Source organism: Augochlora pura, chromosome 4 (genome assembly GCF_028453695.1).
Source record: "Augochlora pura isolate Apur16 chromosome 4, APUR_v2.2.1, whole genome shotgun sequence".
NCBI classification, from domain to species: Eukaryota; Metazoa; Arthropoda; class Insecta; order Hymenoptera; family Halictidae; genus Augochlora; species Augochlora pura.
This window is the reverse complement of record NC_135775.1, coordinates 17573947-17646035: the sequence shown is the minus strand read 5'-3', so window position 1 is coordinate 17646035 and position 72089 is coordinate 17573947. Positions and strand designations below refer to the sequence as shown.

Sequence of the window (72089 nt, the reverse complement as noted above, 5' to 3'; positions counted from 1 at the left end):
ATGTAGTCTCAAGTCAATTTCTACATTATTATATTAATTTGTTGAAATTATTAATGTATAAAATGCTATTTCAATTTCAACTTCTCTAAATCGGTTCATAAAAATGAGAATTTGTGTAGCATTGTTATCATTAAGACATACGCGAATAATGAACAATATTTATATTTAGACTGCGGGTTTAATGCACTTGTGCCAAAAGGATTGGGTGCAATTTCAAACAACAAAATGATAAATGAAAAGAACATATTAATATATTATTTTTGATGTAATAAAATTATTAGAAGAAAAGACGTTCTTGAGTGATTCTTGTGTTTTATGGCAGTTGCAGGACACTTTTATTTATCTCAGAAATCCGTAGTTTACAATATGTTCTCACTCACCACTGGCAAAATTAAGTGCTTGGGTACGGAAGAAACAAGAAACGCATAAACTGTACCTCCTAATTCATCCAGATTTGAAACATTTATGAAGCTTGTTTAGAAACCATGTACTTTGGTCCACTTTGGAGTTCTTTCTTGCCCTATTAACGCACTTACAATATGATTTTGTTCTTCGAATTACCACCACGTATTGCCTTGCTTCGAATTACTAAATCTTGCGCAACCTACACTTGACACGCGCGTTCTTTAAAAATTTATCAGTCACATGACTGATTGCCAGTATTTTAATTATCGAAAGCTTAAAGAATTTATTTTTGACTTATATCTTGTCGTTATTATCTACTGATAATATAATGTTTGTATAATTATTATATTATATTGAGTATATTAAGAAGCTTCTAATTATGTTTATATGATATCGGATATGCGGAGAAATATCTAGTAATTAATATAATATAAAATAATTAGTTACACCTTTCATATATACATTACTCCATCAGGTTTAATTAATAGTAACATAACTCTTGTCCACAGTATCTGTAACATATGTATATTATATTTCAGGTACTAAATAAAAATATTAGATAGAATAAAAGTTATTTTAAATTATAATATTGTAACGGCTTTAGCTGTACATTCACGACGCATAAAGTATTAGGTTCATGGTGTGTTGATAGCTGGATCATTTAGTATCAATGCAAGAAAAAATGCTATGAATAATATATTAATTTATACCATAATGTCTATACCATAAATACGCGTTTAAAATTTTATCTGAATTTAACGCTGGTTATTATAATCTGAATAGGGCTGATATTAAGACATAGTGAGGAATTATTAAAACTTGATAAGTTGCTAATAAAACCTGAACACTTGTATGTTCTTTGAGCCGCAATTTGCTAACAATTCGAGAATTAGGACAGAAAATGCATTACTCCCATTGTCTTACGATTAACCGTTCAGACAAAATTCACTGTAAATTGGATGATTAGTAAACTGGTGTAGTTAGAAGTGCTCGCTTAGAGGGACAACGAGACGCGACAAAGGTGCAAGTGGTCAGGATGGATCCGGGGTCCGCTAGGCGAATGTTAAAATCGACTGGCCGGTGAATTACACAAAGAGACAGGTAAGAGGGACAGTCTCGCTGGGTCCCGTTCGGCGTCTCTCTTTTCATTAAAAGCCCGGCAAACTTTCGAATGAAAATTCACTTGAAGGGTGTCTGAATTGAATTGCTCACACCCGCCGCCGCTGCCGCCGCTCAGGCCCGAGACTACTTGGCTGCCTTAGCCGCGCAAGAGCCAGCCAGCCTGTTTTCTCTCTCGCGGCTCGTGCAATCCGAAAGTTTTCCCGCGCAAAATGCGGGCCGCATTATTTATCAAACGGAGTAGCTAGTCGGCCGGGATTTTAACGTGTTCGCTATCTTGCCTGCTTTCGTCTCACTCACCAAGGTAAACAGTTTTCAGTCCTCGGTCGACGAAGAGCCCGGCTGCTTAATATTTCAGACAACCCCGAGCTAACTTCATGCATACTTATGTCGCAACGCGTGACTCTCTCCCCGCACGAGATAACCCCCGGCAATATTCTACGCTAGATTCGGCCAGTTCCGGGAATTGTCAATTTTTATATTGTTTTTCTTTCATTTACTCGCGCCGTCGCGAATTCATCGCGCCCCGGGACATCCTCTGTCTTAACGTCTCCCCCCCGTATTTTCAAACTTTCCGGCTCCGTCGCGCGAACGCCTAGACGAAAGGAATCGGAATCTACGATTGGCTCGTCTCGAAAGTAATTTAGTTTTCCGAAAAGAATTTCGTTTTGGAAGGGTTAATATTACGTTTTGGTAGTTAATATTACGTAATAGAAGAAAGCGCTCGACTCGGTATTTTGCCAACAGAATGCAGGACTTCTATGAGCGTAAGTTATTAAAGCTATCAGAAAAATGTCAGAAAATTATAGAGCAATACATTATTAAATAACATCTACTGCAAACATTAAAAAGTCGTCTTTAAATTTTTCGACGAAAAATGGAATTTCTTTTGCAGTCTTGCAGCATTTGCTTAACAGTTGCGACAACAAGCAAGTGTACAGGGTAGATCACCATACTTTTACGTCAATTGTTATCTTTATTTGTTATCAATATGTATGGGAATATTTTGTAATGTTTTTTAAATATGGAATGTAAAGTATATATAAACGATAAAGAATTAATATACACTTTTATTGCCAGTAATTCTGTGTATCAGAATGACAAGCTATTATATTTTTCTGTGAAGATTTATAAAACATAAGGATGGTGTAAAAGTAATTGATGTCAGTCAGCATGACTTTGCAATTTTAATTTGATTACAGAAATTATTCTTCTCAAATTAGTTCAATCGTTCTGATTCAATAGTTCCTCCATTTGTCTAATGACAACCGATATTGCATTTGTAATTTATGACTAAGATAACGATACAATGGAGTAACTGCCATCGTCGATACAACTCGATCAAATTAATTAATGCTACGTTTGTTCATAGCAATCTTATCTAAAAGCAGGCATCAGCATGACTTGAATAATTGCAATGACTTTCATTCCTTTGTTTAGATGTAGATGACAGAATCTCTTTACATTTGTTCAATAACGTAAACGTAATTCATTTTGATAAGCAGACGAATAAAATGAATTCAAGAAAACGAGAACAAAGAAGTCAAGTGCACAAATTGTACAAAAGCAGACACAAAATAATTATTCATGCTAATACAATATAGTTAGATTACAGATTGTGCGTGTTAAAATAAAAATAACTCAGTGAGGCTTCAAACAATTAAGACATTAGGTGAACTTCAGGATATTCTTTCATTCTTCACAATTTATTCAAGACATGAGAAGAAGAAATACATTATTATTTCTTGAATTCTTTGTACAATTTTTCTCGTACACTTATTTATTTTTAATTACTTCCGAAGATACATTAACCTCATAGGCACGACGCTCCATTATGTTAGTTGCTTTTACGGTTGTTTCGTGCATTATCCAATTGTATTATTAATTACTCAAATAAACGATTAAAATGAAAGTGTATATATACGATACACTAAGAAAAAAAATAGTTGAATATATAGGTATACTGAGAAAAATATAAGTTATGAAAAATGGTAATTTAGTTATAAAAAATTTCATTTCCGCAAAATGCAGCCGTGCTTAAAAGACTAAACCTGTAGCCACGGGCGGGTTTTTAATTTTTCGATATGAGATCACCTTATAGTTTTATTTATTATGCAGACGGGCCCTAAGAACTACATAAAAAAAAAATAAAAAATTTCGTTTATATTTAAACACGTACGTGTTTTTCACGAATATAATTGTCCATCGTTGATATATTCGTCGAAAACCACGTTGGACCGTAAACGCTTTTAAAGAAAATGTTCGTTAAAAGCAGCTTGTATCAACTGCAGAATAATTCAGGAACTTCCCTGCGTGCAGTGTCCACCTCCCCCGTTTTCGTCTTGTTAGCTAAGTTGTCAGTTAATCAAGCGAAACGTCTCATTGGTGAGAGAGTAACGTTCAATTTCCATGAATAGGCGCCCGGAGACGCTGGGACCTCTCTCCTTTTTTTACCTCGAAATTAAAAGCTGCTAGGCGTCGCCTTCTTCCGAGTCTGGAATTCCCAGGGGCGAAGTTTCTCAACAAAGACCCGGCTTCCTTTCCCCGCTTTACGCTTCTTAAACGTGTCGCTGACATAATCCACGACAATCTAAATCACTGGCGCGGGCTCGGACATTCCGATTTCCGTATCGGCGATTTGCGAAACGCGGACGGTAGTTTGTCTGGGTACAATTTCATTCGTCACTTAACCGTGCGTTCGCCTTCGGAAAAGGTGAAAACATCGATCTTCCTTTTCGCGCCTTTGCTCGACGCCTTTATCTACTGGAAGCTATTAATGCCGGGTCTATATGAATAAGTTAGAACCATAATGAGTGGCGCTTTCTAAAACTTTGACTTATGTCTTAATGCTTAAATTACTAAAGTTCTGGAAAACCTGATAATTAGGAGATTCGAAATGGAAGAAGTATTTTACTAAAAATATTACAGTAATACATTATATTACATATTATATGATTTATGACAACGATGTAATATACATCAATATACAATTTATTACAATAATATCATATACACCATTATATTTATATCTATATTTATACCATTATAATATATATCATTATATGTTACAATGATGTACCGTTAGTCGAAATTAAAATGATTAAAGGCAGAGCCTCAAATAAATCGTTAAAATAAGGACGATTTTCGGTCTCATTTTCATAACGTGAAACATTAATCAATCTTTTCATTATTTTCCATACATATTCTTCGACATTTCAAGAAACAATTCCCTTACATTTCATCGACATTTACTGAAATAATTAATCTTGTTAGTCTCTCGATTGACGGAATTAATGGGCGCGCAGTCTAGAATTTTTGTCTATGAATAAATTTAACAACAAAAAAGAAGAAATATTTCTTAAAATGTCGGAGAGTACGTATGAAATATATATACATATGTCACAATTTAAAGTTATTTTATATTTCTCTTTTTAAGATGAACACAACAAGATGAAACCAAAGGGTACGCAGCAAAAACGACATCCAAAAGTGAGTAACGTTAGATATAATTTCATAAAAATTATGTAGTCATCTTGAAACATAACCGAACATATGTGTAAAATATTAAGATCTAGCGTAGCTAGATAATTTTCACCTGAAAAACGATCTTCATTGTGCCGTCGATGGAAAATCACTATAATTACGATATTTATTCTTACGAGAAGTTAATATTACGTAATAGGATTAAAATGTTTCCGGAATGTCCTTATTATGCGAAAACGAGTAACAAAACCGCCAATTATGGCGTATTTGTTCCAAACTAGTTTCCTCGTGCCCTGCCGTCAAATACATTTTTAATTGTGATATTCAGCTTTGGTTTGTATTCATTACGTAATTTTGATTTTATAAATAATTGAATTACAGATTTCAAACTGAAATACACTGCGGGCATTTCGATTGTTTACGGTATCAGTATTTATTTGATCAAATGAATTAAGCCGAAAGCCATTATGAATTTTAATCAGTGCAAAAGGCAGAATAATAAAGCTGCTATAGAATTTACCTCTGTAACTTTGATGTTTCGCGTTCCACGCACAAGTATTTGCTCAAATACTATTGTATAATGCTTTGTAGCGATGCAAAATAATTTACCATCAACGAAAGATCTCCGAGGAACTTTCCAATTTTGTATGTTGAAAGATATAAGGACAAATTATTTTTGCTGAAGACTAAGGACTCAATTTGTGTAGAGGCAATCGTTCAATAATTGCTCATGCGAATTTGGCAGTGTTGTTATGGATACGTTTACGTAGTTACAAATAAAATCGGTGCTATCATGGGATATTCACCCGTGTGGAGTCATTCACCTCTGACGACTTTATCGTGTTACTTATCTGAAAGAAATTATAACTCGTACAAGATAATAGTTTAAACCGGGAACTGAAAAGTATACAATAATTCTTTGCAAGTCATTCGATCCGACCCTCAACCAATTCACTTTTTTTTTCAATCTGGTACAGTGCAGTATCTGTGCATTGCCATAGCAACAATTACGTCTCGGGGCCACTTAAATTGCGTTGTTCATCATTTTTACAGATACGCTTTATTCCACGATTTATTACGAACACTGCATACATTTTCGTGAATATTTTCAATTTTCGAATCTGTCTAATTAAACGTTCGATATTAATTCTTCGAAAAATACGGCTATATAGCCGCATATATATCATGTTTTATTAACCAATTTGTCGAGAAATATCAAATGTAACATTAATTCTAAATGTTGAAAGTCATTCCTGCGACATTCTCTATGATTTTCCCTTATTCCTGAAAATTTTAAGTTTATTCTAAAAAGAAAACTATCTATCTCTTCGTGTCAAAAGTTCTTCGACTTTTATAATTAACTTGGTAATTTTTCGCCATTATGCAACGAGCCTCGTCATGGTATCTTTCGAGTAGAACAAGGCGTGCCACGTTAAATGTGTAAACAACACGGTGACGATATAGTCACTCTTCGTGTATAGGTGACATCTGGTGACAGACAACTATAGACACTTCTCGTAGCGAAAGGGTTAATTACACGTGTACACGTGTAGCCCCAATACACGTCGAAAATCGTAACCTCTGGTACAGACACAAAGATTAAATTGCAACAAGCAATCAGCTTTCCCTAAAACGTGTGCGAGGCAAAATGAACAAAGTGCGAAGCGCTCGCCGGGGACATTTAAAATTTCTGGACACGGTCGAATACTTCAGATAGTGGACCGCGAAGGAAGAAAGAGAGAGATGAAAAGAGGGAGAGAGAGAGAGAGAGATTGAGAGAGTGAGTGAGTGAGTCAGTGAGTGACTCAGTGAGTGAGAAAGTGAATGGGTGAGTGAGTGAGTGAGTGAGTGAGTGAGTGAGTGAGAGAGTGAGTGCGCGAGCGAGCGAGTGACAAAGGAAAAAAGAAAGCCGCTGTAATATTAAAAATATGTAGCGTCGTTGGCCGGCAGTTTCATGGGAACGAGCGTGGCAAAGATTGCGAAGTTTTGCCGGAGGATTCCTTACAAAGTCTGACTTATTTAGCCAGGAGCTGGTGCCGCTTTGGCGTAGGCGGTTCCGCTACCCCTTCCGCGACCCCGTGCGACCCCACCAACCTACTTTCAACCGTCCGCCCTCCGCGTCATCTCCCTTTTCCATCAGCCACGGGCCGCGATTCGGCGCGGCAAGCGGGCCGAAGCAGAGACAGGGAAAGGCTGAAAGGTTGCAGGAGCCCGGTTGAAAGGGGGAAATGCTCCTTTGTCGGCGCCCTCCGCACCGCGGAACTTTATTAATTGCGCGTTTTGTTATGCAGATGCCTGCAGAGCGAGCTCAGACTCAGCCTCCTCTTCCTTTCTTCTGTCTTCGACAGCCTACCGAGGCGGGCTGCGAGCCGTGACTCGTGTGTCCAGGACCTTTAAAAGATTACTCTCGAATTCGCCGGTGGCGTCAATTCGGGCGCCCGAAAACTTTTACCCCATTCGCGCGGCGAAACTTCGGCCGGCCGGCTGAAAGACAAATTCGCCTTTTCACGCCGAAATTAACGCTTACCCGGGGATCCCGTGTTGCTCCGCGAACGCTGGATCGCTGCCCAATTTCGGCTATGGGGGTAGCTGTTGATCAGCTGTCTTCCCTCCCTTTCAATGCCAGAACTGTCCGGATTTCACGCGTTGTCCGGTCAGATTTCGCACGCTAAGTGCTAATTAGCAATGTCAAAAATTCCGTGGAAATCAAATTACCTGACGATTTGGTTTTACAGAATCGCAAAATAAAAATAAAATATTTCTGTTCTCATGGAACCTCTTCAGGGATCAATTTTTATAGCAGGAATTTTATTACTCATATTTCTTTACACTTTCTCATTTTCTTTACACTTAGAATAATCATAATTTAAAAAAAAACTGAACATACACACACGTGGCCAAGGATATGAAGAAGTTAGTATATTTATGTAATGTTAAATGAAACGTTAAGAAATTTTCCTTTTTAAGTAACAATGAAATCTGGGAAGGATTTGTTAGCATAACCCTAATTATTGTAGACGAGATTTAGAAACTTTTTAAGTGTTATTTATTTTCTAATGATTCGTTACAACTATAATATCGTAATTTTAGATAGAAAAATGTGCGACATAATGTGTAATTATCTTAATAACTGTTTCGTAACAGTTAAAAGAGAATGTAGGTTTTAAATATTGAAATGTTTAATTAATTGTTTGCGTGATACACCACAATTAAGCGCACAAATTCGAGGACCTAGTAATTAGTAGATTGCAACTTCATTTTACAAGCAAATCTTCTGTCCATCACACTGAGCTTCAAAATTGTAGGAAATTAATGATGAATGAGTACTTAGTTTATTGCTATACAGAAATGAAAAATTTCAATTCATATAAAAGTACTATCAATTTTTTCTACTACTTCTTGTACATTTATATTCCACATTCTATTAATACCAACGATGGATTAGAAGTGAATTTTCATCTGCTAACACCGTTTGCATTCTAATTCATTAATTTATTAATTACCTGTTTAATTTATTAGTTACGTCGTTGCTGGCGAAATATATTTTTGTCTAAAAGAATTGAATACAGCTTTTTTATTTAAAAAGATAGTGAAATGCAGCTTCATCTATATAAAAATCTTTTGCGTTAATATGTCCTTCAAGTGCTCTATAGTTTTTAGCATCATTATAATGAAATATGCAACGAATTACGAAAAAATAATTAGTCAATAATATAATATATGACTAGAACAACATATTTGTATGCAAAATAGACTTTTTCTGCCTCGATTGGAAGATATTGTACCTATGTAGATATTTCTTTTTATTTCTAACTATTTCAACAGGTTCTACATTTAATTTATACATTTTTTCCCCAAAGGCATAAGATTTGTTGTCTATATATAACAAAACTAAAATCCAATTTTGATATAAAGAATATATATTACATAATCATCAGAGAAAATACATCATATCTTTATTTATACCATACATTTTTCTTCTATTGCCTCATAAGGAATCCGTTACAAAGTGACAGTAAGCATTGTATTTTAGCGTTGTTAAGACAAAACATTGTCGAATTTTTCTACGTAAAGTTACGATTTCATTCATAAAAGGTCCGGACATGAATTGCTAAAGACATCGTCGATCGATTGCACAAATGATTTCATTAATTATCTATGATCTGCCAGCTGGTTTCTCTGTCATCTGAGGCATCGATTTGAATTCATTACGTCTGTGCTGCGTATTCATGAATCGTCGATACGATGCATAGACACGTACAAATTATTCAGAATACAATATTTCTTCTCCACTTAAAAAATCGCAGGATAAAACGAGCAACGCGCTGTTTAATTTTTCGCATAAATACAGACGTATTCGAGCCTTTATGATTGCGCGATCACGTAACATCTATTTAGGCAGGTGCGATCGGAAAACGCATCATAAAAATATAGCAGCAACAATGACTGTTAATACGTTTAATAGAACGTTAAAAGAATATTGACTAGCATATATCAACAATAAATCTCAATAGGTAACAGAATAATTTGAAATTTAACAAAATATAGTTTAATACGATTTATTATTATTTATTTTATGCCCCAAGTCAGACAATTTATATAACAATATAATTTTACGTTTCGATTCTATTCTGATTTCGATAAAAAAAGTAGATAAACTGATCGAACTTTTACTTACTTACAATCTCTCCGAATTAATCTCGAGAGATAAAACCATCCTCAATCTACGAACACTTTGTTTCGATAGTGATTGAAACGTTCTGCAATTTCTCCTCGTGTCTGACAATTATCAGATACCGATTAACCAGTTATCTGTTTTTGACGATTATACTTTCCATGCAGAAATGGCGATGTTTTATGCGATGACGAATATACTCGTAATATGCGTAAGAAGTATAGTTACGATGTACTGTTTAAATAGCAATTTTAGTAAAAACTGAAATATATTCGTAAATTTGAAAATGGTTTAATTATTTGGACGAAATAAAAGGAACAAATGAAGACCAATGAAGAAATAATAATAACGGATAATGTGTACAACATAGCATGCAAAAATAGTTCTTTTGGAGCACATTTTAGGCGTACACCTTCCAAAGAGGTTACAACAGCTAACTAGCTAATCAGTCTCACGGATCAAGTACGCGCAGATACGCGGACAGATTATTATCGAATTTCGTGGAAGTACTTTCATCTATTAATGCGTTCCGCGTCTTCGTCCGATAGCCGAAACACCAAGGTGTTCCCCGATGCACCCCAACCCCCTGTATATTAAATGCCGTTCATGGTTCGCCAGTCAAATTGAATCCCGGGCTATTGGCAGATTCTGAATAAGCTCTAACAATGGAGTCTGTTACACGAGCCTTCCTACTTTCTGCCACCCTCCCGCGGCCTTCATCCCACTTTCGGTACCTGGTACCTACGGAGCTTGCTTCGCTTCCCTCCACCGAACCCTCATTCTTCGGTTTCCTTCAATTTCCGAGACAGGAAAGCCATGTCTGTGCAGCACACCCCTCTGGATCGGAAATTGGAAATAAATCGTGACGATATCGATGTAAAATGTAAAGGTGATCGTCGGCCAACGCCGTCGGGATCTTTCTGCCAAGTGCTCGACCAGCGACCGTGTTTGTTCCACGGTAGAATCCTGTTGCCGGCTGTACGTGTACGGTTTCAGTTATTCGAATTAATCTGAGATAGGTTCATATAACGGAACGGTTACTTAATTACTGTCCGTTTCAACGAGATATTTAAAGATGAAAATTTGTTCTCAATCCCGGTTTCTATGGAATACTCTACACTTACAGATACAAGTTAAGAAATATGAAATCTCTACGAAATATTGTTGACGTTTATAAAATTTGACACTTTAATAAATTTTCATCCGAGTCAGTTAAAAGTACTGGCATCAATCGCCTAAGCACTAATGCGATCTCTTCAATATTGCTTACAGACATAATTCACTTTACATTTAAGAAATAAGAAATATTATATTTTTTACTCAAAATCTAAACAAGATAAAAGAATAACAAAATTTAATAAATCTTATTTTATAAATATAACCTTAATTATGCCCGAAAAACAGATGAAAAACAATTGGTCTCCCCATAGTATCTACTGGAACTTATACCATTTATTAGCAAAATAAGTAAATAACTTTCGAGGGCTATTATACGGTATCTTGAAAATGGTAAAATGAAACGAAGGGGTCGGTCATTTTAAAATCAGATTTCGCCAATCGACGGTTGTTAACGCGATTCTCGAGGATGGGATCGGGGGCGAACCACCGGCAAAGGGTAGAGGCAGCTGTCGGGGTAGTAATTAAGTGATTACCGAGCGTTCCGAGCGATTTTTCGTCATAGCGGAGATTTAATTCGTTGATGTAGGCAGGAAGATAGGCGGTTGCATTGTCTGCAGGATGTTAAGAGGGTTACCGCGGGTGATAGGGGACGTCGGGCGGTGGGCGTGCAAGGGTGTCGGTGTAATGAAGAGCGACAGTGGCGCCCCAAACCATCGCTAATTTGCCGCTAAGTGCCCGGCTTTGTTTCCGTACGTTGATCCCATCGTTCGCAATATCCTGGATTTGAGGCGACGTTCTGCGCCACTTAAGAGAGACGTCCAAATAACCCGCGGGACTATAGCCCGCAATTGACTACGGGCTAATTTCACCGGCCGGAAGAAAGAGAAAAAGATTACCTGGGTATCGTTTGAATGGAGCCACTGTATTGGTTGATCGAACCGCTCAGCGGTGGAGAAAAGGGACTGCGGCTAAGGAAAGGGTAACCCTAGATGTTGCCGACGGTGGTCCTATAAAATCAAAAGATTCGTAGCCAACGGGAGTTATTCGCAGCAACCCCTTTTCTTCAGATTCACTCTACTATTCAGCGGTGTTTCTCTATTTACTGCGGAGTTGCCTGTGGTACTAATAAACTCGAAACAAGTCGCAAACTATGGCTTATTTTTCAATGTTATATGTTCGTTATTTTTTGGAGAATCTAGTCTGGATCGCTTGTGCCGCGAGAGAAAACTTTGGGAATTTATTACTCAGAAGTTTATAAAATGAAAAAACCAACCTTTCGAAGAATATTTTTTATCCGAAGTGAAGTTGATTCGGGAGTCGTTTCGTTTATTCATTTATAATTGTTGTTACTCGAAAATGTTGTCATCCCTTAAGAAAAATTCTTGATACATTGTTAAGGAAGAATTTTTTAATTTTCGGTATTCGTTTGTATAATTACTCTAAGCTTCTTAACATATAAGAATTCTGAACACTATATAAATAGTAAATATTGTCTATTTTAAGCAGCGAGGGTTCCATAGTTACATCTATATATTCTAGTCAAAATATAAAATGAAATAGCTGAATTAGAACCAAAATTATCAACTGTATTAATTATGATGATGATTTATGATTTTCTAAATGGGTTAAAAATGAATAGGACTTGAGCAAAATATATGAAACTATGCCGTCAGTTTCGTCTTCATATGCTCAACGATTAGAAAGATTGCAAATCCAGCAACACCGAGAAAATAAATATTAGTTACAGCGTTCGCTGTAAAAGTTTTACGATACTAAAAGTTTATATCGGGTTCTGTACTTATGTTTTTATTCATAAGTACGGGCTTGATGCTACACTAATGTTTCTCTCGGCGATTCCGTCTACTTCGTGAAAGCCATTGACCCAAAAAAATATGGCGGAATTTTAAAGCTAATGGAACTGAGGAATATTGGCCACATTTTCGTAGAATTTCCCATTCGAAAGATGGCGAATTTTCTTTCTGGGGAAGCTTTTACGGTTGAATGAAAACGCGCGTATTTTTCTTCCGACGGGAGCCCTTTTAAAGGAAGGGACTTATTTTGCACTAAATTCCCCCGCGAGTGCGTATCACGCCTAGAAAAATGGTAATCTGAATGGAATTTCGCGGTAAGCCTTGATAATGCGATGTATTTTTGTAAAAAAAAAAATAATTCTCATTGTGCATAGGCCTTAATGTTCATTCGAATATACAGCAGAGCAACGCGGGTTAAAATCTCGACCCGAGATGTTTTTTAAATAAAAAAGGTTTTTCAGTTAAATCCAAAGGAAAATACGTTTATATAAGATTCATTTATAAAGTAAAGTCTTGTGGATTTTATTCAACTATCTCATTTGAAAGATGTTGCTGTAACAATAATGCAGTATAATGAAATACGATTGTCACGTGTTCGGAAAAGAGAAACATTCGATTACGTTGGTGTTTTGCAGGAAGATGCAATAATGTGTAACATCAAATGTCTTATCTTCTTCTTATCTATCGTATTTGTGTTCGTATACTTGTCAGCATTTATCTAATATAGTGGCTTGCAAAAGTATTTATATCAATTTTAAATCCCTATAATTTTTTAAAACTGTGCTAAATGAATCTTTTGGAAATATTGGAGTGACTAGTTTACTATGCTTTGACTAAACTCTCTTTTTAATATTTTGTTATTCCTTAGAATGACAAAAGAAAGTAAGATACTTACGCTCTTTAAATTTTTCGTTTAATCTTATAATAGAAATTTTAAAAATGCCTTATGTAGGTCGCAATAACCTATGCGTACTGAAAGTTTTATCCAAATCAGTTGATGTCATTACGAGTTGCAAACAATTAACAATAGCAAGAGTAACAGTTTTCAAAATGTATGAGAAATTTAAAAAAAATGTTTTAGTTACTGTACTAATATCTACACATTCAAATCATATGGTCCAAAAAAGGAAAAGTTATACCGTTTTAAAAAAAATTGCACGAATACTTTTGTGGCTAACTGTATGTCCAAAAATACAGACAATATCGATTCACTAACAGATTGATTGTATATCGCGCAAATTTACCAAGTCATTCCCTTTCGCCGCAGATGTGTCATAGATCTTTATTCGACACTTTCATAATACGATAATAGCAATCGGCACGTGGTTCAAAAATTTGAGATAACATCATCATGTAGATGTGCTACGATGAAGATGTGCAATTTTACAAATTTTGGAAAACAATCTTCGGTTGCAACTTCCCTTGACTCTTTCAAATTATTCTGTACATATCTCAAGTCTATATTTAAAAATTATACAGTGACTATACAGAACTAAATGACTTGAATTTTGCATAAATAATTTTGCATAAAGGTCTAGCCTACTAGGCAATTCTTAGAATACATTTTCTAAATTTTCCTATTACCTAGAATTACATAAAAAGTAACAAAATCATATTTTTCAATTATTTTAACTGAGCCTATAACGAGTGATATAAAAATTACCTGTCTTCAGTTGAAATTCGTGAAATTCCCCGAAAGAATCGAAGTCAACGCGCTGATAAACTGATACCTAATGGCACGGGTAATGCAGAATGTCAGTAAGCTGACGAGCTGGCCGCTGCGTCTATTGTTTTTGATAGCCTGTCAATATTTTCTCACGAAGCAAATGATTGTATTGGAAAAAATGCGTAGCTTCCGTGGGGCAACAAAATTGCCTGTCCGATATAATGCAAATCGAGTACATAAATGAGTGTAAGAGATATTGAATTGTTTGGATCGTAAGAATACTGGACACAATTTTCTTTGTTCCATCGGTTGTCTGAGTTTTGCGTTTATGCGAATATTTCGCCAACTCTTGTTTGCTTTTCGTTTAATTTTCAATTGGATTATTTCAACGTTATGTCTTATTCTATTTACCAGAATATCGAAATTGTATTCTATTTTATTTTTCCGTCAATAGATGTATATTTTTAGAAACTCAATAGAATGACCAATAAATATATTTGAAGCCAGTAAAAAAAATTGTAACAACTAATTTGCAAAAGTTACTGCAGAAATTGGAAACGAAAGTATTATGCGAATAGTTAGAGATTGTCTTATTCTTGTTCCCATAATCAAGACAAAGTGTATAAACAATGTTAATAGTAGGTTTAATTATCATATGAAACTAAATATTTTTTATAAATATTTAAAAAGCATGAATAATGGTGTCCAATGAAAGACAGTCGCCAAATAATAGTATAGTAAAATGAAATTAGTTTAAGAAACATTTCCATATTCTAGTATAAAATTCAATGTAATCAATTTTGTTAATGTTGATTAAGTTGCATAAAAAGTTTCACGTATTCACGACGGGTGTTCACTTAACTATTTCAAGTATACGTACGTTTGGAGGAAGCAACAATGCTAGCAAAATCCATTCATGAAGATCATTACGTCATCGACTAATTTACGCGGTTCAGCAACTTTGTTTTGACTTGACATATTGTTAATGGCATACAATGTTCACCACATTGACTTATTATAACTTGCGTAATTCATCATCTGTATAAAAAACATAGACTCTACAAATTATACTGTAAACACGTTTTAATTATCTCATGACAATTTCAAAACAATTTACAATGATCTCGTACACATGTAATCTTCAGAACATTATATAGTTATCACAAGATTCGTGACCTCATTTTTAGCACTTCTGCATTCTATTCAGATCTCAGTATTGGTCTCTAAACAAATCACACAATGTATTATTTTATTTATATCTTCCAGTTTCACTCCTCCAATTTCTTCTATTTTCTTTGCTCAATTTGTCTTTTCAACACCTTGCAGATTTTTTACAATTTTTGTCAAAACTATCAGACATCGTAACAAAACTACAATTATTGCAATCTTAAATTTATTGTAACTCATAACACGCGGCAATCAATTTTTGTAGAATTTTGATCATGCATATGAATTACTGAAATCTATGAAAGTTGTTTTTTAAATTTTCGTTACATGTTCACATGAAACAATTAAAAAACATGAATTCTATTATTTCTTTTATCTAATAGACTAATCTTTCCTCTTATCTAAAAGAAAACAAATCGTTTAGGAAAGTTCCAAAAGAGTTATTACGTTTTAAATGGTTTACGAACACTTTTGTGGACAACTGTAGTTAATGTGCCATACTAGATATCGTCTGGTGTTAGTGAAACTTCACCGAAGTACTTCCAGATATAACTCCTAGATAATTCTATACACTGGAACGTGTTGATATCTTGACCTACATGTCACTATAATTTTTAAGAAATATCGCGGTAAAAAAGATCGATAAGCAGAAACGAGTAAAATATAATGCTGTTCAGAGTAATGATCTTGACAATTCAAGCTGAATGATATAGGTGAGATGATTAGTATGTGCATGGTTTTAGCAGCGTTTCCCACTTTACATAATTAACATTTGAACGATATGACTCCGATCCATTTAGAACCAAAGTGTTCATATTTCTATTTAACTATCCAGTTTATGGAAATACTAATGTGTATCTATCGAGAGTGTACCATAAAAAATAATATTTAAAAACTGATAAATAATATTATAAATGATGCTAAGCATACTCGATCATATTTCCATCAAAATGGTCTATCATTCGCGTTTTCACTAGAGACTAAAATGTCTAATCGACTAGTGTTTATTTCTGCGTCATTTGCAATAGCGTCTATCGTTATAATCCACAGGAGCATACTGTAACGGATCGCGGTATCTACGCTGCAGATAAATAAGTCTGACGATATTCTGAGAAAATTTCCACAAGTACCGCTATCTATGAGTATCATGACCAAATAGAGTTATAAAACAGTGAGTCGAATGTGCGGGAGATATTCTGCTCTTCTCATTGGAACAGTGGGGCAATGAAGCACTGCAAGCCGCTCCTGGAAAGTATCAACTATCTACGTACGGCAACTGTTCGTCGACGCCAGTCTTTCCTGTAACGCAGTGCTTACAACATTGCATCGGTCAGTGCATTCACTTAACCGGGATGGATGCTCTGACGGTTCTACTAGCTCTCGCGGCTGTGGCCGTAGCCGTCTATTACTACGCCTTCAAGGGCTTCAACTATTTTAAGGAACATGGCATCGACCATATTAAGCCCATGCCATTATTCGGGAACATGGGACTGTTCGTTTTCCGACAAAAGTCGTTGTCAGATATACTGAAGAGGACCTACTACCTTAACCCTGACGCAAAGTACGTCGGCTTCTATGAATTCTCCCAGCCGATTATCGTGCTGCGAGACGTGGACCTCATCAAAAATATCGCAGTCAAGAACCTGGAGTCGTTCGCGGAACATCGACCTTTCATATCAGCCGAACTGAATCCTCTGTTCGCGGACATGCTGTTTGTCTTGGGCGGCAACGAATGGAAGGACGTAAGGGCCCAAATGACACCCATGTTCACGTCCAGCAAGATCAGGGCCATGTTCATACTGATGACGCAGGTGGCGTCGCGTTTCGCGGACTACCTGACCAAGCTGCCGGAAAAAGAGCGAAGCGAGCTGGAGCTGAAGAGCGTGATAACGAAGTACACGAACGATGTGATCGCCAGCTGCGTGTTCGGCCTTGACGTCGACACGATCAAAGACCCGGACAACGCTCTCTACGTGAACGGGAAGAAGGCGACGAACTTCAACGGTTTTCTGACAGGCATCAAGTTCGTCTTGCAGAGGAACATGACCTCGGTCGCGAAGTTCTTAAACCTCAGACTCATCGAAGAGGACACCGAGGCCTTCTTCGAGAACACAATCAAGGACAACATGAGGTACAGGGAGGAGAAGGGAATATACCGGCCGGACATGCTTCAGCATCTGCTGGACGTCCAGAAAAACAACAAGACTGAGAAACCGTTCACTACCAAAAGCGTGATCAGCAACGCATTTAGTTTCTACTTCGGCGGATACGATAGCGTCGCGAGTCAGGTCTGTCTGATTATACATAATTTGCTAGCAAACCCAGAATGTCTGACGAGAGTGCAGGAGGAGATTGACGAGGTGCTCGAGAGGACGAAGGGACAGGTGACTTACGATGATATAAGAAGTATGGAGTATTTGGATGCGGCGGTGAACGAAGCGCTGAGACTTCATCCGGTAGCTATTTTTTTAGATAGACAGTGCTCACAGGATTTCGAACTGCCACCAGCTGTACCCGGTGGCAAACCGTTCACTGTCAAAAAGGGAACGAACTTGTGGATTCCAAGTCACGCGATTCAAACCGATCCCAATTATTTCGACAATCCTGATCAGTTCGATCCGGAGCGATTCCTTCAGGATGGTAAAAGGATCCTGGGCTCCGGGACGTACATGCCGTTCGGAATAGGGCCGAGGATATGTATCGGATTGAGGTTTGCGTTGACCGAGATGAAAGTGTTGATTTTCTACATACTCGCTCGTTGCGATGTAAAGCCTTGCTCGAAAACGCAGATACCGTTAAAAATGTCTGTAAACGTGCTTACCATTGGGGCCCAAGATGGATATTGGATGAATATTCAGCCCCGGAAGAATTGTAATCAATACGTTGATAATCTGGTTCCTAATGGGACGTGTGACGTTGGTTGTCAGTAAGATGACGACCTCGCCTCTGTGTCTGCTGTGTGTAATAGCCTATCGTTTTATCCATTCGAAGTAGATCATCGTACTGTAAAGAATGCGTCTCATGCAGTGTGTGGTACATAGGTGAACATAAACTAATTTCATATCGTTAGAATCGCTGGTATACTAAAAACAGCTATCCTTGAAGGTCGGTTGTCCGAGTCCTGCAATAACTAAAATTTTGTGTAACACTTACATGCTTATAGTTTCATTTTTATTTAAATGTAAAATGCTTATCAGAATTTTATAATTTCATTTCTTACACTTATGCGAGGCGAATACTTTGTGAAACTCTTAAGAAAGGTATTTAATTTTGATTACTTGAATTTCATAAATTGAGTAATTTTCATGAAAATATTTACAAACAATTCGCACGATTCGTTGAAAAATACGTAAATGTGTGAACAGACTACTCTATTTACATTGACATAATCAAGCGCTTCATAGAGACATATTGCGTAAATAAATGGTGCGAACAATGTTAGGAATATGTGTAAATTTTCATAGGATAGTAAATCTTTTTGAGTCATGAATGTTTAAGATGTATGATTAAAGATGTCTGATAACAGACAGTTGACATACACTAGTATACGAAAAGGATGGTAGTCGAAATAAAATTTAATTATAACATCGATTGTGTTATCATTATTTACCTAATGAGAGACGTCAATAAGAGAAATGTGTAACTGCGCGTTGCGTGGATATTCTTATCATTACCTAATATAGCCATGAATGTAGAAAACGCCGCTTCTCTTGCAGATTGATTACTTATCGGACAAATCTTCAAGTCCTTTTATGGCAAGGTGTGTGACTCATAATCTGGTAAGTGGGAGGGATGCGGCGAACGACTGATACCTCTTGACTCTCGTGTCGTTTCACTTGTGGCTAGAGGCGATTATTTAAAGCTCCCAATCACATTTATACAACAGTTTTATCATTGTTTTAATAACAATCGGCACGTATAGTAAAAAAAATAAATATTTAAAATAAAAGAGTTCATAGTGAACATTAATATATGTGTGCATACATTAATAGCATACATTATTTTCTTTTTTCCTCACAATAGTTTTATTATTTCTCTGCTTTTTAATTAACTTTTGTTAACTTCTTGCATGCTTTCACACTTATTTCACCTTGTATAAACAATGAACAAAACAAATTGCGAAGAATGTAAAGGATTTTATGTTACGGCCATCTTATTTTATTACGTTTTTAGGCTGTGTCAACATGTTACGCAATGAATTAGCAATCATTAAATAAATAACAGCGTCTCTCATGAAAATACGCCATCTCAAACAATCTCCAGTTGCAATTTCTCTAGAAGCTTAGAAATTATTCTATTCTCCACTTTAAGGGGTTATTTAAAAATTATATAGCAGCAGAAAAATGTTCTCTATCTATTTCTTCCCGACTTCCGACAGAACGGCGACAGAAACATTGCAACAAGTTGCGACATCTAATTCGTAGATAAGTTCGATAACAAGTTCTCTATGATAACTTTAGCAATTGTAGATTGCCCCAACGGAGCCTACAGTGAAAACCGCTGTCAATAAACTCCATTTACAGTCGAATTTGTCGGAGATAGAGCGATCTGCTGATAGGAGATGAGTGGGGATATCGAATCATTATAAGCCGATCTCGGAAAGTAGGAATTACCTGTGCCTACCGTTTCACCGAAACCAGTCTTTCATCCGACGAAGTGCTATCAACATCGGTCTGAGAGTTACTTTCACTGTAATGGACGCTGTGTCGGTCCTACTAGCTCTCGGCGCTGTGCTGATAGCCGTCTACTACTACACCTTCAGGGGTTTGAACTATTTTAAAAAACATGGCATCGATCATGTCAAGCCGACGCCAATTCTCGGGAACATCGGGCAGTTCGTTTTGAAGCAGAAGCCATTGGCGGACGTAATAAAGGATGTCTACTACCATAACCCCGACGCCAAGTACGTCGGCTTCTATGAATTCTCCCACCCGATTATCATTCTGCGAGACGTGGACCTCATTAAGAATGTCACGATCAAGAACTTGGAGTCGTTCGCGGAACACCGAGCATTCATACTACCGGATCTGAATCCTGTGCTGGACAACATGTTGTTCGTCTTGGGCGGCAACGAGTGGAAGGACGTACGGAACCAGCTGACGCCTATTTTCACTTCCAGCAAGATCAAGGCTATGTTCATACTGATGACGCAGGTAGCGTCGCGTTTCGCGGACTACCTGACCAAGCTGCCGGAGAAAGAGCGAAGCGAACTGGAGCTGAAGAACTTCATAACGAAATACACGAACGACGTGATCGCCAGCTGCGCGTTCGGCCTTAATATAGACACGATCAAAGATCCCGAGAACGCTATCTTCGTGGAAGGAAAGAAGGCAACAAACTTCAATGGTTTTCTGGCGGGCATCAAGTTCACTATACAGAGAAGCGCCCCGCTGCTAGCAAGACTGTTCAAAATCAGAATGATCGCGAAGGATACCGAGGATTTCTTCGAGAACACAATCAAGGACAACATGAAGTACAGGGAGGAGAAGGGTATTTACCGACCGGACATGCTTCAGCATTTGCTGGACGTCCAGAAGAACAACAAGACCGAGAAACCGTTCAGCTCCCAGAGCGTGGTCAGCAACGCGTTCAGCTTCTTCTTCGGCGGATACGACGGCGTCGCTAATCAGGCCAGTTGGATTATATATAACTTGCTAGCGAACCCTGAACATCTTGCGAGATTGCAGGAGGAGGTTGACGAGGTTGTTGAAAGCACGAAGGGACAGCTAACGTACGATGCTATAGCAGGTATGGATTACATGGACGCGGTGGTGAACGAGGCGCTGAGGCTCCATCCAGTAGCTACTGTATTGGACAGGCAGTGCTCGCAGGATTTCGAACTGCCACCAGCTGTACCCGGTGGCAAACCGTTCACTGTCAAAAAGGGAATGAACTTGTGGATTCCAAGCCACGCGATTCAAACCGATCCCAAGTACTTCGATAATCCCGATCAGTTCGATCCGGACCGATTTGTTCAAGATGGCAAAAGGATTATGGGCTCAGGAACATACATGCCGTTCGGAATAGGGCCCAGGATGTGCATCGGCAACAGATTCGCGTTGATGGAGATGAAGGTGTTGATTTTCTACATACTCGCTCGTTGCGATGTAAAGCCTTGCTCGAAAACAGAGATACCGTTGAAATTGTCCACGAACGTGTTCGGCAATGTTGCGAGAAACGGATACTGGATGAATATTCAGCCACGAAAGAATTGTAGCCAATACGCTGATAATCTGATACCTAATGGTACGTGTAATGCAGAATGCCAGTAAGCTGACGCGCTTAACGGCTGCATCTGTCGGTCCGAATAACCTGTCGATATTTTCACGCGAAGCAAATAATTGTATTGTAAAGAATGCGTATCTTCTGTCGGCAAGAAAATCACGCGCCCTATGTAATTTGAATGCGGTGCGTAAATAGACGTAAACGACCCTGTATCCTCTTTTTGAGAGACGATGTCGCTTTTTATCGTCGGACCGTCGGCTTTATTAGAGTTTTTCACTCTTGCATTTTAATAAATCTATTAGCAACTCTTGTTTTCCTTCCGTTTTATTTTCAGTTAGATACGTGATGCAATATTTCCCTGTTCAGGTTGGTGAAACTGCTATGGTTTTGGCTTGTTTTTCGGCATAGTTAACTTTACATATATCGAATAAAACGTATTAAGTATGCTTGTATCTTTATTTTATTTATTTTTTAATAAAATAATTTAATATGTCTTGTACGTATGGATGTGAAGGCAATTATGCTCGAAATCAAGATCTCGAAATTTCATTCTTCTGCACTTATACATTAACAGGTGAACATTTTTTGAAACTCATAAGAATCATCAAATAGTATTTTTCTAGTCATTTTCAAAAAGATTTGTTAACAAAAGAATAATGCGAAAAAGATAGACTCTTATTTTTGTTGAGATAACTAAGCGTTTCTTCTTTATGGAGATACATTACGTGCAAAGAATAGAATTGATATTAGAAGTAAATGTAAATTTACATATACAAGTAAACGCTTTTGGAATATGAACGTTTAGAAAGTATAATTAATACTGCCTGGTAGAAGACACTCGCAAACAAGTAGTATTCGAAAGCGAAGTAAGTTTAAATAAAATTTTTCAATGCCGATCAAGTTGCATAACTTCATCGAAGACATTGCAAATATCCACTAAACGTTTTGAAAGCACTATTATGTTCAGAGGAAGTAGTAGAGAGTGTTTGCATCATGTCAGAAATCGGTTTTGACGGCTGTTGTAGCATCAATTGATTTACACGTTCCAGAAACCTTGCTTTGTCTAAACTCATTGTTAATATCAAAGTGTACAGTCCTCGCCCCTTATTCTAGGAACGTACTACATTGATCTTCAAAGATGTTAATAAGAGGATTATACATTATTCATAGTATTCATTAACATGAATGTAAATTACGTAATTGGTATACAATGAATCTCACATTCATTTGCACGTTTGAAAAATAACAATCGAGCATTTATGCAACTTCTGTTTGTTTAAATTTTCCTTTTGCGTTCATCTGCAATCGGTGTTATATAATGCGGTGGCAATATTTATTTTTCTAGATTTAGAGTAAACGTAAAGAAAAGAATTTATTGACAATAAATTACTTCCAAGTTGCATAATAATAGAACAATAAATGGAGATTGATTTTTTAGTCGCAGTTTTACATTACTTATAAAAAGAAAAAACATATAGATCCTGTGTACATAAAATAAGATTTTCTACTTTCATCGAGATGATTGATTATTAATTTAACTTTTGTTCTATCAACTGAGTGTTAATACTTGCAATGTTATCAGAAATTCTTTTTCTCAATCTGTTGAATGATTAAATAATTATAGTTCTGCTTATAAAAGTATAAAATTTTTATTTAACGATACTATTCAAAGTAACAATTTTTTTAGAAGCAATAAATATGCAATTAAGAGAAATCCCGGAATTAACCGTAAAGAAAACACTTTACAAGGTATATAGCATTGTTTCATAATTTTACTGCACAACCATTTATTTAATTATTGAAGCGTTGATATATTCACTCGAAATGTTATTCGTCACTAATAGTATCTTACGGCGTGTGCACATAATATCTTCAAAAGATGCTGATATTGGTATCAACGAAGTTAAACTGTAATAGTTTATGCATTAATACGTATATATTAATAAATATAACGTGCGCTTCTATATTAAAGTAGGATTCACGGTAGCTTAAAATTATACAGTTTAGAAAATAGTGTTCGTGATTACTTTCTGACTACTTGATAATGATGACCCTTGATAGTGTGCTCCTGAAAATTATGTACAAGGAGGCACCAGGTGATTCAAAAACACAAGATAAATATAAAACAATTTCTTTGGTTAGGAATTAAAGTTTTCGAGAAAATCGACATTGCCAGAAAAATTACATTTCAGGCATATTATCCACAAAGATAAACTATACTTATATACTTGAATACTGAGGGATTAATTGATACCTACCGGTTGTTGCATTTCTTTTTTCGGTTAATACCATACATTTCATATTTATCGAAATTATGGGAAGACATGTAACATTAATCGATGTTTATCGCAACAATTTTGTCGAACTAGAAACTGTATGTATACCTGCGATGATCTATGACAGTAGGGTTCCTTAAAGAATCTGATCCGAGAAAGGATAAAAACAAATAGACACTAAGACCTGCTTTCCCTTCTATCCGTCTGTTCGCACCTCTTTCCGTTAACACGACAAGACAATACACAGCAGGGATCTACCCTCGCGATCTTCAGTTCATTAATTCTGACCAAAACCCTCTCTTCATGCTCCTCCTTCGATCGCTAACCTACGTTCAACCACTCGAGCAACCCTTACCGGTGGCGGTGAGTGAATTACATTAAAGAGGGTGGTTTTATCGGGTCAACTTGCCAGATATTTCCTGGAGCACCTAAGGGTTGTTCGCTCGGGGAAAAAAGGGACTTTTTCGCAGCCGCGAGAGAAAGTTCGACGATAATCTGCATTCACACAGATTCCTCTCGCTATCTGAGAACGCGTTCAGGATAATTGAAAAAACATCCTCCTCGATTTATATCGGGTTTCAGTGTTCGCGTAAGTACGTACTAGAAGAAGTTACACCAAATCTTTTGTATACTTTTTGCATTGTTCTAACATGAGATTATGAAGGCGAAGCAAGCATACGTTGAATTCTGATTATGTGCGGTGCAACAAAAATGTTCGGACGAAGCGGAATGACAGTTTTAGAACTGGATATTTTTTTTGCTATTAGAGGGAACAGTTTAACCGTATGGAATTCGAGATTTTAACTGTGCTAATCAATGTAGCTGTGAAAGAAATCGTAGCGTAAGATAATAAATAGTATCAATGTTTTATAACCATAAAAATTCCCGTCATGTTCAATAATATTTACTTAAACTAATTCATTTTACTTCACATAGATATAGAGTTATAGCTAGACAGAGATATAGTGATAATATCTTCTTCAATAGACGCTTCCCAAAAACTGCAAGGAAATAACAGAAATGTTGTTGAACTTCTGAGCATTCTTTTCATTCTTCATATTTACGATCCTATTTGTTAATCAACGTATTTAGTTCGCTGTTTCTCGAACACGTTGTATGATTGTGAGGCTACCGTATGTAATTATGTAACACGGAAGCATTCAGCGTCGTGCTCACAGATTCCCGGAACTTGTGACATCATTATCAGCAAAACATGTCAATATTCATGCCAGACTAAATCATCTTGTATATTTCATTCAAGAGAAAATTGTAAACAATGACAGCATTGTTTATGAAGTATCTGAAAACGTCACTTCGCGTTATCAAGCACGTAGCTCGATAAGACAACAAATTGAATTGAAATTGCTTAGTTGTTACGCTGCACTATGCACTGTGAAAAATATATTAAGTAAATATTATTGAGAACTATCGCGATAATACAACATTAGTGCATTAAAAGAAATGTTTAGTGTCTTCCTTCTTCCAAAGCAGTGAACCGCAAAAGTTTAGCGCACATTTAAACCATAGCCACCTAGACTGAGAAAATACTATGCGCATGACATCAAATTCGATGCATCATATACAGGGTGTCCCAAAAATATTCGCATCAAATGGAATGGAAAATTCCTGAGATTATTCAAGATCATTTTTTCCTTAACGCAAATACTATCTGCGGCTTTTTAAATGAGTTATTAATCAAAAAGTAACTAACGTAAAGCGAGATCATCTGGTAAAAGTCAGCGAGGTACCGAGCCAAATTATGGTTGCGACACCAGGAGGATACCATTCATAATTTAAAAAAAAATGTGATAATTTTAAAAAATAATAATTTTAGAATGTCTGAAAAGTATTCTGTAATTTTTCGGATCCAAATAATTAATGCGGCAGCCATTTTAATTTTCTGGTATGTACCATACTTTGCGTGTACTAAATGAAAACTTTGCACGATGTGTACAGTAAAAACTAACAATTAATAATCTCGTTAAAGTTCGCAGAAAATACTTTAGTTTGTATAATTCCGTAGCCGAACAAAATTAACCGATCTGATCTGCAATGTTATTTTAGAAATAAGAACAGCGTCATGCTACAATCAAAGGTAATTGCTTCCCGTTAATAACTCGTTAACGAAGCCGCGGAGAAGATTACTTCACTCGACCTCAGAAATCGTATCTCTCAAAGGCTTACAACAGTTTTAGGACACCCTATACGCTGCTTCCAATAACAATAGTAAACACACGATGCAATAAACACATTTTTTTATCAATGCACGACCGTGAATCGATAAGAATGGCTGGCTATCCAATAACAAGTACTACGTTGTTTATTTCACTATACCACTACAGCTCAACACGATGTACAGTAGCTTACGAAAGTTTACGAACTCTCTAACACTGTTAATACTCTTTCATCCTTCTTGACAATGAATGTAAACACCGGTACATTCTCAAACTTTATTAGCATAATGTTAAGACTTCCTCCTGTAACCATGCTTATAAAATTAGTTCAAATAATTTGGTTTAATATACACTCTTGCGTTCATGAAAATGTTCAAATAACGTTTGCATACTTTCGCGAGCTACTGTATTTGCAGCGGCGTTGAAAAGGCGCAAAGCCACGCACGTGAACGTCACCTGTAATTATGCGCGACGGAATGTTAGCGTCTGTTTGCGTGTTCTTTGACCAGTTCAGCGTGTTTGACGGCTATATCCATCACGGAGATGTGGCAGAATTTTGTGTCATGACGACTATATCCGTCACACGTTAAATTTCGTTACAATTTGATATTTAAATTGTAATTCTGGCGAAAACTAAATTATATTCGTCAATTTTAATGTTTTAAATGTTTAGAGATCAAGACGAAATGAAACAAATCGAAGTATGTTTTTGGTTGATTGAAATTTTCAAAATCTTCCAAATTTATTACTTAATGAAAGTGGTCGAGTTGTAAAACTACATTATAACCAAAATTTGACAAGCATGGTATAGTAAAAACTGATTTTTATTCGACTGCAAGGTTGCAGTTCGAAGACTGTTGTAAAATTTTCATTGAAGCGCGCGAAGACCACGTGAGAAACGAACATTGAACCAAAAATGGCTGAGCCACGCAAATGTTAAACAAATAGTAAAAAATATTATTCTCGGAAAAATGGAACTGTAATTATTGTCAATATTGCAATTATTAACAATTAATGTTATAATTGCACCGTAACAACGAGTCGGACACATGACAAAAGCATTATACATGTAGGATCTTACCTTTTGGAAACAGTAGTTGCAATACCGCATTATGTAATAAAAAATAAAAAGCTTTACTGAAAAATTATATGTGATATAACAATGGTATAATTGATGAAATGAACTGGAGAAATGCAAATGTTCGAATCCACGCAGCGACTGAACACGGCCGACGCAATTCTTCACGCACCGTCTGTGCTTATCTTGACATTATCTTTCTTTTGCGCAGCCACGCGCGTCTCTGCTCGAGAAGCCTACTAATAGGCTTTTTTCTCAACAGTACTTATAGCTGGGCGGCCTATCAATAGGCTTCTCAGTCGCAGTCTTTTTCGGCGGCGCGCAATGCTTTAGAGGCAAAATTCGTAACTCGTTAATATGGTTTTAAAAAGAATATGAAAATACATTAATTGAGGAAAAGAATTATTTGCTAAATAAACACTATGTTGATAATTTTTATCGTTACAATTAATTGTTGCTGGTGAATTATTGATGCAAATATCCTTCTACAACTCTATTCAAAACTCCTTACAAACTATACAAGATTTATAGTTAGATGAACTTGAGGAGTTAAATAAGAGCATCGAGATTTTATGACGTGTCACTTCATTGTTATACTAAATATACTATATTAGAGTTATTATAAATGTAGGTTTCGATAAGAGTAAATAACTTTGTTCTTTCTGTCTTTGAGCTGTTTAAAAGCCACTCTTCAAAACTTTTTCTGTATCAAAATAGATGATCAGGGCAAAATTATAACAAATAAGACATTAAATTTTTCTGCTAAAAAATAAACAGAATAAAAGATTTAAAAAGTTACTATGTCTTCTTCGAAAAATAATATGCATAGCATTGACCTCCACCATCGTACGCTATAATTTTAAATTAAAAAACAATGATCAACTAATTGTGATCATAGAAAGCGAATTACCGGACCAACATGCAACGCGGCATTCATTTTCTCGGAAATATTCCTCCACGGTTCTGTATCAAAATATTCAGACTGTAGGCGCCATTGCCGCGTCATGTCATACCCAGTGACAATATTTGAACGGACCGAGACCCCTGACTAGAAACAGCGGGATAGCGTTTCAGGCTTAAAACTTGTCAGACTACATCGACAGCTCTCGCGTGGCCTTCAAAGAGCACAGCCGGCGCGTCGCAATTCGCGGTCCGTAATCGTCTTTACGGCTCCATCGGAGGAATGCCCCCGGTAGATCTGGGTCAATTGCATGAAAGCGCCTTTGCCCAAAGCGATCGCGCCGCGAGTTTATTCAGGGAAAACTGATTCGCCCCACGGTCCATTCGCGGGGCGCCATACGAATGAGGAACCCGCGGCGCTGGCCGCTCATTAAGGCAACATTCACAAGGTCGTATCACGTCTTTGACACCGGGCCGATCACGTACCGGAATACATTATACGACTGTTATACATTGCGCAACGCCGGGATACGTGCCGGTCATGTAGAGAAGGTCGATCCATTCAGGAGATTGTAATTGAGATGGACGCGTAACAGGCGTCCATTACTGCCGTCGGAACTCGGAAAATGGTAATTCTTTTTTTCTCTCGCCCATTTTTTTTTTTTGCTCGTTTCGCCGGTCGGCCTGGCAGTGCGGTTTGCGTTGAACGACCATCGCCGCCGGTGATTTTTGAGTAGCTTCGATTATCTCGATGCTCCCCCGACCAATTCAATCCTTCCGCTTTGCCCGCTGTTAATGTCTCCGGAAACATTTATTATCTATTCCCTTTCGACCGAACGTACCTTTTCGTAGTTACATCGAATGACCCGAATTCTTTGTTTTAAACGTCAGTCCGATTATTTTGTTAAAGAATAAACAATATGGTTTTTAGCTTTAAATTGGTAATAATTAGAGGACTATTTGAAAACGATGTTATTCCAACTTCTTGAAATAGTGTTCTGTGGATCTCGGCTGTCATCTGTTGATATTTAAAGTTCGTAAAAATGTCAGTTTTTCATTCGTTTCAACCGAACACGGAGCTTATAAAATCTTAAAAGAAAAAATTATTTGCAAGAGCAAAAATTTTATGTAATAATATCAGTGGAATAATGTAGAAAGTATGTTTTTGCTCGTTTAACTGAAAAGTCTAGATTGAGGTCATACAGCAATATCTTCATTTTATAATCAGTAATTTGTACCTAATCTAATTCCTTAGCATTGTCATTGAAATAGATATAAGATAATAATTGTTTTCGCCTAAACTATGAATTAATCGCTGCTCTTATCAAACGAATTACCGCCTGAACAGTTATTCTCAGAATTGCTATCGATAAAATGTGTTCCATTATTGCTTCAATAATCCACATAGCAACTTCTGTATTACGACGATACGCGATGGAGTACAATTACATTTCTTTAGTATTTAATTATCGTTTTGTAGTAATGTAGATTAAATTAAATCATCGCATCGAATATTTGTTTCGGGAGAAGAGAAAATATAATATACTCAAACAGTCAAAAAATTAATATCGGTTACATTTTGATTAAAAAAAATTAAAAGAATGTTTATTTACCAAACTAGCAAATTTCACAAATTTAATCATGACAAGTGATGCTATTCTTTACGTTACGTATATTAAGTGCATCGTTGTAGTACTTACCTTGAAATCATCTCGCAGTTACGTACATGCAGATTAGTAAATTACGTCCAGATCTCTAGATTGTACGACTTTATTTTTATTCGTTAATCTCGCTTCTGCGTTTCTGAAATGTAATTTGATATTTCTAATCGACGAAAAGCATATTTACATAACTGGTAACAATATCCATACAAGTTTCCATCATTAACATCATCGAATCTCATAAACATACTTGTAAATACCACAGCATTCAAACATCACAGAGTATACGATTAAAAGAATCAAATAATAACGTACTTGCTCCTCGTAAAGTATAAGAATAAAAAAATAAAACAATATAATTCCTGTGAAAACTTCACCGTTCGCAGGCGGGGACGATTCATCATGAATCGCCGTAAGAGTTAAGATGTTATTTTCAATCCGACATTCATCCATCGAACTATTATTCGTAATATTAATGGAGTATCATCAATCGATAAGTAATAAGAAGATACCACTCATTAGATACCCTGGTAAATTGAAACACAGTCATTGACCTAAATACACAAACATAGAAAATCATTATTCACAAAACCTAACGGACAGCGCTGCCATTGCTCACAGAGCTGACAAGAACAGGTGCGGCGATTTTCCTCGGCGCAATGTCAAACCAAAATCCATCTTTCGCCGTCATTTGGAAACCTTTCCTGCTGAGTTCCATCGGGATAGTGGTTTTAGAGTTGGGCGTCAAATCGCAGCGAGCGAACAAGTTGAACAACAGAACCTTGGTCTCCAAAAGCGCGAACCTGTTGCCGATGCACATCCTCGGACCCAAACCGAAGCTCAAGAACAATCCCGAATTTAAAATCTTCTTCGGATCGTCTATGAACCTCTCCGGCATGAACTTGGTCGGTTCCTCAAAGTACTGAGAATCGTACTGGATCCCATAGATCGGAATCCAAAGGTACTGGCCCTTCTCCACAACGTGCGGTTTCAAGCCGGGCAACGCAGGCGGCAGCTCGAACGATTTCGTGCAGGCTCTGTCAACGGCAACTACAACCGGGTACATCCTCAGAGCCTCGTTTATAATCGCGTCTAAATACTTCATGTCGTTGACCGCCTCGTAAGTCACCTCGCCGTTGCTTTTCTCTAATACGTCGTCGATCTCCTCCTGTAACCTCCTCTGGATCTCCGGGTTGACACCCACCTCGTAGGCAGCGAAGCACATCAAGGTCGAGGTGCTCTCGAATCCGCCAAAGAAGAAAATGAACGCTTGCGCGGTCATGTCCTCTATCGTCAGTTCTTTACCAGGCCCCAGCTTGCCCCTGGTCTCCATCATTAACTGTATCATATCTGGGCGCACGATGCGCTTCTCGTCCCTGACCTTGATGGTTGTCGCTACCAAGTCCTGGAAGAATCCAGCGATCACCGGATCGACCAGCTTGACGCCGAATAGTTTGCAAAACCAGGGAGCGCTGCGTACCAGGAAGAACTTGATGGATTGCCACCTGCCAAAGCCGGTAGCCTCTCTGCCGTATACGTAGAACTTGTTTTTACGGTCGGTCATAGAGTCGACGTTCACGCCGAAGGCACAAGTGGCGATCACGTCGTTCGTGTACCTGGTGAAAGTGTCCTTTAGCTCCAGGGATTTGCCTTCTTTCGGTATCGCGTCGAAGAAGTCTCCGTATCTAGTTGCGCACTCTATCATCAACTTGTACATCGCCTTCATCTTGCTAGATGTGAACGCGGGGCTCAGCAGGTTTCGCACCTCCTTCCATCGTTCTCCTTGAAGAGCGAACAGATTCTTGCTGAATAGGGGCTCGGACGAGTCGGATTGCATGGTCCTGTGGTTCAGGAAGTGCTCGAAGTTCTTCACCGTGACGGATTTGATCAACTCCGGGTCGCGAATCATGACCACCGGCGTGAGAAAGTCGAAGAAGCCCACGTACTTCGCGTCGGGATGCGTCTTGTACAGAACGTTAACCTGCTCGGCGAACGTTATCTTCTGGCACATCGCTCTCCACAAACTGCCGATGATAGGGTAGAAGTGCGTCTCCGGGATCCCGCGATCACGGAAGAAATTGTACACACTCTTTAGATAGTAATATATCGCCGCACCGACAGCGGCCAGCGCAAAAATCACCGACCACGTATCCATAGTGGCGACCCTCTCACTTCGTCTTCACTTCGACCGTTTTTGTATCCGCGCGCTTCCCGCCACTGACTTTCCGTACTAACTACTATCGCGATACAATTCGCCTGATCAAGTCGCGGCCGTTTGCGCGAGTGTGTTTACAGTTAGCTCGGAGACCCGCTTGCGGACCGGGACTGTAATGATAACCTCGAGAACGCTGGCAAACCAGCTGCTGCGTACTCCGGAACGCGACTGTCATCATTCACCGCCTCGCGTGCCTTTTATCGCGTCTCCCCGCGAATTTGCAATCGCCTGTACGTGTTGCATATAGTGGGACGGCCTTTCCGAACGGAGAACGATAATTCTGTTCGCTTCGTTTCCTCCCATTTCGACGTCACTGTCTTTAATTCGTGAGTCAATTTCACGAGGTGTTTATCGCGAAGCGGAGGTGGTGGGAAAAATCATCTGCTGCGTATTGGAACGAACGAATTAGATAGAATTTATTCGACGGATTTTTCTGCTTCACAGTAGTAAGAAAGCAGAACGAATTTACACATGTTACAACTTACTGTACTATACGATACATTCTGTGCATTGCATCAGATTCTACAGTAAAATTTATATTTTCATGTTAGTTAGAGAAATATATCAGTTTTCGTCAAAATCATTAGTTATCAATATTTAGATTTATTAAAGTCGTGACGATCTGTTAATTTCATAATTTCTAACTACAAACTTTTAACAATGTCATTTAATCTCGATATATACTCAATATAAAAATTTCTCAATACGTAATAGAAAATTTCAATATATACTCTGCTCAATTACAAATCTATATTAATCACTATATTTTCAAGATAGCTTCAAATTAGAAAGCTATGAAACAGAATGTAAATCAATGTAATTTAAACGACTTAATTTACAGTGACTACTAATTACAAATTCAGAAAATTTTGTTTATGCTTCCTGAAGAATTGTTGAAAAAGCTGAAGTATTTTGCACTTCTTTTGAAAAAGTACCTCACCTGCTGAATATATATTTTATTATATTTAAAAAGGAAAAATCGAAGCATCGTATTATAATGTAATTGTCTCTATCTCAAAATAATCACAGTTAACTATTAAACAAATTTTAATGTTGTATATTATATACGTGGAAATAATAACGTGCGCAATTACTCTCTGTTAAGCCTGTTACTAGTGATGAATTAGTATACCTCTTTAATGAATAGAATATTGCGGGTTACTCTATTCCATCCTATAAAAGCACATATCGTTACTGATTAATTATTATTATCTTCCACTGTATCCAATATTTACCTGAATTATGATTACCAGTTAAAAATATTAACATGTACAATTAAATTGATACTTTGGATAATAGTATGTATAAATTAGTTCTAGATGAGATGTTCTTGTTCAAGGAAGTATTTCTCTGACAATGTTAGCGATTTTGTTGACATGTGCATTCTACGAAATCCGGAAAGGATGTTGCTTATTAGAGGTTGCGAAAATGACGTGCAATTAAATAAAGATATGAAGTATACACGATGTATGTATTATGCTTAGACACTCACGAATGGTTGGGAAAAATAGCTACACGTTATGCTGTAACAGTTTGATTTCTTGGAAATAAAAGAGGGGATTGAACAATTTCCCAAACCAAGCTAAAAGAGGAAAGAAACACTTCGTTTAAATAAATCGTCACGTTTATGAAATAACTTGACGTAAATACAGTTGACTCAAATATTATTCTTAATAAAATAATTGAACATCTTGTTATAACAATTTTAATATCAAATTATTACAATAGAACTCAAATTTATTACATGCGATTTATACTAAATATAGTCATAAGAATTATAATACAATGTTACGTATAAAAGATAATATTTTAAAGTAAAAATATTTCTGTAAAACATCTGTACAATTGTGGTATAAAAACGAACATCTTGCATCAGTCAAATAGTCAATATTAATAGAAATACAAATGATAAAATATGTCAAGAATCTTGTTTTCTCAGTCATTGAAATAAAATAATTAAATCATAACACTTTATATTATTTTCTACAGAATATTCTAAACTAAAGCATTATAATAATTTCACCGCACTTACGAATAGATTATTCAATTAGATTACAACCTTCACGTATTTGTTATAACACACAAGAACTTGAAAACTTATTTATATTCAGTATATAAATCTTCATTTTTGAAACAACCAAAAATAAAAATATATTACCTTTTGAAATGCCACATGGAACAAACTGATAAACAGAAAAATATAATTGCTTTGGAAGTTCGTATAGTTACATACATAATAGTAATTAATTAGCAGCAGCACTATTCAACAATCAGTTACAATTGACTCGCAAATACATCGGTACGCAATCGTCATAATCTACGTAAAAAAACATAGTATAAAATTTGTCAAAGTACATAATTATTATATTTCAAGGAATAAGATTGTTCTAATTAACAACACTCCCATTGGAAACAGAGGTTGCAGGAGAAGAGACAGTAACTTTCCTTGGCTCGATATCGAACCAAAATCCACCTTCCGATGTCATCTGAAACCCTTTCTTGCTCAGCTTAATCGGAATGGTAGTTTTTGAATTGGGTTTTAAAGTGCAACGAGCGAACAAGTTGAACAATAGAACTTTGGTCTCCAGAAGCGCAAACCTATTGCCAATGCACATCCTCGGACCCACCCCAAAACTCAAAAATGTTCCCGAATTCAAAATCTTCTTTGGATCATCGAGAAATCGTTCGGGCATGAACTTGTCCGGATTCTCGAAGTATTGAGGATCGTGCTGAACACCATAGATCGGAATGGACACCGCAAAGTCCTTCTCAATCAAAAATGGCTCCAAGCCTGGCAACGCCGGTGGCAGCTCGAACGATTTTGTACAAAGTCTGTCAGTTACAACTAATGCAGGATACATCCTAAGAGCTTCGTTTATAACAGCATCGAGATACTTCATGTCGTTGATAGCCTCGTAAGTCGCCTCGCCATTGTTATTCTCCAATACTTCGTCGATCTCCTCCTGCAAGCTCTTCTGGATCTCCGGGTTAATACCAATCTCGTGCGCAGCGAAGCACATCAAGACCGACGTGCTCTCGAAACCACCAAGGAAGAAAACGAACGCTTGAGCGGTCATGTCGTCTATCGTGAGTTCTTTGCCAGGTCCCAACTTGCCCCTAGTGTCCATCATCAGCTGTATCATATCCGGTCGCACGATACCTTGCTCGTCCCTGGTTTTGATCGTAGTCGCTACCAAGTCCTTGAAGAATTTGCTGATTGTCGGATCGAAGATTTTTATGCCGGACAATTTACTCAGCCGGGGAGACATGCGTGCAAGGAACATTTTGATTATCTGCCATGTGCCGAACTTCATAGCAGTTCTACCATAGATGTAGAACTGGTTGTCGCGGTCGACTATCGAGTCCACGTTTACACCGAAAGCGCACGTGCCGATCACGTCGTTGGTGTACCTGGTCAAGGCTTCCTTCAACTCTATAGTCCTGGCATTCTCTGGTAGCGTCGCAAAATAATTTCCGTATCTGTTTGCACATTCGCGCATCAGCTTGAACATCGCCTTCATCTTGCTGGACGTAAATGCAGGGCTGAGCAATGTTCGTATTTCTTTCCATCGTTCTCCCTTCAGGGCAAGCAGATTATTGGCGAACAGGGGCTCTTCCGGGTCCGCTATGAACATCCTGTGGTCCTGAAAATGGTCGAAGTTCTTCACCAGAATGGATTTCATCAGCTCCACGTCGCGTATCATGATCGCCGGTTTAAAAATGTCGTAAGTACCTATGTACTTCGCGTCTGGGTGTGTTCTATATATCTTCAATACCAGCTCTGCCATTGTCATCCTTTGAAATATCATTTTCATCATGTTTGTCAATGAACTTTCGACTTGCGGGATCCCGCGGTCACGAAAATAACTGAACACGCGTTTCAGGTAATAATAGAGAGCCGCGACGCTTACAACGCATAGCGCCAAGGTCACCGACCACGTGTCTATCATGGCGTCGGCAATGGTTTACTGGATCCTTTCGTTTTATCTACTCACTGCTAATCACTGGCTTTCTACGTAATCTATTACAGCCATAGAGCCAGCGTTATCAAATTGCAGTCGCTTTATTTCAATGATTTTTGTAACAGCTGGGTGTGAGTAATTCTGTAGACACTATTCACCAGCGAGCTAACCGCTGGATGTTCCAACGCACAACTGGCGTTATTGGTTTATTTCGCGATGCTTTTATCTTGTGTCTCCGCAGAGCGCAACGCAGGTCGTGTCTTTCTTGCGCGTCAAGGTTCGGTTGTCTCTCTCGGTTGCTTCTTGTCGCTCCGATATCGTTTACTTTGTCTTCATTGAATTTGTCGGTGCTACTCATGCTACTTATGTTTGATAATAATTTCAATGTCTTAACATTGAGATGAGATGTGCTAATGGCAGCTGGAAGTAATTACATCTATCATCAAAGTAAACGACGCGAGAGGCAAGGGGAATTAGTGTCCGTTCCACCCAAATCCCTACCACTTTTCAGATTCTGAGTTATCATTGGCTGAGCTCAATGATGGATAAAAAGCGTGATCAAATATAACGAATGACTAATTTCCCTTGTTTATCGTGTTGTTTAATTTGTTAGTAGACGTTCTTTTTAGCTTCCAATAATACAGTTTGCCTCTTGTTAACTAAAAATGGCGATGCACTAATTACGTCAGCAAAATACAGAGAAATGAAAAGACATTTCTGTCGATTTTAAACAACGGTATATTGTTTTCATTGTGGAAGTGTCCGGCAATAATTTATTCGGATAGTATCTCTAAATAATAGATCTTTTATAGTTTATCTTTTAGTTTTTTTATTACTTTTACATTGTGAACTTTGTGAATTTTTCATAAAAGTGAATAAATAAAATTGGAGGCAGAGAAATGGTTACAAGAATTTATAAATATCAATATCTTTTTCCAAGAAATATTTCTTTGACAATGTGGGCGTTGTTGTTGATGATTGGAGTCTGGAGATTATACAAAAAGGATGTCGTTTATTAAAGGTTTGTGAAGATAGATCAACAAAGAACAGGCAAGAATGAATGGTGTTCTGAAACATGCTTTATCAAATTAATCACTGCATTTATTAAACAATATTATGACGATACTATACAATTCTGATTCGTGTTTAGTATTTCAGTAAGTTTTAATAGTAGAGTCACATGAATTACAATATAATTTTACATGTGAAAGAAAATTCCGAGACAATATAAAATTTTTCACTTGTAGTATTCGCAAATATTTGCTTTAACCTAATAAAGTTTTCATTATACATATTGATAAAAATCTTGCAATAGTTGAAAATAAATCAGATTTTCTATAATACGATAAATTTGCGTTTTCTTAGTAATTACACCCCAATAATTACGTAACAAAAAATACTACTTTCTACAGAGGGTATTATACAAAATATTACTGTAAGAATTAGTCTCTTATGATTACACCATGTTTATGAATAAATTATTCACTTACATTAAAATTTTCACGTATTTGTATGAAGATAAAAGCCTGTAATCTCATTTATATCCGAATGGATATTGTGAAAATGAATCTTTTTTAATTTAGCTATAACCTAAAATTCCTCAAACCAATAGTTTCTATAAATCTTTCCCGAATATTACCGACTATAAAATAAAAAATAAAAGAGTATCATTTGCTTTTAAAAATTGCGCGTTTAAATACAGAAGTCATCCTATTCAAACTTTTATATCAATAATATAAGCAGCATTCTAATAACGCAACATTTCGTAACAATATAAAAATTAAATTTCCTCTGGATAGCCAAGCAACCATTCATTTACAGAAACAAAAATACATAATCCACAACAATAAAAAATGCATTAATCTTCAGCAATACATTCTTCAAACGAATAGCACTTCCTCTTCAACCAGAATTGAAGAGAACTGGGGCAGCAGTTTTTCTGGGCTCAACATCGAACCAAAATCCACCTGCGGACGTCATCTGGAACCCTTTCAGCTTTAACGGAATAGTAGTTCTCGAATTGGGCTTCAAATTGCAACGAGCAAATAAATTGAATAACAAAACCTTGGTCTCGAGAAGTGCAAATCTGTTGCCAATACACATTCTCGGGCCGGCGCCGAAGCACAAAAATGTTCCCGAATTAAGAATCTTCTTCGAATCCTCGAGAAACCGATCCGGCTTGAATTTTTTCGGCTCGTCGTAGTATTGGGGATCCTGCTGAATCCCATAGATCGGAATGTAGACGAGGCTATCCTGCTCAATGATTTGTGGTTTCAAACCTGGCAACGCTGGTGGCAGCTCGAACGGTTTCGTGCAAACTCTGTCGGTGACGACTATCGCAGGATACAACCTCAGAGCTTCGTTTATAACAGCATCTAAATACTTCATGTCGTTGATCGCCTCGTACGTCACCTCGCCATCGTTACTCTCCAATACCCCATCGATCTCCTCCTGCAGCCTCTTCTGGATCTCCGGGTTAATACCTATCTCGTAGGTAGCGAAGCACATCAAGACAGACGTGCTCTCGAATCCACCGAGGAAGAAAATGAATGCTTGCGCGGTCATGTCCTCTATCGTCAGTTCTTTACCAGGCCCCAGCTTGCCCCTGGTCTCCATCATTAACTGTATCATATCCGGCCGCACGATACCTTGTTCGTCCCTGGTTTTGATCGTAGTCGCTACCAAGTCCACGAAGAAGCAGCTAATCTTCGGACTCAGCACCCTTATTCCGAGGAGGGTGCATAACCGCGGAGCAATGCGTTGCAAAAGTAATGTCAGCATTTCTAATGCACCGAAAGTGGTAGAAATTCTGCCGTATACATAAAACTTATTATCACGGTCGGCCATCGAGTCCACGTTTACGCCGAAAGCACACGTGGCGATCACGTCGTTGGTGTACCTGGTGAACGCGTCCTTCAGCTCTATAGACCTAGCATCCTCCGGTAGCTTCGCAAAGTGTTTTCCGTATCTGTCTCCACACTCTTGCATTAACTTGAACATTGCCTTCATCTTGCTGGACGTAAATGCAGGGCTGAGCAAGTTTCGCACTTCTTTCCATCGGTCCCCTGTTAGACCGAACAGATTCTGGTTGAACAAGGGATCCGTCGAACCGGCAAAGAACATCCCGTGGTCTGGGAACTGCTCGAAATTCTTCACCGTGATCAACTTAATCAGCTCCAGATCGCGAATCGTAATCGTCGGTCTGAACAGGTCGAAAGAGCCTACGTACTTCGCGTCTGGGTACGCCCAGTACATTCTCAATACCACGTCTGCAACTGAGGTTCTCTGGAACATTAGTCTTATTATGTTTACGATCGCATTTTCGTTCACCTCTGGGATTCCTCTGTCACGAAAATAGTTGTAAACTCCCCTCAGATAGTAGTAGAGTGCCGCGATGACCACGATGCACAGCGCCAACGTCAACGACCATGCGTCCAACATGGTGACCGTTTTGAGGTAGTCCAGCGTCTCGGTTTATTCATTCACTGCTAATCGCTGGTTATAGTGCGATCTATTTCTGCAATCTATCTGTTCAAGCCGTGATGGCGTTGCTTACACGATGCGTATTTAAGCCGACTCCGTGTTAATATTCTCGAAGACAGTATTCAATAGCGAACTGACCGCCGAACGCTCTGTCACAGAACTGGCGTTATCGGTCCACTTCGCGCAGCTTTTATTCGCAGCTATTAACCTCGTCTGTGACACCATTGAACTGGTATTCTACGCACGTGCTCGTATGTGTTGACTTCTTCGTAATAAGATGAGACGCATGGTGCCCCATTCGTTACCTAAAAATTACCAGACATGAGTAATATGCGCAGAATAGACCAGACACTTTCGCGTCGATGTTTGCGAATGAATAGTACAGTTAGCCCTTGAATGATTCTTAATCCCTTGCAGTACTTTTATCTTCGCAATTACAATGATTAAATAATTTTCGATTGGAATAATTTCTTGGAGGAGAAATTAAATTAATATTTATGGTGTGCTTACAATTATTTCACCGCTTAAATATTAGTGGCAAAAAGACAGAATTTTATTTCGACTTAAAAAGACGGAATAACGTCTTTACTTAACAGGATACTGTTAGAAATCATAATCACAAGTCAGACTCGTCAAATCATAATTATTCGAACACTGAACAAGCGTTGAAAAAGGACTAATGGTTAGAATTAAATTAATACTTTAAACATTGTACGTACCTTTGTGCTTTTGGTTCCCCTTACAAGAAGCGTTTTCGAAGTAGTGTAAACGGTGTTAACATCTGTATTTTGCAAATCGTGCTCAGACTGTCACTATAAATAGATACAAGAAGTCATGCCCAATTATTAAAATAGTACATGTATGAAGTAGTAAGTAATATAAAGTCGAGACAATTTATACTTGGCGCTCGCACAATGTTGAATGAATCAAAAATAATTATTATACATATATGATGAAATAAAGATTTGTTGCGTTAGCAGTAAGAAACTAGAGTCAAATACAAATCTATTTTTGTAATCACTTCAATTAGTCGAAAATACGATGAAGCTTCTTAAAATGTTTATAGTCTTTCTACTGCTGCATTAAATACATAAAATCCGCGATCCAGATACAATATTCACCACAGTTTCAAGATATATATAAATTACTTTTAAAGAGTACAAGTTTGGACCGACAGTTTATAAATAGCAAAAAAAAGGCTGCTCTTAAAGCCTCATATAAAACAAAGCATGAACCTGATTATAGATATTATGAAACTATGATCTCATTATCAAAAAATCCCTGGCGATAACAATAACCGTTATCTAGCGGACAACACTTCCATTGCTAAAAGAGCAAACGAAAACAGATTTGGATACTTTCTTTTATCAGCTTCATAAAGGTGAACATCTGTCGATTTGAAGACAATTTAAACTCACGCATCTGCCATTTGGCAAATATGATAGTGATTTTTCTGTAGAATATCGAACGCGCAGATGTTGATTGCTATATTGCATAATTGTTAGAAAAAATGGTTATATACAATCATTCTGATCTATAATATTTCGTTGAAATATTACAGTTTAATATATTCCAATTTATATTTTGCATTTATATCTGCTATCTACAAAAAAATATAAAATCAATGACAATACATAGTTTACAAATCTCCGGCAATGCTTTGTTTCTAATTAGTAGCACTTTCATTAAAAATAGGGGTGGTAGGAACAGGCGTAGCTATTTTCCTCGGCTCAATATCAAACCAAAATCCAGTCTTCGACGTGATCATGAACCCTGACATGCTCAACTTCATCGGAATCGCAGTTTTCGAGTTGGGCTTTAAATTGCATCGAGCAAACAAGTTGAACAGCAGAACCTTGGTCTCCATAATCGCGAACCTATTGCCGATGCACATCCTCGGGCCCAAACCAAAGGTCAAAAACATGCCAGAATTCAAAATCTTCTTTGGATCGTCAAGAAATCGTTCGGGCATGAACTGCTTCGGGTTCTCGAAGTTTTTAGGATCGTGCTGAACCCCATAGATTGGAATGGTAAGCAGGCTGTTCTCTTCGATGATTTGTGGTTTCAAGCCTGGCAAGGCTGGTGGCAGCTCGAACGGTTTTGTACAAATTCTGTCGGTGACAGAGATTGCAGGATACATCCGAAGAGTTTCGTTTATAACAGCATCGAAATACTTCATGTCGTTGATAGCCTCGTAAGTCGCCTCGCCATTGTTATTCTCCAATACTTCATCGATCTCCTCCTGCAGCCTCTTCTGGATCTCCGGGTTAATACCTATCTCGTATGCAGCGAAGCACATCAAGACCGACGTGCTCTCGAATCCACCGACGAAGAAAATGAATGCTTGCGCGGTCATGTCGTCTATCGTGAGTTCTTTCCCTGGACACATCTTACCCCTGGTCTCCATCATCAACTGTATCATGTCCGGCCGCACGATTCCTTGTTCGTCCCTGGTTTTGATAGTAGTCTCTACCAAATTGGTGAAGAAGCGGCTGATTTCTGGATTAAGTACCTGTATACCTAACAGTTGGAGCAGGCTTGGAAAAAAGCGTTCCAAGAACATCTTAAATATTTGCAACCCACTAAAGCTAGTGGCAGTCCTGCCGTAGAGGTAGAACTTGTTGTCGCGATCGGCTATCGAGTCCACGTTTACGCCAAAAGCACAGGTGGCGATCACGTCGTTGGTGTACCTGGTGAAGGCTTCCTTTAACTCTACAGTCCTAGCATCCTCTGGTAGCGTGGCAAAGTAGTTCCCATATCTGTTCCCACATTCGCGCATCAGTTTGAACATAGCCTTCATTTTGCTGGACGTGAACGCGGGGCTCAGCAAGGTTCGCACCTCTTTCCATCGCTCCCCTGTCAGGCCGAGCAGATTCTTGTTGAGAAGGGGCTCCTGCGAGGTAGCTACGAACAGCTTGTGGTCCTGGAAGTGCTCGAAATTCTTCACCGTGATCGACTTAATCAGCTCTACATCGCGAAGAACGATCGTCGGTGTGAAAATATCGAAAGAGCCTATGTACTTTGCGTCCGGATGCGACCAGTATATTTTCATTATCATGTCCTTGATCGTGGTCCTTCGTAAAAGCATTTTCATTATCTCGAAGTTCGGAGAGTAGTTCACCTCGGGGATTCCGCGATCACGAAAATAACTGTATAATCCCCTTAGATAGTAATAAACTGCCGCGAAGCCTATGGCGCATAGCGCCAAGGTCAGCATCGTTGCGTCTATCATGGTTTACCCTTTCGGCTTTTTTGTACACAGCTAATCACTATTTTATCAAGACACTGTGTTATCAAGTCGCGATTCTATTAGTCTATTGGTCTGCACACAAGTGGCTTTGAGTTAGTATTCTCAGAGACGGTATTCACCAACGAACTCGCTTACAGTGAGTCAGTGGCAGCATCACGTACTGCTTAGATAGCGACGAAAACCAGCGACGGTGGCTCCGAGTGGGGATGGTTAAGATATTATCTTCTTCGGCCTTCGCCACACGATGCGCTCATTGTAAATCTTATGATTAAGCGTGAACCGTCGTATTTTTTTCAGACTAGCTGCTAATCTCAACGTCACAGAGCGTTGACCGTCCTCTAATATGTAACATGTACCTTGATGCCAATTTTCTCCCCATTACTACCCCTACCCTGGTCGCCAATTTCTGTCATCATTTTGACACATTACATGACAGCGTGGGTTGATCAGTGACATATAACATGATGGAAAATGACGGACACGACATGCATCGCAAAATTAATCACTGCGTAACATATAAATTCAATCGAATAAAGCTGATGTGACTTTAATTGATATGAGTAAAATAATATTTAATATATTATATATACTTACATTTTGTTTCGAGGCAAGGTGGTATCGCTTTGCAGGATGTTATAGAAAAGAATGTGTAGTTGCAACGTTGTGTTGCGGCGCCTGAGAGGAAAGAGTGGGATGCTCGCAGCCGAAAGATGGGGGAATGGTTTCATGGAAAGGGAAAGTGAGAGAGAGGGAGACAAGTCTTAATCAGACCTTACTGATCCGTGCTAGATCTGACATCATTTAGTCACTTGACAAGTCTTTTATCATGTTTACTCGCGAAATTCTACGCACCTTATACGTTTCATTCAGTTTCTTTCGGATTTTGTCGTTTTGTTATCATTAACCCTGCAGCCAATAAACTCGATTGATGTACTTGTGCTCGAACGTGCTGATTTCTTTAAAATAAGATGAAATGTATGACGTCGTTGAAAAATTACTAACATTTACAATTGAATTATAACTTTGACTTTATACTAACCGGGTGCAGTTCTGGTTACTTTCCCAAGAAACGTTTCCGTAGCAGTGTAAACGATCGTGACGTCTGTATACTGTCAATGGTGGTTAGGCCGGAGCTATTTATGGACGCAAGAACTGACGCGCAATTAACCCGTAATGTAAAACACAAAAAATTTATCCTTTATGACGAATAATGATGCATGACAGATATTAATTACGTATCGAGAAATGAACATTTGCTACACGAACTACAAGAAACAAGAAGCAAATAGAAATATATTTCTGAAATCTTGAAGAAGCTTTCCTGAAATGTTCTTTTTTTATCTTTTTACTTTCTGCGTTGTATACGTGAAATTCCACGGTCCGCTTATAATACTTACACTGTTGTAGTTCCAAACTACTCCCACTCTTCTCGCATGGAGGTTTTAAACCTATTTATAACCGAACGCCCATCCTGAAAATACAGCTTCGCTATCGTCATCGTCAAAAGTCAGCGTACACTAGTTTTTCCAATACATATATTTCCATGAACGATATACATATTACATCGTACATCAATAGAAAAGTAGAACAATACAGTTGCTTTTAAAGCATACAAGTATGGATAAGGGGAAATAATTAATTGCAAAGTGTTTGCATACTCTTTTCAATCCAACATGAATATACCCGTGTGGTAGAAGAAATTGACAATCATATAATAGACTGTCTATTATATACTCGATAAAACGACGCACAAACATTAATCCGACTATTATAAAAATATATAATCGGTTCCAAAGCATCTTCAGCGACATCGATAACCGGGATTTAATGGCTAATACTGCCATTGCTAACAGGAGCGGCGGTCTTCCGCGGCTCGAAGTCGAACCAAAATCCACCTTTGGCCGTCATTTGGAAGGTGTCCCTGCTGAGCTCCATAGGAATAGTGGTTCTGGCGTTTGGTTTCAAATTACAGCGAGAGAACAAGTTGAACAGCAGCACCTTGGTCTCCAAAAGCGCGAACCTGTTGCCGATGCACATCCTCGGGCCCAAGCCGAAGGTCAGGAACATCCCGGAGTTCAAGATCCTCTTCGGATCATCCAGGAATCGCTCCGGTTTGAACTTGTCCGGTTCCTCAAAGTATTGGGGATCATGCTGGACTCCATAGATTGGAATCCAGAGATACTCATCCTTCTGCACCACGTATGGCTTCATACCAGGCATCGCAGGGGGCAGCTCGAACGGTTTTGTACAGGCACGATCGGTGAAAACTATGACCGGGTACATCCTCAGAGCCTCGTTTATAATCGCGTCTAAATACTTCATGTCGTTAACCGCCTCATAAGTCACCTCGCCGTTACTTTTCTCTAATACGTCGTCGATCTCCTCCTGCAGTCTCTTCTGGACATCTGGGTTGACACCTACTTCGTAGGCAGCGAAGCACATCAAGGTCGAGGTGCTCTCGAAGCCGCCGAAGAAGAAAACGAACGCTTGTGCAGTCATGTCCACCAAACTGAGTTCTTTGCCTGGTCCCATTTTACCCCTTGTCTCCATCATCAGCTGTATCATATCCGGTCGTACAATGCCCTTTTCGTCTCTGGTCTTTATCGTGTCTTCTATCAGGTCCATGAAGAATTTCGTGACCTTCGGTGGGAACAATTTCTGGCCGGTCAATCTGAAGAGCCAAGGAGCACTGCGTACCAGGAAGAACTTGATCGTCTGCCATTTGCCAAAACTGGTAGCGGATTTGCCGTATACGTAGAACTTGTTGTTCCGATCGGCCATCGAGTCAACGTTCACACCGAACGCGCATGTGGCGATCACGTCGTTCGTGTACCTCGTGAAGGCGTCCTTGAGCTCGATTGATTTATTTCCTTCCGGTAACGTAGCGAAATGTTCGCCGTATTTGATGGCGCACTCTCGCATCAGCTTGTACATCGCCTTCATCTTGCTGGACGTAAACGCGGGGCTCAGCAAGTTTCGCACCTCCTTCCATCGTTCTCCGCGTAGAGCGAAAAGATTTTTGCCAAACAGAGGCTCGAGATCGTCCAATTGGAGTGACCTGTGGTCTTGGAAATGCTCGATGTTCTTTATCATGACCGATTTGATCAGCTCCAAGTCGCGGATCATGATCATCGGCAAAGAGAAGTCGTAGATACCCACGTACTTAGCACCAGGCACCACCGGGTACATTTCATTGACCAATTCTGCGACGTTCCTCTTTTTGACAAACATTGTCCAGAAACTGGTGAAGAAAGGATAATGGTTTGCTTGCGGAATTCCGCGTTCCGTGAAGAATGTCCATGGTCCTCTCAGGTAGTAATACGTTCCTATAACTGCCGCGACGACCAGCGTCAGGAGCATAGTCCACAGGTCTACCATGGCGATCGTTTCACTTTCGATCACTAATTAATAACGGCTACCGCCTGCGCCTCTGTTTATTCACTCGATGCCTGCGTGTTCTTTAACGACCCAACTGGCGCTGACTCTCCAGGGCAACTGACATCACTCGTTCGCTTCACGATTCTTTTAGTGTATCCCCTCCCACAAAACTCGCGCAGCTTGGGTGTGTGCGTGAGTTTTTTCTGTACACAGTCGTACGCACTCTCTTACTGAATGGCGCGATAATAGGCGATACTTTTCCTTCCGTCCCTTCTACTCACTCGTGAATTATCTTGATCACTATCGGGTGCGTCTGTTCTACTGATATGCGCTTTCTTTCAACGTAATGCGATAAAGGAATTTAGAATGATTGATTAAAAGAATGATGTGTGAGGAGTGGAGGACTTTGCACTCGAGTGGTGACTGTGAGGCGCCATAAAATTATTCTATCACGTTGCAAAATAATCTTTATACCAATCAAATTTGCATTTTAGAAATTGTTAAGGTTATGTTCTGTAGATACGAATGACGAGAATCAATCACATATGCATAAAATATACATTGTTATATAAAATGGAAATATTATGAAGCCAGAAAAATTACTTCAGATTTCCAGTTAAAATGGCTCCGAGTGCAAAGGGTTAATACTTTATAGTCACCGTAACCTCTGAATCGATGGTCGTAGCAACTAATAATTTGTTATCTATTATTGAAGTAAAGGTGTTACTATAAGTTCTCATATTATTATATCATCTTTTAAATATTAGATACCTTTCGCGATGAATAAAATAAGTTAGATAGAAATAAAATAAATAGATTCTTATTATGCTACAATGACGTAAATGTCTTTCATGAGTTTGCGAACAATGAAGTATCTTCAGTCGAAAAGCAGAAGGTTATTAATGTTAATTATTAATTGAGCAAAAATGCACATTTCTAATAGCAATAACGAGAACATTGTCTTCATCTTACTGGATGTATACTCAGAGCTAAGCAAGACACTCCGTCGAGGTAACTACGAATGACTTCTGATCCTGTAAGTGCTCGAAATTCTTCGCTATCACAGACTTACTCAACAACATACCGCGAATCGTAATCGTCGGTGTGAAAATATTGAAACCGCCTACATACTTCTATCTGTTTACTTGATAGTACCTCTTCTTGTCTTATCAAATCGCGATGCGTTTCACTTGAAGGATGCGTACACAAGACTAAGTAATGATTTATTATACAGGACATTTATTCTCAGACAGGAAGGCATAATTTTATTTAATACAAAGCAAAAATGCGAGGATGTATAGCATAAACTTTTTATTGAATTAAAATACACAATTGGTTTTTAACGTACATAAAACTATAATTCATAAAAATTATTAGAAAATTATTATAATACATTCCACTTACAGATAATGTTAAATGATATTATTTTACAAGGTACAAGTTAACTCTGACATATGTTACTTAATTTAAGAATGTGTTGCGTTTACAGTGGTAGTAAAAGCAGTATCCTGAAGGCACTGTTTGAACAAATCACCAAAGCACTAATGGAATGCTTTCATATGAGGATACTTAACTATGCAAAATTATTCTGTACACATCTTCTAAAACAGTCTGTGTATAAAATCACAAATTTATCTGTTAAGAGAAGATATAATATTTTGTTTAACCTCAACATAACCAAATTTTTATTTGCAGTTTATACTATACTACATAATTCATGATCTAGTTAAGAAAGTTCTGTAATGCAATTATAATGACAATTTAATAGCATTGCAGTAAAGAATTAATCTCGGAAATAATTTGTACAATGGTCAGTCAGTATTGTTAAACTTGCATTAACAATTACATTTTTGTTAGCTCTCAAATGATTTTCAAATGCACAATTATTGTTGTATTTTTGAATTTCTCCAATACAAACTATACGCAAATGTCTCAATAAATACCGTTCTTAGCACTATATGTAGTAAATATTACTGTATATAATGCTGTATATAATAATAATAATTAATGGACACACTTAACTTTTACCTATCGTTTGGAGTTTCGATTTCGGTCGTAAGAAGTGTGTCCGTAGCAGTAGTAACGATATTGACCTGTAAATTTTGTAAATTGTTTACAGCTTAGCGATATTAATAGACTTAGAAAGTAACGAACAATTGTAGTACTTGCAGTACTATGAAGGAGAGACAATTTATACTTGATGCTTCAAGAACGAGGAATGAATGAAAAATAATAATAACATATCACGAAGTAAACATTTGCTGCACTAATTTCGGAAACAAAAGACAAATAAAAATCTATTCCTGGAACCTTGAAGTAGTATTCTGTAATACTTTTTTATCTTACTACCTTCCGCCGTGAAAGCATGAATTCCACAGGTCTGACGTAATACTTAGCCTGTCCTAATTTCATACTAACCCATCATCCCTTACTTAGAGGGCCACACATCTATTCACTGTATAATACCCATCCTGAAAATATAGTTTCGCATTTACTATATCAAGGTTAGGTCCATGTGTACTAATCATTCGAATACCTATCGTATTTCCATAAACGATATACATATCACAAAGTAGAAAAATAAAACAACACAATTGCTCTTAAATTACACAAGTTTGGATAGAGAAAAATTAATAATTGTAAAGAATTTGTATACATTTCTCAGTCCAACACGAATATTAGCGTGAAGTATTGGGTTGGCAATTAAGTGATTGCGGATTTTGTTAATAGATGGTCTTAGTCAAAGTAATTAAATTATATTGTTTTCTTACTGTCTGGACTTTCATCTTCAATTTAATGAGAAAATTGTAACGATTAGTTATCTAATTTCGTTTTTATCACTGTTTGAAGATGGACGGACAAGAAGCGCATTTTAGACATATTTTATTACATTATTTCCAAAGAAGCAAGCATCGCAAGCACGATGTTTATGTTATTTATTTACAGTCTGTTGAAATGAAGCCTTGAAAGAAAGGCAGTGTCAAAATTGATTTGTCTAATTGAGTAAATTTATATTCTTAAGCAAAAAAATTGAATTTTCCTCCTTATTCTAAATCCGCAATTACTTAGTTGCCAACCCAATAGAATCATTTACCACTAAATAATCAAAACAGACTGTTCTTTCAGTCACTAGAAACAACCACGAGCGCACAGTAACTCGATTATTATAAATCTATTATTGCAATGGGATCCTAGAGATAAGAGTAACAGTGATTTAATGGACACTGTCGCTGCTAACAGAGTTAACAAGAGAAGATGGGACGTTCTTCCTCGGCTCGATGTCGAACCAAAATCCTCCTTTAGCCGTCATCTGGATGGTCTCCTTGCTTAGCTCCATGGGAATAGTGGTTTTGGCGTTTGGTTTCAAGTTGCAGCGAGCAAACAGGTTAAACAACAGGATCTTGGTCTCCAGAAGCGCGAACCTATTGCCGATGCACATCCTCGGGCCCAAGCCGAAGGTCAGGAACATCCCGGAGTTCATGATCTTCTTCGGATCATCCAGGAATCGCTCCGGTTTGAACTTGTACGGTTCCTCAAAGTATTGGGGATCGTGCTGAATCCCATAGATCGGAATCCAAACGTACTCACCCTTCTGCACCACGTATGGCTTCAGACCAGGCATTGCAGGTGGCAGCTCGAACGGTTTTGTACAGGCACGATCGGTGAAAACTATGACCGGGTACATCCTAAGAGCCTCGTGTATAATCGCATCGAGATACTTCATGTCGTTGATAGCCTCGTAAGTTACCTCGCCATTACTTTTCTCTAATACGTCATCGATCTCCTCTTGTAACCTCCTCTGGATCTCCGGGTTGACACCCACCTCGTAGGCAGCGAAGCACATCAAGGTCGAGCTGCTTCTGAAGCCACCGAAGAAGAAAATGAACGCTTGTGCAGTCATGTCCAGTATCGAGAGTTCTTTGCCTGGACCCATCTTGCTCCTTGTCTCCATCATCAGCTGTATCATATCTGGCCGCACAATCCTCTTTTCGTCTCTGGTTTTTATTGTATCTTCTATTAGATCCATGAAGAATTTGGTAATCTTCGTGTCGAACACTTTCAGTCCAGTCAATTTAGAGATCCATGGAGAACTGCGTATCAGGAAGAACTTGATCGTCTGCCATTTGGCAAATTCGGTAGTGGATTTGCCGTACGTGTAGAACTTGTTGTTCCGATCGGCTATCGAGTCAACGTTCACACCGAACGCGCAAGTAGCGATCACGTCGTTCGTGTACCTGGTGAACACGTCCTGGAGATCGATAGCTTTGCCTTCTTGCGGCATGGTAGAAAAATGTTCTCCGTATTTGTTAGCGCACTCGCGCATCAGCTTGAACATTGTCTTCATCTTGCTGGACGTAAACGCCGGACTTAGCATGGTTCGCACCTCCTTCCATCGTTCTCCGCGCAGGGAGAATAAGTTTCTGCCGAAGAGAGGCTCAACTTCATCTAGCTGGAATGTCCTGTGGTCCGGGAAGTGCTCGATGTTCTTTATCAAGACCGACTTGATCAGCTCCAAATCGCGGATCATGACCATTGGCGTGGCAAAGACATATATGCCCGCATACTTAGACTCAGGCTTCGTCTGGTATAATTCATTGACCAATTCTCCAACGTCTGTCTTTTTACCAAATAGCGTCCACAAACTACTGAAGAACGGGTACTGGTTCGAATGCGGAATTCCGCGGTCATCGAAGAATCTGCATAGTCTTCTTAGTTTGTAGTATACCGCTATTGTTGCCACGACGACCAGCGTCAGAAGCATGGTCCACAGGTCTATCATGACGACCGCTTCACTTTCGATCACGGATTATTGATAAATATTCACGTGTTTGTCCACTCGAAGTCGCTATTCGTTAACGATCTACCTGGCGCTGACTCATATGAGAAACTGGCATCATTCGTCTGCTTGAGGGTTCTTTTAGCGTGTCTCCCCACTCGTCGAGGAAACTCCCACAAATTACGCTCTGTGTATGCTTTATCTATACGCGACCGTGCAATAATCTGACTGAACGATGCAACAGACTCGATACTTTTGCTTCGCTGTGATATCTTCGATGAAGATATGTGATGAAGGAATTTGGAGTGATTGATCGAGTGCAAGGTGTGTAAGAAAGTTTCTCTTAGTAATGTTAGTTATTTACGCATGCTTTAAGATGTGTATGATATTGCGCAACTCTTTCACGAGTTGCGAACAATGAAATATCTCTAGTTGGCAAGCAGAAGGCTATATTAATTGAACGGAACATGTTTCTAATCGCAACTGTGTGAGCATCGTCATTATCTTGCTGGAGCTGAAGTCGAAGCTACGCAAATTAGGAATATTTCTTTTTGCTGCCCTGTTAGGACAAGCAGATGCTTCGTCGAGGTGGCTATGAACAGTGTCTATTTGTATAAGTGCCCGAAATTCTTCATTATAAAAGATTTACTCAACTTCATAGAGAAAATCGTGATCGTCGGTGCGAGAATACTTAAACTATCTTTATACTTTAAATCGAGATATAGTGTAGACACTTTCAATATCAGTTCTGCAATTGTGATCCACCAGAAATTTCATTTCATCAAATATATGGTCACATGATCGCTTGATTGTGAGATTTCATGATCACGAAAAGAAAAGAACACTCCTCTCAGATAATTATAGAGTAGCACGAAGCCTACGCCACTTGGCGCCAAGGTTATATGTTATATTAGCGACCATGTGACTATTGTGGTTATCTGTTTCCTTGATAAAATCTATCTTATTAGATCGCGAGCATTTCATGTGAATAAGACGAGCTCTGTTCTTATTATGCTCGAAAATATTATTTAGCAGTGTACTGACTATCATAATGTCTATGACAGAATTGACATAATGTATCCGCTTCGTGTATCTTTTACATTGTTTACCCGCGAAATTCTGTTAATCTCAAAGTTAATAGCAGAAGATAGCAATTTCCATTCAGCCTCCGTATCTTGCAATTGTCGTAAAATGTTTCTGTATCTGTAATGATTTATTATAAAGACACACATTTACTCTCAATCAGGAGATAATTTTACCTAACAAAGAACGAAATAATTTTTGTGAGGACGTGTATCATAAGCATTTAATTGAATTAAAATTCGCAACTGAAGTTTAACGTACATAAAGATCATGTTAAATGGTATTATTCTACAAGGTACTTTAAATCGCAACTATATGTTAAAATACTTACTCAAGCTATTAGGAAAACAGTAATATTTTGTTTTAAAATAATTATATACAAAATAATTCATTATCTAATCAAGGATGTACACAGGTACGTTCCGTAACGCAATTATAATGACAGTATAGTAGGAACATAGTAAAAGGTTGAATCTATGTAGAACAAAATTATTTCTATACACATTTGTAATTCGTAAATTATTGGAAAGATGACCAGTCAGTATTCTGAAAATTGTATTAACAAAGATACATTCTGCTTACTTGTCAAGTGATTTTCAAATGCACAATATTTGTTATATTTTTGAATTTCTCCAATAGGAATTATACTACAAATGTCTCAATAAGTACTGTTTCTAGCATTGTATATAGTAAATATTACTATACATAATGCTGCGTATAATGATAATAATTAATATATACATTTAACATTTACCTACCGTTTCGTGTTCGCTTTCTGTCGTAAGCAGTACGTCCGTAGCAGTATAAACAATGTTGACTTGTGAATTTCATAAATCGTGTACATTTACCGATATTAAAAATCTCAAGAAATATCGAACAAATGAACTAGTACTATAATAACATATCATGAAATAAATATTAGTTGTCCCTTGCACTAGGACTTCTTTTACGTTGCGTTGATTAGCATTTATTTGTTCTTAATATTTTCCTTAATAGGACCAAATCATTTTTATTTCTTGTATCGTCTTTATTTATTTCCGTTTCTAGCCTTTGATAATAGAAAAATTCAATTTGATTACGATTTATAAGAAATTAATAATTTATTAATTTAGTAGATCTTGCGTGGAATCGTTATCACGAGTTTGAATCGTTATTATAGTGCAAGAGGTTAACTTCAAGAAACAAAAGACATAGAGAAATCTATTACTGAAACTTTGACGTAGTTCTCTGAAATATTTGTTTATCTCGCTACTTTCCCCTGTGAATACGTCGAATTCTTCAATCCAAATACAATACTTACTCTTCTATAGTGTCAAAATACCCCATCTTATCATACTTAAAAGTTATAACTACATTTATAATCAAATAGCCATCCTGAAAATACAGTTTCACAATTGTTACCAACAAAAATCAATGTACACTAATCATTTCAATACATATATTTCCATAAACGATGTACATATTACAAAGTACAGCAAAGGAAAAAATAGTACAATACAGTTGCTTTTAAAGCATACAAGTATGGATAAAGAAAAATTAATAATTGCAAAGAATTTGCATACTCTTTTCAATCCAACGTGAATATACCCGTGAGGTAGAAACATTCACAAATAGACAATCAGAATAGATTATCTATTAAATCCTCCATAAAAAGACAAACACAAATATTGATTCGATTATTATGAAAATACATCTCCGTTATCAAGAAATCTCTATCAATGTCGGTAACAGGGCATTAATGGCTAATACTGCCATTGCTAACAGAGTTAACGAGAACAGGAACGGCGGTCTTCCTCGGTTCGACGTCGAACCAAAATCCATCTTTGGCCGTCATTTGGAAGGTGTCCCTGCTGAGCACCATAGGAATAGTAGTTCTGGCGTTTGGTTTCAAATTACAGCGAGAGAACAAGTTAAACAGCAGCACCTTGGTCTCCAGAAGCGCGAACCTGTTGCCGATGCACATCCTCGGGCCCAAACCGAAGGTCAAGAACATCCCGGAGTTCAAGATCTTCTTCGGGTCGTCCATGAACCTCTCCGGCTTGAACTTGGTCGGTTCATCATAGTACTGAGAATCATACTGGATCCCATAGATCGGAATCCAAATAGCCTCATCCTTCTGCATGACGTACGGCTTCAACCCGGGCTTCGCTGGCGGCAGCTCGAACGGTTTCGTACACGTTCTATCGCTAGCAACTATAACCGGGTACATCCGCAGTGCCTCGTTTATAATCGCATCGAGATACTTCATCTCGTTTATCGCTTCATATGTCACCTCCCCATTACATTTTTCTAGTACCTCGTCGATCTCCTCTTGCAATTTTTCTTGGATGTCTGGGTTCACACCTATCTCGTACGTGGCAAAGCACATCAAGGTCGAGCTGCTCTCGAAACCACCGAAGAAGAAGATGAACGCTTGCGCTGTCATGTCCTCTATCGTGAGTTCTTTACCTGGACCCATCTTACCCCGGGTCTCCATCATCAGCTGGATCATATCCGGTCGCACAATGCCTTTTTCGTCTCTGGTCGATATCGTGTCTTTGATCAGGTCCGTGAAGAATTTGGTGACCTTCGGATCGAACAGTTTCATGCCGGTCAATTTGAACAGCCGGGGAGCACTGCCTAGTAAGAAGAACTTGAACGTCTGCCATTTGCCAAACTTGGTTGCGGTTCTTCCGTAGTTGTAGAACTTGTTCTGCCGATCGTTCACCGAGTCCACGTTTACACCGAACGCGCAAGTGGCGATCACGTCGTTTGTATACCTGGTGAAGGCATCCTTCAGCTCGATGGATTTATCTTTTTCCGGTAACGCGGCGAAATAGTCTCCGTATTTTTTAGCGCACTCTTGCATCAGCTTGAACATCGCCTTCATCTTGCTGGACGTGAACGCGGGGCTCAGCAAGTTTCGCACCTCCTTCCATCGTTCGCCACGCAAGGCGAATAGGTTCTTCCCAAAGATCGGCTCGACTTCTTCCGCTTGTATCGATCTGTGATCCTGGAAATGCTCTATGTTCTTTATCATGATGGACTTGAGCAGTTCCAAGTCGCGAACCATGATCATGGGCATGCCGAAGTCGTGAAAGCCCACGTACTTCGCATCGGGCTCCAATTTGTAGTTCTCGTGGAACATTTCTACGAAGGTCTTCTTCTTGACGAACAGCTCCCAGAAGGTGGTGAATATCGGATACTGATTCGCGTGCGGGATTCCGCGATCATCGAAGTATTTCCATGACTTGCGCATGTAGTAGTACACCGCTATCGTGGCCACGACGACCAGCGCCAGAACCACTGTCCACGGATCCACCATGGCGATAGTTTTAATTTTGGTTACCAATTATTTTCCCACGATACTTGTTCCAGCGAACCGAGTTACTTGCTCCAGAGCGTTCACGCTTTCTGCTTGTTCACGTTACTGCGCAACGCGTCGCGCCTGTATTTATATGCTCGGGGTCTATATTCGTTAACGTTCTGTCTGTTCCTGAGACTGTAGAGCGACTGACATCATTCATCCGCTTCGCGAATCTTTTACCGCGTTCCCACCTCTTCGAATAACGCATAACTCAATGTGTGTGTGTTGTGTTCCATCTCCATAATAAGATAAAGTTATCGACATTACGCTCGTTATCTGAAATCCACGATACGTACGATACAGTATTAAAAACGTACTTCATTGAAATGAAATGACTTCGTTGACGTAGATTATCATTTGAACTTCGTAAAAATTGAAACTTTTCTCGAATTTCAAGCAAGAACGTAATTTTTTCATTTGTCAGTGATTGCAACTTTACTAAATGTTAATCGATTTCAATAATATTCTCAGCATGTATCTCGTATGTTTGGGGAAGATCTGCAAAATGGATTGTTTAAATTTTCTTTGTGTGTTCAGATGAAGAAGTTTAAAAAGACATCATTTATTCTTGTTTTTGTATCAAATCAATGAACTGAGATTTTTGAAAATAATTTGTTAGTCACTCTCTAGTATACCAACCGTCCTAATATTCCAACATTCCGAGAGAATTTATATATCTTGGCTGAATCGTGAATAAATATTCCTTTTTAAAAAGAGTACAAATATTTTTGCACCGATTGCGTTTTATTTGATTTCTAAACATTTATTTCACCTAAAACATTGACTTATCTTGTTTCGATTTTCGTCTTTTATATTTATTCTTTCGTGTTTTCATATGTTACTGCACGCTACGTTTAAAAGAGTCGAGAAGTGTTGCCATTATTTTCATATAATTCGATGACTTTGGATAACTTGTGGCAAGTGAGAAATTGTTAATTTTTAGAATAGAAGAATACAAAAACAGTATTAGAAGTATAAAAGGTTTAATGTCTCAATGGGGTGCTTTCATATGAGATTAAGATTAAGATTAATTATGAAGACGCAATATCTATATGACATCAAAAGTAGTTGATACCTGCCACTTTAATTTATGTGATTTGATAGTGCATTTTCTGTACTAAACTCAAACAATTATTTAACAGGAGACATGATATCTTATCTAACCACAGCAACCCGAATTTTTACTAACAAGCTACGTATATTGTGCCACACAGTAATTCATATTCTAATTATGAAGGTGCGAAGAAAAATATTTACGTAACGCAATTACAACGACGTTGTATTAACATGTCAGTAAATAGCCGGAAGATATGTAAGTGCAAGAGTATAAAATTGAACGTTATAGTTAATTTCTAAGCGTGCAAGTTTAAGTAAGGAAAAATTGCAAAGAATTCGAATACTTTTTTAAATTAAAAGTCAATAGACAATCAGAATAGACTGTCCTAGAATTACCTAGATAAAACCATTCACATTAATCAATATATTTTCAAAATATAGGTAAAATTGGGTGCGTAATTAGTGTCTAACAGTGCGCATAACATATAATAAATAATATATGTATATATAAAATAAGTAGTTAACTAAACGACGATATAATAGTAACGAGACAACAGTAAACAAAGAAAGTATCAATAACTATATGACAGTGATAAATATTCTAAATAATTTCGATTAAATACCGTGACGATAAGCTTGTCACGACCTATCTATTTCGGAGGGGATGTACCAGTTGGCTCGATACTCTTTCTTCGTTGCCTCATAATCAATGGTGGCTATCTGTATTACTGTCGGTCGCAGATAGTTTACTCATGTTTCCTTTATTTGTTCATAACAAGATAGAGGAAATGGCATCTCGTTCATTATCTGGAAGGAATGATGCATACAGCTGGCCAGAAAGCTCTACATCTACTTTTGTAAACTGAGGATTTTCTTCAAAGAAAAATTATTTTCTTCATTGAAAAATTAAATCATTGCACGATGCACAAGGAGGCCTTTATAGCGGAGTTTGCTAACAAATAGTGAATATTGGCAACTCATTTTTCTGTATATTTATGTTAATAAACATATAATTGAATGAATATATTATTATTAATAATTATAATATATTATTATAGTTATTAATATAATAATTTAAATATATACATATTGCTACAACAGAATATATGTATTAACTCTGCAGAAAAGCACGTTTCCTATTGGCAATTAAATCGTATCCATATGTGAAACTTTACAATCTATTTAGAGAAGAAATACCAAAGAGAAATATCATCGTTTTGCATATACATATATAATTACGGAATTATTAAATAATATGTTACACTGTAACGAGTGAGACTCGTGATAAAAATTTCATACATGATCTACGAAGTAAGAATGTTTTTCATATCCCAAAATCGTAATAGTACTCGGTTCTTCTATTACACATATAAAATCATAGTGCAAAGTATTAAATATAATAGTCAAACGCGTATCTGGCTTGACATATGACTTGGACGTGTTAAAGATGCAGATAGAAAAGCGTTGTAAAAAGCTTAATAAAATCTTCACTATTTTCGTCGCAAAATGCGATTTCTTACGAATTTTACTAAATATGGTGAAAATGAATGTTTTATAGCAAACGATCACATTTTCATTATTCGTACATAGAATACACTCAAAATATTTTCAATGTTTCCTAATAGCCGAAATAAATTGCAAACAGAAGTGATATATTAACAAAAGAACTTATAATATTATCTAGATCCGTTTGCGTTTAACAAAACGCATCAAGTTAAGTATCGTATAAAATGCTCTGAATGATCTAATATTCTAACTAATTAGAATAATCCAGACTGTAAATTAGTCCACAGTACACATAAAACAATTCAGTATTTATGCACAAAATAAAATGTATTATTCGGATCTATTTATACAATTTGAAATAAAATTTCCAAATTTAACAGTAGAACATACCGTACACTTTTTAAACATATATAATGTTTTTATCAATGTTCGTGCTTCGTTGAATCTATGGAATGTCCAATACGCTGTTTCATTCGTTTATTATTACGTTGATCAAATTTAATATCGCGAGAACGTTGAACGCAATATTTTTCGTTATATTTTTTGTTATTGCGCGACGACCAGCTCGTATTTCAAAGTGCAGCCTGCTGTCTTTGATGCAGCTTATTTTTCTGGCATGCAATGCATTCCGACACAACAATCAACGGCATGACGCAACGATGTTCAATCATTATTGAGTGACAGGAATTTAAATTCCCAATATCGACGTTCGTCCGAAGACACGCAGTTTATTATAATTATTATATGCTCGTGACTGATAGACGTTGTACGAAAAATGTGATAGCACGCCGTGATGCAACAGTGACCGGAAGCGTTTCATCCTGCGCGAAGCAAATACCGTTCGGATTGCGGAAAATATGACGACCACGGAGAAAGGTATTTGCTACCGGTTTCTTTCATCAAGCGGGACGTTTGTTGCACCAGGAGCTACCAGCAAGATACAATTATTTCATCATGTCACATACAAATACTTCACCATTAGAAACATGAGGAATTAATCAAATTAACACTTTGACTGACACGCCGATATTCTCTATAATTTGCATAATTAAAATATTTCCTTTAATGGAATTAAAATCGAAATGTTAAGCTGTACGATAGTATTTGCTTGTCCTCTATTAATGCGAAATAAATGGTTTGTGATTTATACGTCAAAAATTTTACCAGTTTCGTCCGATGAAATCATTGATTAGAAAATACTTTGTATATCGTTGTATTTATATCAACTTTTTATTAGAGTCAAGTAGAGTACTTATATTATTTAATATTTTCGACCGATTAATCTTTTGCTCTTTAGGCAATCAATCTAAAATAAAAAGTTTCTGAATATTTTCTCAAAGAGCGACGTGAAATTTTAATACAAATATGTTGTTAAAAAGGATTAATAAAAATATTACTTTATGAAAGAATACTAACTTTATTAGACATTAGGCTTCTCCACACATTACTTTCTTACTAGACTAACTTTTGTTAATTAAAATTTATTATTTATTAATAATTTCGTCAAAAATTCTTTGAATTAATCAGTTTGCATTATTCTGCTTTAATATTAGATTTCCCAGGTGAAAACAAATTTATATCCCGTAGAAATCGTTATAAAACGATATGGTATTTGTGGTGGAAACGAACCAGACGAAAACTTATTTTAGTTATAACAGAGTTTATACCAGTTCCATGCAAACCTCACACGTTGAATCCAAATTTCCCGGATTATAGCTTATTTACTTTCCTGCGCCCCGTTTGTACACGGCAAACATATTAAGCGAACTTGAGACGCAATAGATGATATTTGCATCATGCTCCGATCAATGATGTCCTCATTGATATTATTTATCTAATCGATCTAATCGTATCACCGGTTCCTTGAATCGGAAAAATTACATCATCAAGCATTATGGATGAGCAAAAATGTCTTTGCTTTAACGCTATACAGTAAATTCTTATCTGTAAATTCAATTCATACCGCAACGTCAAATGCGTATATCACAGATTCCGTTATCTATTTATTTTTGAAAGGAAATTATTAGTCAGTATTGATTCATACAAATTAGATAGCATGGCCGGAATATCCCAGGTTATCAATGTTATCTGACAACGATATCTTATAGTATAAAAAATCGCCATTATTCTACTGATTATATACGTCCCGCGAGTCGTGTATGCATGTTTCAAAAGATTGAATAAAAGCCTAAATTATTGTTCTTAAGATATTGCAGTCTAAATTTGATAATTCCGTAAATTACAAAATAGTTTCGTAATTCACTTTTTAATAAGTTTCCAAAATAATAATAGTGTTACGAAAATCTTTCTGTAAGCTTCCCTAATGATTTTCTGCAATGTATGTTGCATCAATGACTTGGAAGAAGGAAATCTTTTTTTTTTAATAATATTATAATAATTTATATATTAATATAATTTTAATATTATTATAATTCATTATTATATTATTATAATTTTTTATTATCATAATTATTATATGATTGTTACAATTTTATTATATAGAGTCGGTATGAACCTATAAATAGTATTGTACTGAGGTTGAACTGTGAAGTTAATGATTGGAAAAACTTTCACAGATAAAGAAACAGGCACGTGTAAGCTCTACTAAGCTGTGACTATCCAATTGTCTTGGATTTTTATATAAGCCAGCATATCGTGCGTTTTTCGGATGAAGATACCTGAAATAGTAACAACTGTGTCCACTTCAACCCTATTACCTCAGCCTTCACCTCAATGATAAAGTGGACACTTATTGTAACTATATCAATCTCCTATTGAAAAGATTGTAGTTACAAAGAACTGTAATTAACAAACAAATTATGCGAAAGCGGTTGTGTTTGCTTCTTTCTCGAGCCTCGGTTATACAATATCGAAAGCACATCGTTAAAAAATTATTGGATCAAGTATATCTTCAAATTTAATATTTAACACTCGGAGGGTGGATCTTTCTTACGAAACTATAATTGAGTAAACTTAAAATCGACTATAATTTTATTCGTTGACGTTGTCAACTATATTTTCTACCTAATTTTAGGTCTTTATTATGAACCATATGCAAGCATGTGTAAAAATTAATTAATTGATACTTTTTATGTAAATGACAGTTTTTAAACTTTGGGTACATCGTCTAATTATTTAAAATCATTATCAATTTATTGTTAGGAAAAATAGTGTCTTTGATAAACAGCGTTGCCCGTAAATTTTAGAGTCGCATGTTGTGAATTAGATTTCATGGAGATGGCACGTTTCCTGTTATTTATTCAAAATTGCAGTCACATTCATGTAATATAGTTAGCAAGACGCCATCTCTACCCACACGCCCATTTCGGCCAATTCAGGAGTTCGAGTGTAATCGCGCATCCCTCAATTGACAATGTCAACATTTGAACACCTTATATGTATAACACGTTATGTACTATTACCAGCACCTAGCTCTTGACTGTGGTACTTCACACACTTATGGTATATACGAGTTTGTAAAATGCAAGTAAACGTGATTATTAACTAAGAATTTTAGTTTCCCGTTTAGAGTACGTAGAGAATACAATTTATTGTTATATGTTGCATTTTATTAATGTGAGTTTATCTAATTCTATCTATTTTCATTTCTTACTCTACTTTTATTTTTATTCTACCTTTATTATTATTTTTATGAAACAAATTATGAGAAAGAGGATTTGCATAAAATTCTTAGTCTACCACATTGCAGTGTGGTTAAATTATCAAGTGAATTTATACTCCTCTGGATTTCATTGGGAAATATTATTACTGCTTAAAACATATGCATCATTTATAACTAGTCAGTGGAATTTATGCATTTATGATAAAAACAGATTGTTATTACTTAAGATTACGTATGAGGTATTTACAACTCGCTAAAATTATTCAACAAAAAGTGACATTTTTATGTTTTTCCTATCTGTTACAGTTTACGAACAAAACCTTCATTTTACATAACAATCCGCAGTCTACATATAACCAATAAGTTATTTCAGATGAAATTATTCGATCCAGCAATATGTTTATTAATGCTAAACATACCACCATCGATCATATTCTGTTTTTAATTCTCCGTTGCAAGATTATTGAAACCACAGACTTGCTTTTATGGAAAATGATTCTTTATTCAAGCATATATTGTATCAGATTTCAAAGCGCTTACAACTTTCCATTACCTTATAAATAAACAATATGTCTCTGAACAATTGACACAAACGGACAGGAAATGATGTCACTAGAAAAGATAAGTAAGTCTGATTGATAAGATCTTTTTCTCAATTAAAGAGCAGTTCAATTCTGCAGAACAATCAATTAAACTTTCGATCGATATCAATCTTATATTTGTGAGTCATGTGGATTATCTTGTCTTAGAAAACGTCAGGTAGCGAAGAGAGCTCGCGCAAACACATTAACTGCTGATTTGTTACCTTACAGTATTGCATCAACCTTTTCCCAGGTGTGCTACTACCATTTCGTTCGCACATCGCGTTTCATCATAACCTATTGGCAATTAGATTTGCATAACTTTTTTCCCTTAGTTGTATCTACTGTTGAGGTTCAGCGAGGCCTTAACGTGTGATTAGATGACGTATCCGCCAAACCACTTACGACCACCGGCAATCACGACCACGACCCAGCCGTACCGACATCACGTGCGACAGACCTGAACGAAGATACTTCGAGAATAATGTATGAGATTAGCCACACGTGATAATAAGACGATACTTTCACGGACGGTTTCTTATTCCTGCAATTAAGACGATTTCAGATGCACCAGTGAACTGATTGAAACGTTCGACTGTACAACTTTGTATATAATCAATCAGGACAAACCCACATTGTTGATGAATATAAGGCAACCGAAATCGACAGATCGCGATGAGAAGCGAAAATGACAAGATTATGAAGGCATCACGATTAAACGCTAATTTCTATCATATTTATAAAGTTTCAAGTAATATATTTATCCATCGTTGAATCTTATACTCTAAATTCATTTCCACGAGGCGTTATTAATATTTAACCATGGCAGCGGTCCAGAAAATAGCGTCCGCGAAACACACTGACAAAATCAAACAATCGGTAAAACTTTGTATAACTGTTACGGAAATGAGTGATAAATTGATTGCAGATATTATGCACTTACAAATATAATATAAATATTTTATGCACTACTAAAATGGAGAAATACAATTTATAATAGTCTATAAAATAAAAGTGTCTTAGAACGTCAATGTATTGTTATCAATATATTAAGATGATTTAAGGAAGAATGAACTTGCTAGTTGGTTTCTACATTTTGCAATTGATGCAGTCAATTTTTAATACTTAGATCTTTAACCTAAACATTCACAGTCTAGTAATGAACATAAATATTGCTACTCTAAAAATTTGAAACAAACCCTTTGCCCTTCTGGCATCTCCGTAGGATGTTCTAAGCCATAGTCTATTTATGATAGTTACAGAAACAGAGATCGCTGTACATTGTCTTTCATTCAATCCGCGCATTTCTTCGCCGTCAAGACATTGAAGGTTAAATCATGGTCACGGCCACGGTCAAGATACGTACGCTCGGTTAATACCGAGGCTGCGATCGGAGCGGCACGTGCGTTTCGCATAATCAGCGCAGCTGATCTCACCAGATGATTACAGTCAACGATCACTGGTAACATTGAAATGAGTTTGTTTGTTTTTTTTTGATAAATTATTTCATTTAACAGAATAAAGCAGAATTTACATTGCAAATATCTACAATTGACAATTATTATTGTTGTAATAACAACAATAGCGCACTGTGAGATACAATTTTTGTGTCCACGTTAACACAAAAGTCAGAGAAGTAAATGATAATAATCTTTTTATAGCATGTTTCTTGTAACATTATCATGTTGATTTAATTAATAAAATATTACTACTACTACTAATAATAATAAAAATAAGTTAATGATTTTGAGATGTTTAACACAAAAACATCGATATGCCTTAAAGTGTTGTCGTCATTTGTTACACTTATTGCTGGATCATGATAAGATCGCGAATGTCTTTTTGCAAAATGCTAATGATCTCCATCGATTGCAACAAATATAAGTCAAGTATAAATTTCTTCCTTCTTTTTTAAATAACTGTATCGTGCTGTAAATAATACGTGCGTGTTATTAGATTCTTTTAACATTTTCATCGTCTGAAATTTTATTCTTACAAATTCATAAAATTCACTTTCAAAATCACAAAATCATAAAAACGCGACTGCAACATTAAAGTTTTCGAGGCAGCAGCTTAACTTTAAATATTTCAGATGATAATCATTTTCAATTTTTATCATTGTTAACATCGTCCAACTTCAAATATATCTATATGTTAGTTAAAAAGTGTGTCATAAACTTTGTTATTTTATTAGTTTATTTTATTACATGGATGTAAATCAGAAAAATAATATGCATACACTAATCATTTCTTTAAAGATTTTTTAGTTTAAGGGAAAAAATGAGATGTAATTGAAATAATAGCGGAATCGTAATTAGTGTGATACAAGGTAAAACATAAGTGACTAATTTGTTTGCACGAGTTATATTTGCTATCTGAAGTTATTACGTCACTTTTCTTAGAACTGCAAGATTGTTATCTATGAATCTCAAGTGTAATTTATTTGTCTGCGAAGATTAATATTATCCTGTTTTATCTTGTCAAACATATTAGCCGTATCAAAAATTTTGCGAGTACTTTCATAAATTCTCAATAATTTCGAACAGTAAGATACATCGTACAATACAGATTAAACTACTGCAGAAGAATTTTTATAATACACTGTACATTATATGAGTCATTAAACTCTTTCAAATTAATTTTTCTTGTAAACAATAAGTTACGTAAGAAATGTTTCGAACGAAAGAGATTTAGTATAAAGGACACAAGTTAACAATTTCTAATCGAAACCCTATCCTTAATATTATTACCCTAATATTAATACCCTATACTTTATTAATAAATTGCATAGCTAATAAATTGTTAAATAATTCAAGGTAACTCTGATAACTTGACAAAAGAGGAACGTAGAAAAAAATTAATAGTTTCCTTGTAGGCCACTCTTTATGCCAAACAAATTTTGTTTGAAACATTTTTTCATACAATATATAATGTTTTATATATTGTATATACCGCTTGCTGAAATTTCTTAAAAAAGCTGCAAGCAACTTGGATCCACGTGTTATTTTTTTCTTATTTAGACACGCCGGTTATATTTGCACAATTTGAACGTTGAACACAAGGCACACCCTATAAATAGAGAAACTGTATTCCTGTGTAAAAATAGAATCAATCGCGGAACAGTATAGCATGCGTCACTGCCATTCATCTACCCCATCCCCTCTCCTCTGACTACACTTCTATTCTTATGTTAAATACTCCAAGGATTCCAGTCCATGTGCCGAAGTAGGTATACGAGATAACTTTATAAAGTAGGTCAAGTTTGAACTCCAAGTGCAATTAGAAAGAAAATCGTAGTAGAGAAAATCTCGTATGTATTTCTATTCACAAAAATGTACATTATCGACTAACACTAGTCTTTAAAAATTTACGTTTAATATTAAATACCATGGTTTCGTTGATTTTATATTAGTTCGCCACTTTTCTTCAATAAAATTCTTAGATAAAAGATTTTAAGGAAATTACATATTTTAAGGAAATTACGTTCATTTTTACATGATCCTGAAGAATTGATTCCTTAACTATTTACTATTTATTTATTATTCTAACCCTTCATATAACCGAATAACGACTTTGAGGTACTATTAAACATTGCTGCCATTTAATAGAATTTTAAGAATTCAAAAGTGACATAAGTAAGTGATCAATTTCAAATGCAAAAGAAGAACAAAAATCGAGAAGAATAAAAATTCTATAAATTCAAAGAAATGTTTGACTTCTGAAGATTAAATATTTTCGCGTACAAGATGTTACCGTAACATTCCATTGAATTGAAAAGCATCATAGACTGGAAAAGGTACATATAAATTATTTGTTTGCCGATTTAACGCACAATTTACAATAAAAGGCTTATCAACCCTTCGAGTACCTATTACTACAGACCATAATAGGAAAACAGAAATCGTGTTGAAAAAGTGAAACGCGAACCCACCGTTTCCTGCTAAACTGATTAAAACAGTAAATTGAATTGAGAAACAGTGTGCGAAGATATCCAGCTCACTAGGTACTCTTAGTTAGATAAGTTTTATCACTTGGTATCACTTGACGGTTACAGTTATGAACTTCCATTAAAGGTATACGTGCCACAGATCGCTTATATTTTCATTAGAAAACGAACATTTATATAGTTCTTAATTCACTTGTAATTACACGGTTTTCAATATGTGCGTGAAAGTACACGCATACACCATCGTCTGAATTTGCAAAAGCATTAACAGATAACTGATGTGCACGTGTGCACGTGAACATGTTTGAGCAACAGTATATGGGATTACTGACTCCGGTCGTTGACCTAAACCGGTTATCGCCATGTGCCGTGATTATTTCTGTTTTCGAGTATTTTGTTATTCTTCGCGAGATTCATCAAAATATACGATAGCAGCGTGTCAATACCTCTACAGTTTCAAGAGCTATGTTATATTAATTTTTGTCACAGATAATCTTAATTAAGGATCTCTATATACCTTATGTAACTGATAAAGTTTTATTAAAAAACTATATTATATGTTTTATATATATTTATATATTATTAAATATAATAAATATATTGTCTCAGTGATATATCTGAGAATATTGCTTAGCACCGATTCTTTAACATTAAAAATTAACATTAAAGATACAACGATAATAGATCATAATCTATCGATCAAATGATTATTGATTGGATACGTTATTATCAAAACTAATTTCTATATCTGTACTGCAACACTAATAGACGGCCGACGGATGTATAAACGAGATAAACAAGAACTGAAGGAAAGATATGAATGAAAAAATGGAAAAAAATGTGGATACTGTGACCCAGCTGGCAAAACGGTGAATCAGAAACCAGTTCTTGCACCCAAGTACAGCTAGCTTGACCGTCAAGTATACGCAAGTAGACTAACCTTGTCCGAGGGAATAAAAAGGACAAGTAGATCTCACGACCTCGGTTATTGCATTATATTTTCCGTAAACACGGATAAGTTAATTTAAATATACGAGCGCCTGCGCATTGAAAGCTGAGCAAAATTATCATGTAAATATATATAAACTAAACTACTAATAATACATTAATTCTCTGTTATCAACGTGGCGAAATTTGAACTCTTTGCAGACGAATGGTGATTGTCCGGCGCCATGCGGAATTAGTGAACACGTATGCAAATGTAATTTTAATGTTACTACAATTTATTGGAATTTAATGACTAGCTAACAAACATCGAATACATTTGCATACTGTATTCAACATTAACCTTTCCATTTGTAAATAGACAGCATTAATTTTTACAGTACAGGAAAATCAACTTTAACATTTGGAGTTATTACTGCGGAACCGGAATAGAAAATAGATCTGAATTAATTATAAACTTAAGATTTTCGTTTGCGATTTTAATTATCCCAGGTTGAAATTTTGTAGATTTTTATTTTAAAATATTTCGAAATGGGGAAAGTTAAACGAGATCTAATATGTTTTTTATCGATCTGAACAGTCTTTTCTTCGTGCAAATCTGTTTTCTGTTAACTATATTGTTCTATTATTTTATCGACGTTGTGCTCTGGTAATATCTATTGTAACTTAGTTCAAAATTTTTGAGAATCGATATCTACAAGCTAGTGGTAAATAAGATATCAAGGTATCATTGTAAAAAACCTTCAAGGCAAGATCTAATGAGCTAGCCTTACCGACAAGTATAATTAATAGAATCAAGGTAAATCGTTTTACAGATCACGCATTTAATACTATCACGCTTGAGTGCAACAGTGTATGAGATTGACACATGCATACCTGTCACGAGATAGTTGGATGTTACTCTATTCGTATGTATGTCATGGAAGCGATGATGGAGCAGTTATGGACGCTATATAACACCCGTAATTCCATTGCTGATGTGTGATATTAAAAATTGAAGCGACATCTTCCTTTACTTGAAACAGTGATTGAAGTGCGGATCCACTGCCTGACTTTATTCACAAAGAATTACGTGGTTTATACAGTTAATTTTCCATTGTTATGTTAACAATCTGTTGTGACTATTGAACAAATAGTAACTAATTGATTTTGAACTCGCGATGGAGATATCAAAATAATTTTCCATTTAAGTTGGACAATATTGCTTAAATATTGACGTAAATGTCAAGATAAACTAACCAACTCATTGCAAATAATAACTAACTGCTCATTGCAAACATATACAACATTTTGTAAAATTTATGTTAACTAGGTTAAAATTTTGACTAGGTTAAAATTACATTTTTTATTTTTTCTAGCAATGATGATTAACGAAAACTGAATATTTAATTTATCTCATCGCGCGATTCTATTGTATTTGCGCGTAAGATCGAAATAAAATTGTACAGTTTCATTAAATTGTCCGGTCTTCCGTTCGAGTATTGAAATCGATATTTACGATATTACATTGAAACAAATCCGTATTCCAAGTGCACAATAACCGATTCTGAATTAATGATGGAAGTTTTAAAATACTGTCCCGGCCACGAAGATTGGCGTCTATATTTCAAAGGCATAGAAAAACCAATATGCTATCGCAGAAAGTTGTGACAGTTATGATAATAATGGGTTTTCTCATAATCTACGGGGTGACCTAACAACTTCGGCTATCCGGAAGATCTTTGTTGAGTAACGACTTTCGTGTCACCAAAGAGATTCGATGTCCTGATGACTGTACCGTTATGAAATCGTGGCATGTGACATTAAAAAATGGATGTCAGCTTCGTTAAACAAACTTATTTATCTGCATAACATTTATTTATTCTTACACTCGTCGTTTGTAGTATTCGAATTACAAGCTGCCTTAGTTCATCGTCGTCGCGTTAGTTTCATTTTTACTACGAAAATGCTATATTTAGATTTAATAATAACATGACTTGATGACATTCGTAAATAATTCTAAAAGTCACGATTCATAAATAATCACACGAATATAGAAACTTGACGCAGACGAGTATGATCGCATCAGAAGATCTTTACTAAATCACATACACGTTACGGAAAAGTAACAGAAACAAATTCGTCGAATTGAATAAAAATAACGAAAGTTCAATATCCCATAAGTACTCAGCTGCAAAACAGTTTCCCCATGTTAACGGACCTCCGTTTTCAACAGTTCGCTTTGTTTGCAAGGGCGGCAGCAACAGCGGCGTTTCAATTCAACTTCCCTCAATTAATTGGAGACACAAGTGGATTATTTCTCGGCAGAACCTCCAACCAATATCCATTCTCCGCCTTCAGGAACGCCCCCTTCGCGAACTTCATGGGTATCTGTGTTTTCGACGAAACCTTCAGCTCGCATCGGCTAAGAATGTGGAACAACGCAACCCTGCTCTGCAGAGTCGCGAACCGGTACCCGATGCACATCCTCGGCCCCATCCCGAACGGCAAATAGACCCCGGAGTTCGTCAGATTCGATTCTCTGTCGAGGAACCGGTTGGGATCGAACTTTTCCGGCTGATCGAAATACTTTGGATCGCGTTGGATCCCATAAATCGGGAACCAGACGTGGCAACCTTCGTCCACCCTGAAAGGCTTCAGCCCTGGCAAGGCGGGAGGCAATTCGAACGATTTCTTGCATTCTCGATCAGTGATGGGTATAACCGGGTACAATCTCAGGGTCTCGTTGATCACCGCGTCGAGATACTTCAACGCGTTGATAGCCTCGTAAGAGGCGTCGCCATTGGAATCCTTCAAAACCTGATCGATTTCCTCCTGCAGCCTCTGTTGGATCTCCGGGTTCACGGCTAGCTCGTGGGCAGCGAAGCACAACAGGCTGGATGTTGTCTCGAAACCACCAAAGTAGAAACTAAAAGCCTCTCCAGCTATGTCCAGGTTGGTCAGCTGTTTTCCTGGGCCCAGCTTGTTTCTGTTCTCTATCATCAGTTGGATGAAATCTGGCCGACTGATGCCAGTTCGCTCTCTCGTCGCAATATTGTCTGATACTACTTCCTCGAAGAAGTCTGCGATCTCTTTTCGTATTACTTTCAAACCAAGCATTTTGGCCAGCTTGGGAAGGAAGAACATCGTGAACAACTTGATGAATCCGCCGCTGTGGATGTCCAAAGCTTCTTTGCCTAGAACGTGGAACTTGTTGTCTCTATCCACCATCGAATCTATGCTGATCCCGAAGGCGCAGCTTGCGAAAACGTCGTTGGCGTATCTGGTGAAGATGTCCTTTAATTCTATCAGCTTTTCATTATCTGGTAACATTGTCAGGTGATTCGCAACGTTCACAGCGCACTCGGACATCAGCTTGAACATGGTTCTCATCTTGCTGGACGTGAACGCTGGGCTCATCAGCGCTCGAACCTCCCTCCATGTTTCGCCTTCGAGCAGCAACAGATTTTTCGAGAAGAACGGATCGACGTCCGCGTTCTTGAAGGTACGATGATCCGGAAAATGGTCGAAGTGCTTGACCGCGATGCTCTTTATCAGCTCCGGATCGCGTAGCATGATCACCGGCGTCATCCGATGATGCAAGCCAACGTATCTCGCCTTGGGGTCCATGTTGTAGATCTCCTGCACCATTTCGGCGAACGATTTCCGGAACAACGTGGACGGCCAGGTGCTGCCCAGCACTGGTGCAACCGGCTCTTTCAAGGGCAGGCCGTGTTTCTTGAAGGGATCCTCTTCTTTGGTGAAGTAGCGGTATAATAATAGCATCGCGACTGCGATTAATAGCATGATCGAGATGTCCATCGTGAATGTGTTGGCCGGTGACTGAAAGTATTGTAAAATTATTTCGCGATCGAATGATGAAAGACCAGCAATGATGGCCGAGTATCGCGGCGGCAGATATGGTGGATGCAATACGTGTTCAGATCGTTGCGTTTTCCCGGTGGCCTGCTGTTGGATTAGCCGCAGTTCCGAGAACGGAAAGAAACCAGCTGAGTCATTCGACAGAACCCACGATCTCGCATGCAGACAAGCGACTGACGCAACGCAGTGCGAAGTCCTCGTTTTAATGCGACGTAACGATAAGGATTTTACGTATTCGCGGAAATTTAAAATTGAGGTGAATGCATCGTAAATGAATATGCACGAGATAGTTTGCCTAAAAATATTGTCCACTAAAAATATTTTCTACTTGTGTGGTTGATTTGCGTGTACCATCTTGTAACGTTATCATTTAGAGCAGTATCTGCAATTACGTTTCACGTTTCATTAATTGTTGATACAGCATGTTGAGAAATAGAAGAAACAAAAGCATAACATGCAATACATAGTTCTTATCACTTTAATCTACTTCTGCGACGAACGTTTTAGAGGTATTGTATAAGCGCATTGCTTCTCAATCATTTGTCATATTGATATTTCAGGTTTTCTTATATTAATCTCTTATAATGATTGATATTTTTTAGAAGGCTATTTTATCTCCAACAGAGCTATTCAATTGTAAAGTTCCGTATATAACTGCGCAAAAAGGAATGATGAAAAACACTTGAGAAAGTATTCATTTTAATTTGTCTGCAACAGTGACGCAAGAAGTTAGTTTCTGTTGGATTCCATATTTGTTAATGGCATAACTGGTTATTAAGTGTATCTATAACACAATGATAACAGTCTTAATTAACTTAATTGAAATCGTTAAGGCACTGGAAGAGATTAAATACCACTGTAGTAATAGAACAAAAATTTTAATTAAATCGGAAGTGAAAACTACTTAGAAACAGCGAGATAATTTCATTGGCGTAACTATAATTAAGCTAGTATTGCCTTAGCAATGTTTATGCATAATTTTATGTAAGCACAATTTCATAGGAATTCACTAACTGGTTAATTTGCAGTGGTTATCATTGCGTGAACAATATGCGTTTGAGGGAAGGAGAAATAATGCGTGTTGACAAGGCCAGTTGACTTTTACGATTACATTTTCTTGTTCCACATTTCCAAACTAGCTTCTTGTATTTTCTCGTTCTGAATAGGATTATGTAACAGGAAAAATTCTTTTTTTTTGCAAGTGTCAATGGACAACAGTATACAAGCTGTTAACAACTGAAATAATCTAATTTAATCATTTATATTATTTCCTCATATTAAATAACATAAGACGACTGGAGAAAATGTTTTGTGTATAT

General features: G+C 37.1%; 3 protein-coding genes and 3 pseudogenes across 6 annotated transcripts; 1 reads left to right on the top strand and 5 right to left on the bottom strand.

The window, feature by feature from the left end:
- The first annotated feature begins 16670 nt into the window (after window positions 1–16670).
- Window positions 16671–21981, top strand: LOC144468455 (uncharacterized). The gene is made up of 2 exons (XM_078177920.1): window positions 16671–18367; window positions 20012–21981. Exons 1-2 carry the CDS (start codon window positions 16798–16800, stop codon window positions 21715–21717), a joined length of 3276 nt encoding a protein of 1091 aa, XP_078034046.1. The 5' UTR covers window positions 16671–16797; the 3' UTR covers window positions 21718–21981.
- A 7871-nt stretch (window positions 21982–29852) lies between these two features.
- On the bottom strand, window positions 29853–36127 carry LOC144468454 (uncharacterized). The gene is made up of 2 exons (XM_078177919.1): window positions 34366–36127; window positions 29853–31936 (listed from the first exon to the last, which is right to left on the bottom strand). Exons 1-2 carry the CDS (start codon window positions 35922–35924, stop codon window positions 30352–30354), a joined length of 3144 nt encoding a protein of 1047 aa, XP_078034045.1. The 5' UTR covers window positions 35925–36127; the 3' UTR covers window positions 29853–30351.
- An 891-nt stretch (window positions 36128–37018) lies between these two features.
- LOC144469360 (cytochrome P450 9e2 pseudogene) lies at window positions 37019–43302 on the bottom strand (annotated as a pseudogene). Of its 2 annotated transcripts, XR_013493963.1 has the most exons (3): window positions 43264–43302; window positions 40139–40231; window positions 37019–39724 (listed from the first exon to the last, which is right to left on the bottom strand). The product of XR_013493963.1 is annotated as a cytochrome P450 9e2 pseudogene, transcript variant X2 (transcript). The 2 variants fall into 2 exon arrangements; XR_013493962.1 differs by lacking the exon at window positions 43264–43302 and having other exon boundaries at window positions 39375–39724; window positions 40139–42965.
- An 885-nt stretch (window positions 43303–44187) lies between these two features.
- LOC144469361 (cytochrome P450 9e2 pseudogene) lies at window positions 44188–46156 on the bottom strand (annotated as a pseudogene).
- Window positions 46157–49261: 3105 nt separating this feature from the next.
- On the bottom strand, window positions 49262–55388 carry LOC144468453 (uncharacterized). The gene is made up of 2 exons (XM_078177917.1): window positions 53644–55388; window positions 49262–50840 (listed from the first exon to the last, which is right to left on the bottom strand). The coding sequence occupies exons 1-2, from the start codon at window positions 55209–55211 to the stop codon at window positions 49262–49264; spliced, it is 3147 nt and encodes a 1048-aa protein (XP_078034043.1). The 5' UTR covers window positions 55212–55388.
- A 13348-nt stretch (window positions 55389–68736) lies between these two features.
- On the bottom strand, window positions 68737–70939 carry LOC144469266 (cytochrome P450 9e2 pseudogene; annotated as a pseudogene). Its single transcript, XR_013493952.1, has 2 exons — window positions 70825–70939; window positions 68737–70731 (listed from the first exon to the last, which is right to left on the bottom strand). The product of XR_013493952.1 is annotated as a cytochrome P450 9e2 pseudogene (transcript).
- Between the last annotated feature and the right edge of the window lie 1150 nt (window positions 70940–72089).

Coding starts and splice junctions, on each gene's coding strand:
- LOC144468455 (XM_078177920.1), top strand. CDS start 16,798: ATGGATGCTCTGACGGTTCTACTAGCTCTCGCGGCTGTGGCCGTAGCC. Junction 18,368..20,011: donor TGGGACGTGTGACGTTGGTT/GTCAGTAAGATG, acceptor ATAGGAGATGAG/TGGGGATATCGAATCATTAT.
- LOC144468454 (XM_078177919.1), bottom strand. CDS start 35,924: ATGATAGACACGTGGTCGGTGACCTTGGCGCTATGCGTTGTAAGCGTC. Junction 31,937..34,365: donor TCCAATGGGAGTGTTGTTAA/TTAGAACAATCT, acceptor GTCGAAGTGAAG/ACGAAGTGAGAGGGTCGCCA.
- LOC144468453 (XM_078177917.1), bottom strand. CDS start 55,211: ATGGTGGATCCGTGGACAGTGGTTCTGGCGCTGGTCGTCGTGGCCACG. Junction 50,841..53,643: donor AATGGCAGTATTAGCCATTA/ATGCCCTGTTAC, acceptor CGTGATCGAAAG/TGAAGCGGTCGTCATGATAG.